General features: G+C 47.4%; 1 long non-coding RNA gene across 2 annotated transcripts; it reads left to right on the top strand.

The window, feature by feature from the left end:
• The first annotated feature begins 14,124 nt into the window (after positions 1–14,124).
• Positions 14,125–61,258, top strand: LOC147664099 (uncharacterized). Of its 2 annotated transcripts, none has more exons than XR_015305189.1 (3): positions 14,125–14,170; positions 34,584–34,653; positions 60,553–61,258. It is a non-coding gene; the product is annotated as an uncharacterized LOC147664099 (long non-coding RNA). The 2 variants fall into 2 exon arrangements; XR_015305190.1 differs by lacking the exon at positions 14,125–14,170 and adding an exon at positions 15,193–15,426.
• Positions 61,259–72,089: the final 10,831 nt, after the last annotated feature.

Here is a 72,089-nt window from a genome sequence, read left to right as displayed (position 1 = left end):
AAATTCAGGCACATATAAGTTCAATGGCAATAAGGCAATAACACAGGTAAGAATGCTTTAACAGATCAGAGAGAGAGAGAGAGAGAGAGAGAGAGAGAGAGAGAGAGAGAGAGAGAGAGAGAGAAAAAGAGATACGCAAACCCACAATCTATATTTACCTAATTCAGATTGAAGACCAACCCTGGCCACGGGTCAGTTGGGAAGACGGGGACAGGGACCCTCAGAAAAGGAATGCCAGACTGTGAGCAGGTACAGCTCACGGAGAATAAGGACAGGATACCCCTCAGGTTCGGATCAAGGACTGGGCCTCCCAGGGTACGACCAACACCCACAGCTTCGGACAGCAACGCCTGCGTTACCCCCTCCTGCAAGTAATCCGCCAGAAACCCTGATTGGATTTTCGAATTCCCCAGCAAAGTGCTTCGCCAGCACTTAGGCTTTTCCACCCCTTAGGAGATTGTGGAAAGTACGGACAAAGTGCTCCGCAGCACTTTCAGAATGAGCACCTATTGAGATCGTAGGGTCAGTGACAGGTCTGCTACTCGGACAAGTCGGACAATTTTCCTAAGCTAAACTAGGGTAGTTATACAGTTTGGGGACCCTTAGACCACCCATTAATGTTGCAAGTGACAGTTTCCCACACTGTGATTGGTCAGGAGAGGTGGTGCGGTCTTTACCACCTCCTAGAATTCAGTTTCACATAATTAAATATGCAATTTTGAATACCCGCCCCTCAGGTTCACGTTCCCATGCATAGGATACAGCAGTACAGAACAGTTTTCAATAGGTAGCAACAGTATTGCTTCTTTCAAGGTGAGATGCCGTATTCCCAGCGATGTTCCCAGGCGCATTGTGCTTCAGATGCCAGCTGGCTAGGTTTAGCTTCTGCGCAGTTGGAACTTTCTCTGGTCAGGTGACGGTGCCCAGCAGAGCTTCAAGTATGGCTCCGCTCATGCATACCCAGCCCACAAAGACGCGGTACATGAAAAGTAAGCGAAGACAAATTAGAATCATACATAAAAATGATCGCACTGTATACCATGATAAAGAAAAACCAACCCTTACTTTTATAATAACTATAGCATTAAGGATTAATGCGAAAGAATAGATAGGCTAAAAGCTGCTGCAGTAAGCAGAGAGCGTGGTGAGTGACAAGCGGCCATATTTAGCATCAATGCGCATGAGCACAGAATCCCTCCAGAATGCGAGTGCGTCACATCACATGGGTATGACCGACGCATGCGCAGACTGAATTTGCGGCAAAGCAGCCATGTTCAGTGCAAGCTTCGTTAGTACGTGAAAAGACAAACAAGCAAGCATCCTAGGGACACCCGCGTGTAGGGGAAAACACTTTACAAATGACGAACAATGGTGTTAATATTATTATGCAATTATAGACAAGGGTTTTGCATACGAGCAAGGCGCTATACGTGCGAATCCTTGCTCCATCAATCCCCTCTTTGATGATATTTACTATCATCACTACATGAAGGAAACAGATGCCAACTTTTCTCATTCATTCATATCGTCCATTTCGATTTCAATAAACTTATTGTTTAGTTTTCTTTCAGCTTCCCTATGAGAGTGGTGACTTTTCGCCTTTTTATAAATTGCACTCTTCAGCTCTTCTAATTCTAGCTCATCAATGTTTCTTTTCACCCCCCTCGGATTTACTGTATATTTCTTTTTACACTTCTGACATTTGCAGCAGATAAAAATGATCAATACAATCACACCTATTATGACTATTGGCATCAGTATTTTCCACAAAATATTTCTACCTAGATTAGTAAACCAACTACCTATAGAGGAGAGACCTCCAGTCAGTCTCGTCCAGGCACTGTCAACCTCTAATGGTTTGAGTTCCTTTTCCAAATTAGTTATGTTCTTCACATATTGTTTTAATTCGATACTCTTATCAGGAATGTAGGTGCAACAATGTTGCGCTCTCAGCATTCTACAGACTCCGCCCTCTTTTGCTAATAGGGTGTCAAGGGCAAGACGGTTTTGTAAAACCATTGATCTGATCGCAACCATTTCAGTATTGACCAGCAGGAAACCAGCAGCAGTGTCCGTTGATAACCGGTCCACCACTGTAGACAATTTGCAGATTCTATGGGTGTTCAGAACTACCCCCATTCCAGGTATCAGTGCACTAAAAATATCACCTACAATTTCGCCTACACTTTCGCGTCTACTACGCACTAAGCCATTAGTTTCATCATCGCTTCCAGCTGCATTGCTCACATGGTATATTTTCGGGAAAACAATGCCAAAGTAGCAGCTTCCATACCAGTGATCCGGCAATTTGAAATAAGCCTTGTTCCCACATATATAATATATTCCGGGAAACACAGGTTCTGACCCATTTTTGAAACCCCATCCTCCAATTACCTTATAATTATGTTCACACTCGCTGGAACCGATGAATACATTGTTATAGTACTCTGTCTTTTCCCTATGGATACAAAGTTTCCCTTTTCCTTCAAAATCCAGCAACAAGGCAGGACTGGCTTCGCCTTCTGAGGTGTTATCCATGTGCTCAGCCCACCTAGGAACTCTTTCCTTCTCGTCATTTGCCTTCTTCTGAAACTTTTCTCTCCTTCTATCTGCCATCTTTATAAACATCTTTTCCTGCTCTTGCAGAGAACAGGTCAGATTGTCTTCTTTTGCTTGATCTAAGTCTATGTTACCTATAGTCAGGAAATACTCTCCCATATAGCGGGTCACGTCACTTGTAGTATGTACACGGTTCAAATGTCTTCTAATGGGAAGTTCAGAAAATACTACGTCCTCATTTGAATAATAGTACTGCAAGGAGCTTCTATAGAACAAGCTAGCTAATATACTACAGGATATTCCATAGGTCAAAGGTAGATGGTGGTATGTCACGCCTTCAGCCACTGAAGTTGGCAGCTTCATGCAGACATAACAGTCCTCTATTTCCATAGCTTCTACATAATGCACTAACAAGTTAGCAAAAACATTTAAGTGCGTCCTGTTCTTCATTTTGTGAAAGTGTAGTCCATCCTCATCTGGTGCTTCTAAATCAGGTCGTGTGTGTGTCAGTCCTACTCTTTTGTCGCGTCTTTCTAGTCTTCGTGGTGTTTCTGCAGTCGGTACAAATCCTACATCTACTACTTCGGGTTCAGTAGGGGACAAGTTAGGATTCTTACTTATCATAAAAGGTAGAAAAACTGTTAGTCCTATCCACATTACTATTAGCATAGCTACACTACACAAGCATATCTTACAACAGGTTTTGAGACACCCACAGCGGGATCTCCCAGAGACACTCGGATCAGACATTTTAGCTTACAGGTGGCTTTTGCTAACCCTCTTCGTTTCCTTGCACCAAAGGCTCACTTCAGGGCTCACTTAAGGAGGGTCTTCGTCCGAACTCCGATCAGCAATGGACTCGTTGTCACTGTTGCCACTGTGGTGAGGCTCGTCAATTTCTTCCAACACAAAGTACGTCCACTCAGGGCTCCGATACAGTCGGTTCTGTTTCTTTATTCTGTCGCTCTTTCTCAGCGATTTGCCTTGGGCTGCATTCCTTTCACTTAAAGCCCTTTTTCGGTCTTTATCGTTTTCTTCGACTGTCTTTAGTCTGAGCCTTAGTCTTTTGACGTATCTAGGTGTACTTCTTCCTCCGTGCCTCCCAGTGGTTGAGGAGACTTCTCCTTCTTCGTGCACTCTTTTCACTTTTTGTTGTGGCACTTCTGATTCCCTGCCTGTCTGACTAGTTCCAGGTCTTTCGTCTATCTCTTCTGCCTGGTCGCTAATCTGTTCCTGCTCAGATTCAAATCGCACTTTCTTTTTACTTTTTGTTACTGTTGTTTCCGTTGTCTGAGCACTTTGATCTAGTTCTATCTGTTCCTGTTCATGCTCTTCGATCTCTTCGTTTTCTTCTGCATGAACGTCAGCTCTAACTTCTAACTGTCCCTTTCTCGGCTCCGGAGTTTCAGGAGGAGTCTCGAGATCTTGGTCTGACCCTACTTGGCCTATGTCCTGATCAGGTGTGTTGTGGCTTTCGTTGACCTGACCTGCTTCTTCTATTTCTGACTCACCTGGACTATCCCACTCACTGTCTAAGTAAGAATATTTCCGGGTTCGTATTGGATCATGAACTGGTTCGTCGGCGGGATACCATTCAACGTCTTGACTTGTGCTCGGCAGTTCGATGTCAGCTAGCTCCGGACTCTCTTCCTCGGAGGTCTCTTCAGCTGTGCTGCCTTCAGCTCCAGTCGCGTTTTCTCCAGATACCCGCTTTGTGTGGCTGGCGTGGATCCACTTCGGTACACCAGCGCACTTCACAGCAGTGGTAGTGACGAGGATCACTTGTCGTCGCTTTCCCCACCTTGGCTTCAAGCAGCTGCTCCGGGTGTGTTTCTTTAACACCACCCAGTCTCCTGGCTGCAGGTTGTGTGCTGGAGTCTTTGGCCACTCGTCTTCAGTCTCTCCAATCTGCTGAGAGAGAGAACGCACTTGGTCACCCAGCTGCTTGCAGTATTCTAGCACCATATCATCAGAAATGCTTAGCAGTTTGTTTCCGGGTACCCATGCCTGGCGCATCACTCTTCCCATCAACACTTCATGGGGACTCAGGCCAGTCTTTCGATTCGGGATACTTCTCAGACTCATCAGCACCAGGGGTAAAGCTTCTATCCAGTTCATTTTTGTGGAATCACACATTTTCCCCAGTCTGGACTTCAGAGTGCCATTTATTTGTTCCACTACCCCAGAAGCCTCTGGGTGGTAGGCACAGTGCAGTCTTTGCTTCATTTTGAATGCTCTACAGAGTTCCAATAGGACATCGTTGGCAAAATGCCCACCTTGGTCCGTTTCGATCGTCTCTGGGATCCCATACCTAGGTATCAACTCCCTGAGCAATAGTTTGGCTGTGGTTATAGCGTCATTTTTCTTAGCTGGATATGCTTCCACCCACCTAGAGAATAGACAAACTATGACTAAAACATATCTATATCCGTTGCATCTGGGCATGGTTATGAAGTCTGCCTGTATTCTCACGAAGGGACCTACTGCCTTTCCAATAGTACTCTGTTTCACTACAGTCTTCTTTCCTGCATTGAATTGCTGACACACTAGGCACCTCTGGCAAAGCCTTTCCGCCTGGTCCCTGAACTTTGAATTATAGAACACTTGGTCAAACACCCGACACATCGCGTCTCTTCCCATATGTGTTGGCTCATGTATCATTCTGACCATGGGGTCAATCAAGCTATCAGGCAGTACAGGCACCCCCTCCGGATTTACCACCACACCATCTTCTCGCAACTCGCACTCCTTTGCGGCCCACCTGCCTTTTTCTTGCCTGTCTGTGGCTTGTTGTATCTCTCTTAATTCTTCCCACGTTGACACATTATCAAACAACATAAGTTGGCAGCTGGTTCCATCCCACCGGGCAATTTGTAGGGACATCTGGTGTCGGGCACAAAACTGTGCAATTTGGTCAGCGTACCTATTACCGGCAGTCACATCATCATTTCCAGATCTGTGAGCCGCACACTTGACCACAGCCAATTCTTTGGGTAATTGGATGGCTTCCAGTAAGTTATGCACTACTTTCCCATTTCGGATAGGTGTGCCAGAGGAAGTCATGAATTCTCTTTGCAACCACAATTGGCCGAAGTCATGAACAACCCCGAAACAGTACTGACTGTCTGTGTAAACAGTAATTCTTTTGCTTTTTCCCCTCTTGCATGCTCGGGTTAACGCTATAAGCTCCGCCACTTGTGCAGATTTCACCTCGCGCATGTAAGATGCCTCGACGACTCCTGTCAGAGTAACCACAGCATAGGCAGCACTCAGACTCCCACTCTCATGTCTCAAACACGAGCCATCCACAAACATTGTTTTATCCCCGTCCCGTAGTGCTATTTCACGAATGTCAGGACGGGGCTTGGTGCTATATTCAGTCAGATCGATGCAATTATGTTCCCCACCCTCATCCGATTCTGCATCCAGAGGGACAGGTAACAGTGTCGCAGGATTTAGGACATTGCACCGGGAGATAGTTACATTTTCAGCACCAATCAAAATTCTCTCATACTTAGTCAGCCGACTAGGTGTGAGGTACTGGGTCTTAGTTCTAGTCAGTAGGATGACAACAGAGTGAGGAACATAGACAGTGACGGGATGTCCCATGACAATGCTCTCACTCTGTTCTAGACTGACGCAAGTAGCAGCAACGGCTTTTAAGCAGCCAGGCAATCCAGCGGCCACTGGATCTAGGGTGGCTGAAAAGTAGGCTACTGGTCTCCTGACTGATCCGTGCTCCTGAGTCAGGACTGAAAGAGCACAATTCTCTCTTGTGTCACAGAACAGTTCAAAGGGTTTAGTATACTCAGGCATACCCAATGCAGGTGCGGTACATAGACAGTTTCTCAGAGTTACCCAAGCATTCATGCTCTCACTGTCCCAGTGGACGGGGTCTTCCACTCCTTTCTTTGTCATATTTATCAGGGGTCGGGCTAGAGCCGCAAACCCTACAATCCATTGTCTGCAGTAACCCACAACTCCCAAGAACATTCTCACTTCTTTCTGGGTGGTGGGCAGTTCCATAGCTTTAATTATTTTGATCCTTTCGGTAGTGACCTTCCTGATTCCCTTTTCTATCTGGTGCCCCAGATATTTTACTGAGTTTTTACAGAATTGTAATTTGTCAGGCGACACTTTATGTCCTCCCTTTCCTAGATGATTCAGCAAGGCAATTGTGTCAGTGACACAGTCAGACTGGGTTTTAGATGCCACTAACAGGTCATCTATGTACTGCACCAAAACAGACTCTCTCGGCAGCACTAGGGATTCAAGGCACTTTTTCAGTATCTGGTTGAAAATCGATGGACTTTCAGTGTACCCTTGAGGGACACGATTCCAGACATAGATATGACTGTCGAATTCAAAACTGAAAAGGAACTTGCTTTCTGGATGCAATGGGATGGAAAAGAATGCGTGGCACAGATCGATGACAGTGAACCATTCTGCGTTCCAAGGAATCTGGTAGAGTATCACTGCAGGGTTGGGTACAATAGGACAGCAAGGCACAACAATTTGGTTTACCTTGCGCAAATCTTGCACTACCCGGTACTTCCCACTAGGCTTTTTGATCCCAATGATAGGCGAATTACAGGGGCTGCTCAACACTTCTTCTATTATTTCTGCTTCAAGCAGCCTCGTAATTTCAGTCGCTACTCCTGCCTTCACTTCTGCACTCATTTTGTACTGTCTGGTTTTGGGGTATACAGCATTTGTTTTTATTGCTATTTTAACCGGGTCCACATTTGCCATCAGGCCTACATCTTTTCCCGTGAAATCCCACACTTCGGGTACTACTCTTAGCTGAAGTTCCTCAGGTAAATCCTCAATTGTCAAAGGCTTGATATCAGCATCTTGTCTGACTAACATCAGTTTGTACAGGCCATCTTCATCTGGGGTCTGAATTTCAACGCCATTTGGTGTGCAGTAAATGGTACAACGCATCTTGCACAACAAATCACGTCCCAGTAGGTTTACAGGACTGGAATCACAGACCACAAATCTGTGCATTTCCTTGAAATTTCCTATAGAAATCTCCATTGGTTCAGTTACAGGGGTACTTATTATCTGATTTGATACGCCCACTACTTGGATCGCTTCTCCCGAGAGGGGTAGGTTAGGAACATCCACTGTTCTTACAGTGGATCTGGTAGCACCAGTGTCCAACAGAAAGGTGACGTCTTTGCCTTCAACCCTTCCTTCAATGTATGGTCCAGTCTGGTCTACCGGTAAGGAGGCGCCAAGTACGCACTCCTCATCCCCCCCTCTCAGGCCCCGTCAATCTTGATCTTCACAAAGGAAGGTATCACTTAGCAAGTACTGTGGAATGACTGCATTTCTTTCACTCTCAACCTCCCATACTTCCGCCCTCTCATTCTGCTGACCCTGATTCTTAAAATTCTGTCTAGGAGCGCGAGGTACTGGAGGTAATTTTACCTGTTGCTGGGTTTTCCTTGTCCCCTCTTTCGGTACCTGTGGATTTAAACCATTTACAGGAGCATTACCGGCCTGTAGGTGTGGACACTCGTCTCTCCAATGCCCCATCTGGCCGCACCCATGGCACGGAAACTTTTTCATGGCCTCCTCACGACTCATTTTAGGTCTGGGCTTTCCTCCCCCCCCAGAATTGGTATTCGGAACATTATTATCAGAAGTCATTTTACTTAACTGTTTTTCTTGCTGTTCGGCTAATTTTACCTGTGCCCACATCACCTTTTCCTTGAGGGCTTTCTTTTTATTTTCAATTTCATCTTCGCAGTATTTTGCATATTTCAGGACATCATCTATGGGCTTTCCCTGCCAACTGATTTTGTTATCTCGAATCCATTGTGATATTTCAGACCTTAATCCTAGCACAAATCTGTAACTGAAATGGGTCATGTCTTTCATGTCCACATTATCAATACCACTGTAAGTTTTGAATACCTGTAGTAACCTTTCGTAAAATGAATGAACTGTCTCATCACGTTCTTGGGTTGTTCTATCTATTCGGGTCCAATCTGTCTCTTTGGCTGGCACCTTTTTCTTAAGATACTGTATGACCTGGTCATATTTCCTCATAACATCCGCTGAAGGGGCTCCCGTCCTCTCATCTCTGGGATATTCATCATTAGGCCAATCAATCTCTATTTTACATTCCGTCCACAGATCTACAGGGACCACAATATCGAAAAACCCATCCAGGTCTTTCAGCAGGCATTTCTGAACTTTTATGAAACGCTCTACCTGTCGGTACCAGTCAACTGGTTTCTCGCGTAATTTCGGGAAGTCATTTGTAAATGACACAATGTCTTGTCTGGACCAAGGGACATGGACGTACTTCCCTCCCGGGACTTCTCTCATGGGACACAATTTTTCTGTTGGGGTTACTTCCTTTAATACGAATTCTGAAGTTACTGACCCAGCCCTGCTGCCTTCCTTCTTCTTTGCCCATCTTGTTCTCCACTTCCCCACTTCGCCCCATTTCTGCAGGAGTTTCAACAATTCTTTTACTTGGATCTGTTTCCCCATCACATTCAGGCTTTCTAAGTCCTTGTCTGAAAAGTCCACTCTGTAGGGTTTCTGAAGGATTTTGGAGCGACTAACATCAACGCCCATTTCTGCGGCTGCATCCATTATCTTTTCGTGGAGCACCCTGGCACTCCGGGTAAGATTTTTACTGATGAATAGTAACTCTTCTTCATTATACGAGCTCAGGCGCTCAACTCCCACGTTCCCAGCCATCATTTCTTCTATTTCTATTCTTAATTTATATATTTCCAATGTTTTAGGTTGAGAAGTGGTCTCTTTCTCTATCTCCTTTGTCCACCTGTCTAATTCTTCAGGGGAAACTAAAGAGGCGTTCCTGATTCCAGATGCACTTTCAATCACCACTTCCTTTTGTCTAGGCTGACTTCTTGCCCCTACTATACTGGCCCTCGGCTCCCTTATGGGCAAATCCATTAAACTTCCAGATTCACACTCACTTTCCTGATCCTCATCTATGAACACTTCTTTCCTCGGGGTCTGGAAGCTAGTAGTAGGCAGCATTGGGGTGATGACAGGAGGAAGGGGACTAATCAAGTCATTTTTATACATTGGGATAGCAGGACCAATAGTTACCGGGATGGTCAAGGCCTCAGGATGGGGATGCATCTGTGCAATGGTTCTGGCTAAGTCCTCTCGCTGTCTAGTCAGGACTTCTCTCTCCTTTTCCTGCAACCCCCTTTCAGCAGTATTGCCATGTAATACCTGGGGTACTAAGGATGGATAAATACTCGGGGCAGTCGGGGTAACCAATCGAGGGGGACTTTCCCCGAATGGTTGATAATTCGGGACTATGGACTTAGGTCTGCAAAACTCATCCCTTCCACTATGCTTACTGCTTGTAGCTGTCCTGTCTGTATCACTTTCCCTCCCACTCCGGGGGTAATTGGTAACAGAACTTTGGGAATGCACCGAATCTGATTCCGCTACATAGGGAGGTGGATCCTTTATTAACAAGTCTTCCAGGTGTTCATCTTCTACATCCCCCATAGGTGCTAGGTGATGGGTTTTTGCTTTACATTTTCCTCTTTTCTCCTCTAATACACCCATCATGGGGAACAGCCCTTCAGTTAACATAGACTGCCTCCACTGTTTCATTTTCTGCTCTTTGGTTGGCGTTGGAAGTCTGGGATACCACCTACTCACTCCCTTATCCATTCGTGGTTTATCTCGCTCTGCAGCCTCAATCTCCCATTCCTCCAAAGCTTCGTACTGGGTCAACCTAGGTCTAGGGTGTAATTCATTCATGCGGGTCCTTAAGTTAAACAGGATCCGACCATTAAATGTACCTTCAACAGGGAATGCCAGGACTCCGTCATCTACAGTATACTTTGCCCAATTTTCTAGCCAGAGACAAGTGTGATACCCTTTATCAAACATCATAAAAGAGGCAGGGGTATTTGGCGGGGGAATGAGTACGCCTTCTCTCGTTCTAATGGGTTTGTCAGTTTTGAAAAAGTTCTTCACTTTATCCGAAAATGACAATTTTCTCTTTATTCCATACATCATGAGCGGTCTACCTCGTAAAGTCTGCTCCTTATAAAATCCTAGGTATTTTGGATTTGGTATGAAATCTGGATACCACATACAACTCTCCAGATTCGCTTCTATCTCGGCTGGATTAATTTTGTTTACTTTCGTGCTTCCAATGCTAGCGCGACTTTTATTTCGCGCCACCCAATCAGGTCAGAGAATACAACTACGGTCAACCAATGGGTGCGCGGCCTTTTCGCAAGACAGAGTCTCCCGTTTCGGCACTCACCCCTCCTTCACAAATTCAGCTCCGCTACCCGCCCGCTGTTCTGACCAATACCAGCGCGGCACGGAGTGACGTCAGAGCAGCTCTCCGACTGACTCCCGCCTTCACAAGGTAACGGAAACTTTTTACTCTCTCTAAAGTGCGAGTGCAGGTTTTAGTTAACAATACACAACGTTTGCCACTATGTCTGAGTGTTCTAAAGAGAGAAAAGACTTTTCTTTCGCTACTAGTAAACCACTTCTGTCTACTTTTCATTCACTCTGGATAGACTTCTTTGCCTGTCCCTACACACTAGTAACATAGAACCCGTTATTCTTCTGACTCATCCACCTTGATCGGGGATATGTACTGAGCCAGGATTTCACCAGCGAACTATTTTACTTACCAGACAAGCCTCGGAGACCCTATTACTCCTCCCGTATGCGACCCTTACTAGGTGATATCGCAATGAAAGTTTTATAATGGACTCGTAGCTATCATTCACTCCAGAAACAAAGGTCCTAATTAGTGCTTCCAGTTATCCTTAACCCTGCACTAATATCTCAAACCTAGTGACTTCAACAGCTAACCGGATTCTACTCACCGTTAGCTAAAATACTTCCCCGGGGATTCAGACTACACTGAACATTTACAAACAATTCTGGGTTAATTCAACATGCAGTATTTATAACAGCAATGCAAATTCATGAACATTTACATATAAAAACACATTTCAAAATTATTGTAAAAATACAGTAACAATCAGCATACAGTAACAATCAGCAGCACGTTTTTGTATTCACGGCTATCCTGCCTACCTAATCTAACTAGTCCAAGCCATCCTCTGCTACCAGAAATTACTGCTAGAGCGCGCAGTTTTCCCCAGGTCACCCGGGATACCAATTCTCTAACACGCACTGGGCCCTCGGCGTGAAGAACACATTAATTTCGTTTGGGTGAAAACTGGGTGAGGATTTCTCCTCCTGCACGCTGCTAGGAGTAATCAAGTTTGGATTTACCTCTGCTTACCATGCACCCGACTTACCACGGGCGCAATTCCTTGACGGACCTGGAGCTGTTAAGAAAAAGTAGACAGGCCTAACATCCAATACACCTTAAAATCCTTAAAATACTTTCCACAGTTTGTAAAATGACCACAGACACCTGATTAAGTTCGAGTTTTTATATAAGATTTCAAAGTGAAGAAGCCAAAATAATAAGCGATACACAGAGTAATATATCAAACATCAAAATCAGTACCAAAAGGTAACTTTGCACAAAAAATATGACCATTTAGAGTATATGGGAAACTACAGGGAGAAGTCTTAGCACGTACTATTCACTGCAACGTTATACTAGAACATAGGAATGGGATGGGACTTAGAACATGTACTTAACCTAAGTGTTCAGAATATTCTTGCTAAGCTCACCGCAAACCACTAAAGGAAAGGGAAAAACGGGAACATGCTATGGTTTATAAAATCAATGAATTTCTAAAGGAGAGGGGGAGAGAAGGAACCAACTAAAATTCAGGCACATATAAGTTCAATGGCAATAAGGCAATAACACAGGTAAGAATGCTTTAACAGATCAGAGAGAGAGAGAGAGAGAGAGAGAGAGAGAGAGAGAGAGAGAGAGAAAAAGAGATACGCAAACCCACAATCTATATTTACCTAATTCAGATTGAAGACCAACCCTGGCCACGGGTCAGTTGGGAAGACGGGGACAGGGACCCTCAGAAAAGGAATGCCAGACTGTGAGCAGGTACAGCTCACGGAGAATAAGGACAGGATACCCCTCAGGTTCGGATCAAGGACTGGGCCTCCCAGGGTACGACCAACACCCACAGCTTCGGACAGCAACGCCTGCGTTACCCCCTCCTGCAAGTAATCCGCCAGAAACCCTGATTGGATTTTCGAATTCCCCAGCAAAGTGCTTCGCCAGCACTTAGGCTTTTCCACCCCTTAGGAGATTGTGGAAAGTACGGACAAAGTGCTCCGCAGCACTTTCAGAATGAGCACCTATTGAGATCGTAGGGTCAGTGACAGGTCTGCTACTCGGACAAGTCGGACAATTTTCCTAAGCTAAACTAGGGTAGTTATACAGTTTGGGGACCCTTAGACCACCCATTAATGTTGCAAGTGACAGTTTCCCACACTGTGATTGGTCAGGAGAGGTGGTGCGGTCTTTACCACCTCCTAGAATTCAGTTTCACATAATTAAATATGCAATTTTGAATACCCGCCCCTCAGGTTCACGTTCCCATGCATAGGATACAGCAGTACAGAACAGTTTTCAATAGGTAGCAACAGTATTGCTTCTTTCAAGGTGAGATGCCGTATTCCCAGCGATGTTCCCAGGCGCATTGTGCTTCAGATGCCAGCTGGCTAGGTTTAGCTTCTGCGCAGTTGGAACTTTCTCTGGTCAGGTGACGGTGCCCAGCAGAGCTTCAAGTATGGCTCCGCTCATGCATACCCAGCCCACAAAGACGCGGTACATGAAAAGTAAGCGAAGACAAATTAGAATCATACATAAAAATGATCGCACTGTATACCATGATAAAGAAAAACCAACCCTTACTTTTATAATAACTATAGCATTAAGGATTAATGCGAAAGAATAGATAGGCTAAAAGCTGCTGCAGTAAGCAGAGAGCGTGGTGAGTGACAAGCGGCCATATTTAGCATCAATGCGCATGAGCACAGAATCCCTCCAGAATGCGAGTGCGTCACATCACATGGGTATGACCGACGCATGCGCAGACTGAATTTGCGGCAAAGCAGCCATGTTCAGTGCAAGCTTCGTTAGTACGTGAAAAGACAAACAAGCAAGCATCCTAGGGACACCCGCGTGTAGGGGAAAACACTTTACAAATGACGAACAATGGTGTTAATATTATTATGCAATTATAGACAAGGGTTTTGCATACGAGCAAGGCGCTATACGTGCGAATCCTTGCTCCATCACTTGAACTGTCTGACCCTTAAAAACATTCACATCTGTGACATCTGAAATCCCAGGTCTTTACAGGCACCAATGCTTGTTTGTGTGAGCCTGGAGGCGGTGGTTCCGGAAGCGGCCACCAGAGGGCGCTCCTCGCCTGCTGATGATACCCACTGAGCTGTACATTGCATGAAAGGAGAAGGGTTTCCTCTTCTGGGTCAGCGGCGGTGGCAGAGACAGCACAAGCAGCGACGGTGACATCACTTCCTGTCTCTCCTCGTGTTCAGCCTGCAGCAGAGGAGGAAGGAGCCCAGATACCTTCATCTTCAGACCCCCGCCCCCCGCCCCAGATCTGCCCCCCCCCCCCCCAGGAGGAGGAGAGAGCCTGGACAGGTTTCTGCTCAGGTAGGAGAGCTGCCAACTCACTTGGCTGCAATGTATGAATCCAGGGATCAGATTCCCCCGGCCTGGCATTCACGGTGAGGTCAGGAGAGCTCAGCTGAGTGCGTGTGCCTAGGGAGTGCAGGACTCAGGAGCCCGCCCTGCTGAGCCTGAGTGGGGAGCGGAGGAGGCAAGGCCTGTCCAGGGGTCCGAGGAGGTGAGGCCTGTCCAGGGGTGCAGAGGAGATGAGGCCTGTCCAGGGGTGCAGAGGAGGAGAGGCCTGTCCAGGGGTCCGAGGAGGTGAGGCCTGTCCAGGGGGCAGAGGAGGAGAGGCCTGTCCAGGTGTGCAAAGGAGGAGAGGCCTGTCCAGGGGTGCAGAGGAGGTGAGGCCTGTCCAGGGGGCCAGAGGAGGAGAAGCCTGTCCAGGGGTGCAGAGGAGGAGGGGCCTGTCCAGGGGTGCAGAGGAGGAGGGGCCTGTCCAGGGGGAGGAGGGGCCTGTCCAGGGGTGCAGAGGAGGAGAGGCCTGTCCAGGGGTGCAGGGGAAGTGAAGCCTGTCCAGGGGTGCAGAAGAGGTGAGGTCTGTCCAGAGGAGGGGAGGAGGAGAGGCCTGTCCAGAGAAGCAGAGGAGGTGAGGCATGTCCAGGAGAGCATAGGAGGTGAGGCCTGTCCATGGGGTGCAGAGAAGAGGCCTGTTCAGAGGTGCAGAGGAGGTGAGGCCTGTCCAGGGAGTGCAGAGGAGAGGCCTGTCGAGGGGTGCAGAGAAGGTGAGGCCTGTCCCGGGGTGTGCAGAGGAGGTGAGGCCTGTCCCGGGGCATGCAGAGGAGGTTAGGCCTGTCCCGGGGTGCAGAGGAGGTGAGGCCTATCCTGAGGGGTGCAGGGGAGATGCCTGTCCAGGGGGAGCAGAGGAGGCGAGTCCTGTCCAGGGTGCAGAGGAGGTGAAGCATGTCCTGTCCATGGGGTTAAGAGCAAGTGAGGCCTGTTCTTGTGTGCAGAGGAGGTGAGGCCTGTCCCTGGCTGCAGAGGAGGTGATGCTTCCCCAGTGGGAGGAGAGGAGGTGAGGCCTGTCCATGTGTGCAGAGGTGATGAGGCTTCCGAAGTGGGTGCAGAAGAGTTGAGGCCTGTTCCGTGGGGGTGCAGAGGAGGTGTGGCCTGTCCAGGGGTGCAGAGGAAGTGATGCCTGTCCTGAGGGGTGCAGAGGAGATGCCTGTCCAAGGGAGCAGAAGAGGTGATGCCTGTCCTGAGGGGTGCAGAGGAGAGGCCTGTCCAGGGGTGCAGAGAAGGTGAGCCCTGTCCTGGGGTGTGCATATGAGGTGAGGCCTGTCCAGGGGCGCAGAGGAGGTGAGGCCTGTCCAGGGGTGCATAGGAGGTGAGGTCTGTCCAGGGGTGCAGTGGAGGTGAGGCCTGTCCAGGGGTGCAGAGGAAGAGTGGCCTGTCCAGGGGTGCAGAGGAGGTGAGGCCTGTCCAGGGGTGCAGAGGAGGTGAGACCTGTCCAGGGGTTAGAGGAGGTGAGGCCTGTCCAGGGGAGCAGAGGAGGTGAGGCCTGTCCAGGGGTGCAGAGGAGGAGAGGCCTGTCCAGGGGTACAGAGGAGGTGAGGCTTGTCCACAGGGTGCAAAGGAGGTGAGGCATGTCAAGAGGTGCAGAGGAGGTGATGCCTCCCCAGGGGGAGGAGAGGAGGTTAGGCCTGTCCATGGGTGCCAAGGTGATGAGGCCTGCGAAGCTGGTGCAGAAGAGTTGAGGCCTGTTCCGTGGGGGTGCAGAGGAGGAGAGGCCTGTCCAGGGGTGCAGAGGAGGAGAGGCCTATCCAGAGGTGCAGAGTAGGAGAGGTCTGTTCAGGGGTGCAGGGGAGGTGAAGCCTGTCCAGGGGTGCATAGGAGGCGAGGCCTGTCCGGGGTGCAGAGGAGGTAAAGCTTGTCCTGTCCATGGGGTTAGGTGCAGGTGAGGCCTGTCCAGGAGTGCAGAGGAGGTGAGGCCCGCTTAGAGGTGCAGAGGAGGAGAGGCCTGTCCAGGGGTGCAGAGGAGGAGAGGTATGTCCAGGGGTGCAGGGGAGGTGAAGCCTGCCCAGGGGTGCAGAGGAGGTGATGCCTGTCCTGAGGGGTGCAGGGGAGATGCCTGTCCAGGGGGAGCAGAGGAGGCGAGGCCTGTCCGGGGTACAGAGGAGGTGAAACATGTCCTGTTAAATCTGGTAGTAAATATTTGGCACACTCCGAGATGCAAGTAACGCTGAATGGTCACTCGTAAAATCGATATATACAAAGGATTTTGACTTCAGCGTGTAATTATAGCTCCGGGGAATTCTGTGCTACATGTACACACGTGCAGTGGGTGGTGACAGGGCTTGTGAAAAGATATTACACCCATTGAATAATTTGTTAAAAACTTAAGTGCCAGGGATCTCGTCAGGAGGCATGTTAAGTACAGCACATACCAACATTAAAATTTAAACAAGAAGCGCGAGCAACAAGCCCGGGAGTTGTGCGCACACACGTGCAAAAAAAGACATGCGAGTGGTGCGCACGAATGAAGGAGAGGCCAGGGCGCTGAAAGCTGGTGGCTGCGCGCGTGAACGCAAGCGCTAGGCCGTGTGGCAGCATTTTTAAAAGGCCTAACAAAATGTCTCGCAGGGCAGCGCATGCGCTGGCTCAGGCGAGACCTAAAAAGGGAAAGTTAACTAATGGCAAGCGGGGAGAAATTATCCCGCAATAGGCGGAGTATCCCCAAGCATATAGATTATTAGATGTCTTGGAGAGACAGCGCATGCACGCTGCCTAGGCGAGACCTACAAATTACCAACTGAAACAAATGAAAATGATGAGACACCAACAATCAGCCTAGTTATTCTAGTGAAAACACATCACATTCAATTTTTAGGTCGAGCCTAGATTGCTCGACTTATAGTAAAGGGCATCTCGAAAGTGCTACCCAGGATTTCATGGCTGGCTACACGCTTGAGTGCACAAGCGCAGAACAGCCATCTGTCTCCTCCATCACGGGTCATTAAATTGCTTTCCTCTCTGCGTCCGTCCGATCACTTTAACTTTCGCTTTCGTGGCTTGGCTTGTTTATACTGGTGGGGTGATGCAAAGCTCCTTATTTTTTTAAATTTTTTTTGGAGGAGCAAGTATGTTTATTAGAAAACTGTGAGATTACTTAAAATCATTACAGTATAAAATACAATGAACTTCAATAAAATACAGTAAAATAAAATACCCCCCCCCTTCTTGGCCAAAACCAGGTAATACCATTGGTGCAGCTATATTGTCCCAAGACTAACTGTGTTCACTACTATTATACATTATTAAAAGAATAAGGGCTTTGAATTCACCATGAGACCACGCTTACTAGAGTCTGTGACACGTATAAAAGTTCGACATCATCAGTCGCACTGCGGACTTCATCCGACCCTTAGTCGACCCGGGTTAAATACCACAGTCCGATGGTACCAATTTCTTTTCGGCGTCTCCCTGAATTACCTGTGAGCTGCCAACTTTGGGGCGACGGGGAAAGCGCAGAGCCCACTATCCGGGCCCATCGAAATAGTAGCCTTTAGTTGGGAATCGAGTGCCATTTTAACTTGATGGATGAAGTTGCCTACCCTGGCTAATAAGCAGGTCGTGGATTCTGAGAAACACCAGTCCGAGGCCTCTCTGCGTGTTCTATGGCCCAGAATCCGTAATGCCGGACGCAACAATCGCTGTCGGTCGCTGGCCAACTTTGTACAGCAACATAGCAGATGTAGCCAGGATTCTCTGCGATAGTTGCAAAGTCAGCAGGCAGTGGCTCCGTCCGTGCGTGCCCAAATTGGGTTGAAAGCTCCTTATTTGTGTCATTTGAAAAGCTTGCAATGTCCTTGTTTCTCTTGCCTTGTCAAAGTTTGTTTGCATTTTGAAATAACTGTTATTTTATTGCGAAATTATGTCCCCCTCAGCCAAACTTTCGTCCCCTTTTCCCCTCTTTTTTAAAAGGAAAAATAGCTGCCAGGTACAGCCTCTGTCCTTTTTTGCTAGTGCCAAAGTGAGGCGGCCAAACGTGCCAATCGTGCCACATCCAACAATCGTGCCGCGTCTACCACCACCACGTCCACCACTACCACATCCACCACCACGTCCACCACGTCCACCACCACCACCACCATAAACCAGCACCACCATGTCCACCACCACCCCCACATCCACCACTATCATGTCCACCACCACCACATCCATCACCACCACGTCCACTACCATGTCCACCACCACCACCACGTCCACCACCACATCCACCACCACCACCACGTCCACCACCACCACGTCCACCACCACCACCACCACGTCCACAACTAGCATGTCCACCACCACCACCACATCCACCACCATGTAAACCACCATGTCGACCACAACCACCACATCCACCACCACCACCACGTCCACATCAACCACCACCACGTCCACCAGTACCCCCACCACTACCATGTCCACCAGCACCTCCACCAACACCACGTCCACCACTAACTCATCACCCACCACCATGTCCATCACCACCACGTTCACCACCACCACGTCCACCACCACATCCCCCACCACCACAACATCCACCAACACCACGTCCCTCACCACCACCACCATGTCCACCACCATGTCCACCACCATCACCACGTCCACCACCACCACATCCACCACCACCATGTCCATCACCACCACGTCCATCACCACCACGTCCACAACCACCACATCCACCATGTCCAACACAACGTCCACCACCACCACACCCACCACCACATCTACCACCACTACGTCCACCACCACCATGTCCACCACCACCGCATCCACCACCACCACCCTCCACCACCACCACGTCCACCACCATCACCAATACCACTACCACCACCGGGTCCACCACCCCCACATCCACCACGTCCACCACTGTGTCCACCACCACCGCGTCCACCACCACAATGTCCACCACATCCACCACCACGTCCAACACCACCGCATCCATTACCACCACCACGTCCACCACATCCACCACCACAATGTCCACCACATCCACCACCACATCCACCACCACCATGTCCACCATCTCCTCCACCACCATCACATCCACTACCCCTACATCCACCACCACCATGTCCACCACATCCACCACCACCATGTCCACCACCACATCTACCACCACTACGTCCACCACCACCATGTCCACCACCACCGCATCCACCACCACCACCCTCCACCACCACCACGTCCACCACCATCACCAATACCACTACCACCACCAGGTCCACCACCCCCACATCCACCACGTCCACCACTGTGTCCACCACCACCGCGTCCACCACCACAATGTCCACCACATCCACCACCACGTCCAACACCACCGCATCCATTACCACCACCACGTCCACCACATCCACCACCACAATGTCCACCACATCCACCACCACATCCACCACCACCATGTCCACCATCTCCTCCACCACCATCACATCCACTACCCCTACATCCACCACCACCATGTCCACCACATCCACCACCACCATGTACACCACCACCACGTCCACCACCACCATGTTAACCACCACCACGTCCACCACCACCACCCTCCACCACCACCATGTCCACCACCCCCACACCCACCACCACCACTACCACCACCTCCAATTCCACCACCGCCATGTCCAGCACCATCACGTCCACCACCACCATGTCCACCACCAACACCACCACATCAACCACCATATCCACCACCACCACATCTACCACCAACACCACGTCCACCACCAAGTCCACAACCACCACCACATCAACCACCACCACCACATCCACCACCACCACGTCCACCACCACGTCCACCACTACCACATCCACCACCACCCTGTCCACCACCTCCACCATGTCCACCACCACTGCATCCACCACCATGTCCACCACCACCTTCACATCTACCACCACCATGTCCACCACCACCACCACGTGCACCACCACCACATCCACCACGTTCACCTCCACCATGTCCACCAACACCACACCCACCTTCACCACCACCACATCCACCACCACCACACCCACCACCACCACACCCACCACCACCATGTCCACCACCACTACGTCCACCACCATCACATCCACTACCACCACCACGTCCACCACCACGTCCACCACCACCACATCCACCACCACGTCCACTACTACCACGTCCACCACCACCACGTACACCACCATCACGTCTACCACCACCACGTCCACCACTACCACATCTACCACCACCATGTCCACCACCACCACCACATCCACCACCACTATGTCCACCACCACGCGTCCACCACCACCATCACATCTACCACCACCACGTCCACCAGCACCATGTCCACCACATCCACCACCACCATGTCCACCACCACCACCATGTCCAAAACCACCACGTCCACCACCACCATGTCCACCACAACCATATCCACTAACAACATCACCTCCACCACCACGTCCACCACTACATCCACCACTACTGCCACCACCACTACATCCACCACCACGTCCACTACTACCACCTCATCAATTACCACCACCTGCACAACGTCAACGTCCAACACCACCATGTCTACCACCACCATGTCCACCACCACCATATCCACCACCACCACGTCCACCACCACCATGTCCACCACCACCATGTCCACCACCACCATGTCCACCACCACCACCATGTCCACCACCACCACCATGTCCACCACCACCACCATGTCCACCACTACCGCATCCACCACCACCATGTCCACCACCATAATTTTCTATGCAATGAATAACGTTAACAGATTATTCAGTGGCGCATCTGCAGAAAAATCCTCTTCCTGTTGGAAATTAAGTGAAACTTAACCCCTCACCTAAACAATACATTTACGAAAAAAATTGACTGAATGAGATCCGTGGCCTTCGGCCTTAGTGCTCCAGTAATATTACACCTGGCGGCCAAGAAACCAAGTGCGTAGAAGTCCTGCGAGCACAGCCGCCGCGCCACAGACACACGCACCGCGGCAGTGATCTGTGGGTTCTGCCCTGGTAGCTTGCGTGGTTTAATGTAACAGGCGATTGGCTTTGAATGGATCCCACGGGCTTCCCAGGGGCGGGATACACTTACAGGGACAGATTTAATCTTCCATGAAAAATCCGTGGGATTGCAGTGAACCATGGGACAAAGAGGTGCGAGCGGATTATAGCCGCTGCCAAAGCTACCGCTGGACATGACTTCTCCAAACAGTATCTGTCCATCTTCACCTTTGACCCAGTAATGCACACCAGAATCGGAGTCCTCAAGGACAACTGTGGCAATCAAACCACTCACACAGGTATCTAGGTAATCCATTGGTTCTGTTGTGGGGCGGGAAGGGGGAAATCCATAAATCTAATTTGAATATAATTAAATTGGGGACATTACTATAAGGACAATAGTACTTCAAAGAAGTAGGCAGGCACTGAGGCATTTATGCCACACATATGTTTATTTGTTGACAAGAAAATACACTATGCAAAATGTTTCAGTAACAGATAGCTTTTGGTAAAACTTGGACAGAATCATTCAAATTCAGACTTTATTGACAACGAATTAGAAATTTATGGTTGTGTGTACAGCGCCCTTGGCCGTAAGGGCCCACACAAAAGCTTCAAATTTAAGTTTTCTAATGTTACTAAAAAGACCATGATACCTTGTCCCTGCTTGCAGGACCTTCGCCCCATGTACTACGCGTCTCCCTCCCCCGTGAGTGCCAGGACCCCTGACCCCTCCGCTACTGCCGTGAGCCCTCAGCTGCTGCCTCAGTGCCTGAGTGCCTGCCTGCCAGGACTGTTGCGTGTGACTTGTGCCAGTTTCTTTTTTTTTCTTAGCCTGTGCCCCTGTATTTTTTTCCGGTCTCTCTGTTTCTGTATTAGCTGTGCCCTTGTAATTTTACCGTCCCGTGTGCCCGCGCCTGTTGCCAGCCGCTTCTCCCCCTCCCCGCCGCTGCTCCCCTGCGGCCCGCCCCCTTTTTAATTCTGTACCCCGCCCATTGGCCACCCCGCTCCCGCCTCCCAGCTGCTCCTCCCTCCCACTTCGCCATTAATGGAGGTCACCGCACGGATGCGCAGCGAACTGTGCGCCAAAGGCAAGCCCGCCTCCGCCCGTCCGCGCCTGGACCGCGCCCAGCGCCAGGACCCCTGGTCCTTTAACGATGCCAACGTTCCCGACGAACTTACGACGCCGCCACCCTCAACGTACTCAAGGCCAGCCGGAACACCGCTTGCTACCGAGCCACCCTGAAACGCACCCACGGACCCTTCACCTGCCAGGCCTGCCAATTCACCTGCCTCTGAACCCGCACTCGCCAAGCCGAGCTCCAGCAAGAACCATCTCAAGTGCATCCTGATCAACACCCGCTCCGTCCACAGGCATGCCGTCGAACTCTGGAACCTCCTCGACTCAACCTCACCAGACGTCGCCTTCCTCACAGAAACATGGATGAACGCTTCCTCAGCCCCCGACATCGCCATAGCCATCCCGGAGGGCTACAAGATCACTCGGAGGGACTGCGTCAACCAAACAGGAGAAGGCATCGCCATCGTCCACAGAAACACCATCCGCATCACAACCAACTCCGACGACACCCTCACCGCCGCCGAGCACCTTCACTTCCAGATTCACACCGAACCCAAGACCACCCTCAGAGGCACCCTCATCTACAGACCCCCGGGACCACACACACAATTCAGCAAAGCCATTGCAGACTTCGTCAGCCCGCACGCCCTCACCTTCACATACTACATCCTCCTAGGGGACCTCAACTTCCACCTGGAGAACAACAAAGACTGCAACACCGCCGCCCTGCTGGACAACCTCGCCAACCTCGGACTCAAGCAACTGGTGAACACCCCCACTCATTACGCCGGCCACTCACTCGACCCCATCTTCTCCTCCAGCAAGCACTTGACAGACCACAGTTGTGTCCACTTCAACTTTAGGAGAACCACGACCCACCTCCACCCGCAACAGGTTCCCCGCAGAAGCTGGAGCAAGATCACCGCCGACCAGCTCACCACCGCCCTCAGCCAGAACCCGCCCACCAACATGACGGACCCCAACGAAGCAGCCCGCAACCTCACACAGTGGCTCACCAACTGCGCCGACGAACTCGCACCACTGAAGAATCCTCCCAGCAGACCCAGCAGCAGGAAAGCCTCGTGGTTTACCAACAACCTCAAAAACTCCAAGAAACCCTGCCTCACCCACGAGAAAGCCTTGCGCCACGACCAGACAGCAGAACACATGACCGCCCTCAAGAACGCCACCCGCAAACACCACCAGCTGATCCGCACCACCAAGAAGACAACATTCAAAGAACGACTGGACAACAACACCCACAACAGCAAGGAAATCTTCAGCATCGTTAAAGAGCTCTCCAACCCCAGCGCCTGCAACAACAACATCACACCCTCGCAAGACCTCTGCGATTCACGTGCCTCGTTCTTCCACCGCAAGATCGCCAACATACACAACAGCTTCGGCGCGCTGACCATGCACCCAACCACCGAACCAACGCCCCCCACCACCACCCTCTGCACCTGGACCCCTATCAGCACCGAAGACACCACCTGCCTGATGAACACCATCCACTCCGGCTCCCCTACCGACCCCTGCCCACACCACATCTACAACAAAGCCGACTCCATCATCGCACCCCAACTCGGGAACATCATCTACAGCTCCTTCGCATCCGCCACCTTCCTGGAGAGTTGGAAACATGCCGAGCTGAGCGCCCTTCTGAAGTAACCCACCGCGGACCCCACGGACCTGAAGAACTTCCGCCCCATCTCACTCCTCCCCTTTCCAGCCAAAGTCATCGAGAAGACCGTCAACAGACAACTCTCCGCCTTCCTCGAGACCAACGGATCCCTCGACCCCTCACAGTCCGGTTTCTGAGCAAAACACAGCACCGAGACCGCCTACATCGCAGCCACCGACGACATCAGGTCCCTGCTCGACAACGGGGAAGCTGCTGCCCTAATCCTCCTGGACCTCTCAGCAGCCTTCGACACCGGAATCCAAGGAGCGGCCCTGGAGTGGATCATCTCATTCCTCGACGGAAGAACCCAGAGAGTCCGCCTCCCCGGTTCCGATCCGCGGCCACCGAAGTCATCTGCGGCGTTCCGCAAGGATCCTCACTCAGCCCCACCCTCTTCAACGTCTACATGAGCCCTCTCACAGCCATCGCACGCCAACACAACCTCAACATCATCTCCTTCGCCGACGACACCCAGCTGATCCTCTCTCTCACCAACGACCCCGCCACCGCCAAAGCCAACCTCCAGGAAGGAATGAAAGACGTTACGGAATGGACGAAGATCAGCCATCTGAAACTGTACTCAGACAAGACAGAAGTCCTCATCCTCGGACCATCTCCCTCTGCCTGGGATGACTCCTGGTGGCCCCCTGCCCTGGGCACCGCACCCAAGCCAACGGACCACACACGCAACCTGGGCTTCATCCTGGACTTCTCCCTCACGATGACCAAGCAAGTCAACGCCGTCTCGTCATCACCCTGCGCATGCTCCGAAAGATCTTCCGATGGATCCCCACCGAAACCAGGAAGACGGTCACGCAGGCCCTCGTCACCAGCCGTCTGGACTATGGGAACACCCTCTACGCTGGAACCATAGCCAAACTCCAGAAAAGACTCCAGCGCATTCAGAACGCCTCAGCACAACTCATCCTGGACATCCCTCGCCACAGCCACATCTCTGCCCACCTGAAAGACCTGCACTGGCTCCCCGTCAACAAGAGGATCACGCTCAGACTCCTCACCCACGCACACAAGGCTCTCCACGACACGGGCCCGAAGTACCTCAACAGTCGCCTCACATTCTACACACCCACCCGCCAGCTCCGATCCGCCAGCCTCGCCCTCGCCTCCATCCTACGAATCTGCAAATCCACCGTCGGAGGAAGATCCTTCTCCTACCTGGAAGCCAAGACATGGAACTCCCTCCCCACTCACCTACGGCTGACCCTGGACCATCTCTCCTTCAGGAAACAACTCAAGACCTGGCTGTTCGAGCAGTAGCGCCCCCCCCCCCCTACCCCCTCTGCGCCTTGAGACCCTTACGGGTGAGTAGCGCGCTATACAAATTCTGTTGATTGATTTATTGATTGAAGATAACAAGCATTTGCAAAGCAACAGGTCGCGCATATACACAAGTTTAAGCTATTGGGATTGTAAATCCCAACAATAACCACCTCAAAATCTCCCTCCGTTTCTGTCTTTTTTTCTAGCTGTGTCTAGGCGCCGGGAAACCCTTCTTGGGTAGCTGTTGCGCCCTATAAATTGACAAAATAAATAAATAAATAAATAAATGACAAAGTATTTTAATTATTTTTTGAAAATCAAAATATAAATAAAAGGCATTGTCATTTACAATGCCAAAAGCTCAAACGTGTGTAAATGCGAGACAAATTGCATTGCAAACGCTTGTTCCAGTTTGTTGTGTGTCCAAACACCCATTTGGTAGCTAGTAGCAGGTATACCCCAACTGCCTGGTTTTTAGTAGACATCAAATGAATCGCTAGTGGGCTGCCAACTATCAGGGTCGCACTGAGATAGAGAATATTTACCGGCACCAAAATAAAAATGCTCCCCATTTGTGAATAGCTGAAGAAGTGGCATCTATAAGCTAACTGTAATGCACGCTATCATGCAAAAGGACAATAATAACAGACTACTGCATAGAATATCTGGGCAATGCATAGATATGCAAGTCAGAATCAGAGAGGACTATATTCCTTCTATATCATGCATTACAATATTTTAGCTTTCTCCCACTGGAAACTTGCTCTGCCCAATAAAAGTTAATGTTAACATGTTCCCACAGGTTTCATTAAAACTCTCCCACATTGTTGTACCAAAATACATTTAAGCCTTCTTTATTTATGTACATGAGGGTATACACTGCTCATGTGCGTGCTTATAATACGTGAATCACGGTTCATTACCATTAAAGAGAGGCATAATAGACTTGCAATGTCCATCTCTGTGACATTACTGCACACTGCCTATGCTACTTTGCAAACCCTGCCCCTCTAAAACCTATTTTTTGTTTTGTTTAGGGCTTGTGCCCCCTGTACTCTACATTTTCGTACTTGTGGTTTGCTGTTTTCAGTATCTGTATAGACTTAAATATACAAAAGTGATGTTATTACAAGCCTTAAAACAGCAAATGTGTCACAAATTGTGGCTTAAGTGAGGACGGAGGTGCAGGAGACTGATTAGTTAAGTGGTGAATTAATAAACCAGCCTCGTCACACTCACACTTCCTTGAAGACTTGACGAGTCTGTCTGCTCTGGCGCTTCTGGAAAGTTAGGGAAGGGTTAGCAGAATGAGCAGCTTTTACTCCCATGGGACCAACGAAAGCAAAGGAGATACATCGGCCCGGCTCAACCCGACCCCTTTTTGAAGAACATGGAAATACACATGTAGCTGGGGCGGTCGCAGGGAGGATCTAGATCAGTGATACTCAAAGTACGGCCCGGGGGCCGCATAAGGCCCTCCAGGTCTTTACATGCGGACCCCTGGTGAGCAGCAGCACTGGGCTGCCGTTTACTTGATTCAGAACTAGCATGAAAAAGAAACCTACACATACAGCAAACACTTATTTACAGGTTAATTGCAGTTAGGAAAAGGAGGTAACTAGGCCTTTAACTTTAGGAACACCTTCATTCTTGAAGGCAGCCACTAGATATACAGGCTTTGTTTTCCTACCCCGACTTTACACCCTGCTGGCATCAGTGCGGCCCTCGGTCACATCATAGACCAAACTTTTGGCCCCCGGGAAAATGTTTATTAGTACCCGTGACCTAGATCAACAAAAGGCGGAAGTAGTTTGACACGAGGATGAAACAGAAGCATGCATCTCTAAAAGTCACGAACAGGAACCAATGATAACAAGCATTGGCATAGCCAATAGGTCTTGCCTTTGGGACCTTATAAGTGTTTAGCCATGCAACAGTTGATGTTGTTGCACCAAGGATATTGTGCTGGATAACTAAACATTTATAAGGTCCCAAAGGCGAGACCTACTGGCTATGCCAATGCTTGTTTACCTGATGGGCATTGGCTGACCGTTACTTGGTTACTGAGGCCCTAGTGAGGTTGAGACATATTTGGGAGAGTTTTAGCCTCATCAGATGATGCTGTGCACGCCGAGCCTAGGTGCAATGAGGCGCAGTCGGTGCTGACTGGGAGTGCGTTCTTTCACTTTCAATTGACGGGGCTGCCCCCCTTTACTCTGGTGAAAGCCAAAAACGGAATTCAAGTCAATCTTCTCATCACACAGACTTTTCAGGTGAAAAAAATGTCAACGTTTGCTGAGGCCTTCAAAAGAGTGACCCAACTCCACCAATGAGGGTCAATGAGCATTGTTGATACAAAATAATCATTGATCGATGCAGACAACAACAACAAACATGAATCCCGTACAGCAGGCTTGAGACCCTCCCAGCATCAGACATTCTTTGTATCTCATGGCCTCACTTGGGGTTTCATACGGGGTCTGTGCACCCTGCTGTGGATCATGACTTCACCTGGGGTTTCATATGGGGCCTGTTCTCCCTGCTGTGCTCCGGCATCCTCCGCCGGCCCAGCTGAGACTGAGGCCAGGACTGAACCATGAGCGTGGGGTTAACTGCGCATGTGCTGAGGACAGACACGGCCTCCCGCCACGGAGCACGAGGCGCCTCGCGCCACAGCACATGCTGAGATTTATGTGCAATAGTCCTCGGGTTGGCTCCTCTATGTGGAGGGGGGTAACTGTCTTTCCTCTGCGCAGGCGCACTGAAACTGAGATATCTGTCCAGGGCAGTTCACAGGGCACAGGCTGCATTCCGTGCAAGGTCCTATCTCGGCGATAGGAAGTAGTGTTTTCGCCCCGCACGTGTGCAGCTGTGATGCGCGGTGCTGCGCGTGCGCAGCCTGAGATGCCATGTTTGTTTGCACGTGTAGATGGGGTCATGCCCTGAATCAGTTGCGCTTAACCCGGAATAACAACAACCACCGAAGAGAGACTGAAGTCAGAGGTATCCGAGGAGCAAAGGTTTGATTCAAACCAGAAAACGCTCGGAGACACATGTCAAGTCAAGTCAAGTCAAAGAATTTATATAGCGCACTACATACCCAGAGGGTCTCAAGGCGCTTAGGAAGGGGAGGAGGATTATTTGTCAAATATCCACGTTTTAAGTTGCTTTCTGAATGCTAGGTGGTTCTGGGTAAGGCGAAGGTAAGTAGGGAGTGAGTTCCATGTTTTAGCAGCCAGGTATGAGAAGGATCTGCCTCCCATGGTGGTCTTGTTGATGCGAGGTACAGTGGCGAGGGCTTGGCTGGAAGAACGTAGTTGGCGGGAGGGGGTGTAGAAGGACAGTCGTGAGTTGAGGCATTCTGGTCCGATGTCGTAGAGTGATTTGTGTGCGTGGGTTAGCAGTCGGAAAGTGATTCTCTTATTGACGGGTAGCCAGTGGAGGTCTTTCAGGTGACCAGAGATGTGTTCGTTGCGCGGGATGTCTAATATGATCCTGGCTGAGGCGTTTTGGATTCGTTGGAGTTTCTTCTGGAGTTTAGCGGTAGTACCTGCGTAGAGGGTGTTTCTGTAGTCCAGTCGGCTCGTTACCAGAGCATGGGTGACTGTTTTCCTGGTTTCGGTGGGGATCCAGCGAAATGTTTTTTTGAGCATGCGAAGAATGTTGAAGCAGGATGAGGATACGGTGCTGACTTGTCTGTTCATTGAGAGTGAAGAACCCCAGGATGACGCCTAGGTATCGTGCGTGGTCTGTCGGGATGGGTGCTTTTCCAAGGGCTTCCGGCCACCAAGAGTCGTCCCATGCAGAGGGGGATGTACCTAATATGAGGACTTCTGTTTTATCTGAGTTCAGTTTCAGACGGCTGTGTTTCATCCATTCGGCAACTTCTTTCATTCCTTCGTGTAGGTTAGTTTTGGCGGTGCTGGGGTCATTGGTGAGAGAAAGGATTAGTTGAGTGTCATCCGCGTAAGAGATGATGTTGAGGTTGTGTTGGCGGGCGATGGTCGCGAGGGGGCTCATGTATACGTTGAAGAGGGTGGGGCTGAGTGAGGATCCTTGTGGTACGCCACAGATGACTTCAGTGGCCTCGGACTTGAATGGTGGAAGGCGGACTCTCTGGGTTCTTCCGGTGAGGAACGAGGTGATCCATTCAAGTGCTTTTCCTTGTATTCCGATGTTACTGAGGCGTTGTAAAAGGGTGCTGTGGCAGACTGTGTCGAAGGCTGCAGAGAGGTCGAGGAGGATGAGGGCGACTGTGTCTCCATTGTCCAGTAGAGTTCGAATGTCGTCTGTTGCTGCGATGAGGGCGGTCTCAGTGCTGTGTTTAGCTCGGAAGCCAGATTGTGAGGAGTCAAGGGATTTGTTGGCTTCGAGGAAAGCGGCGAGCTGGTTTTTGACAGCTTTCTCGATTACTTTGGCCGGGAATGGAAGGAGCGAGATGGGGCGGTAATTTTTGAGTTCGGTGGGGTCCGCTGTGGGTTTTTTCAGAAGGGCGGTGAGTTCAGCGTGTTTCCAGCTCTCCAGGAAGGTTGCGGAGTTGAAGGAGCAGTTGATGACGTCTTGGAGGTGCGGTGCTATGACGGAGTCTGCTTTGTTGAAGATGTGGTGAGGACATGGGTCTGTGGGGGATCCTGAGTGGATGGAGTTCATCAGGCGGATGGTGTCCTCAGTGGAGATTGGATTCCAGTCGTTAAGGGTGTTCACGGGGGGAGAATGTTCAGCATATGGTTGGGCGGGTTGGTCTCCGGGTTGGTTGTCGAAGCTGTTGTGGATGTCTGCAATCTTGTTGTGGAAGAATGAGGCTAGGGAGTCGCAGAGGGCTTGAGAGGGGGTGATGTCGTTGGAGTTGGCCGAGGGATTGGAAAATTCCTTGACGATGTTGAAAAGTTCCTTGCTGTTGTGGGCGTTGTTGTCAAGTCGATCCTTGAATGCTGTTTTCTTGGCCTTTCGGATTAGTTGGTGGTGTGTGCGGGTGGCGTTTTTGAAGGCGTCCTTGGTGCTAGTGGTTGGGTCTTTTTTCCAGGCCTTTTCAAGGGAGCGGCAGAGTTTCTTGGACTTCTTAAGATCATCGTTGAACCATGAGGCCTTCTTGTTGCCAGGTTTGCTTTGACGTTTTTTCAGTGGTGCTAAGGTGTCGGCGGTGTTGGATAACCATAGGGTGAAGTTAGCGGCGGCTTGGTCTGGGTTAGAAGAGTGGGCTGGGGTGTTTAGAAGGAGCGATGAGGAGATCTGGTCGATGGTGATTTTGTTCCAGTTTCTTTGCAGAGTTGGTTGGAGGTGGTTGATGGGTTTTGGCTTGTTGTAGGTGAAGTGAACGCAGCTGTGGTCAGTCCAGAGGAGATCCGTAGTGTGGCTGAAGGAGACATGATTGCTGGAGGTGAAGATGGGGTCGAGTGTGTGACCTGCGATGTGGGTGGGGGAAGTGACCAGTTGTTTAAGTCCGAGGTTGGCGAGGTTGTCCAAGAGGGTGGTGGTGTTGCGGTCGTTGATCTTTTCAAGGTGAAAGTTGAGGTCTCCCAGAAGGATGTAGTCTTTGGAGGGGAGCGCGTAAACAGAGGCCGCAAGGAGCATCTGGGCAGGAGGGTTATTAATAATAGGATTGCAGCATTTGTGGCCGTGAGCTCAGCCTGGTGACAGAAAGGATGCTCTGCAGCTACAGTGTGCGTCACAAGTTTACAAGTCAATGGGTTTAAAGCAGAGATTCAGGGCATGCATTCATTTCATTTGATGTAAGCACCATGAAGAAATGGTGCTTTGTGTTTATTAGCAGGTAAACATGCGTGCTTTCTACAGGGGAATAGTATTTGTATCTGTTCACAGGCTTCTTTCATATTGTCATACGCAGGGCTTTAAGTGGGCCAGGTCTCTACCCAGCAGGACCACGCTTCACTATTTATGTCAATTCAAAGGCACTCCTTATAGTTCTTTCGCAGTCTCATCATTTCAGAAATGATGCTTTGTGTTTATTAGCAGGTAAACATGCGTACTTTCTACAGAGGAATAGTATTTGTATCTGTTCACAGGCTTATTTCATATTGTCATATGCGGGGCTTTAAGTGGGACGGGTCTCTATCTAGCAGTGCCACCCTTCACTATTTATGTAAATTCAAAGAGTCGCCTTACAGTTCTTTCACAGTCTCATCATTTCAGAAGTGAAGCATTTTCAATATTCTAAACAACGAAGCCATAGTCGTTGCTTTTTTATCTGATGCAACTAGGGTGACTCACTAGCATGGGTGCATATTCACGACACTGAGAGTAAACATTCAGGGCAATGGGCTTCCAGACTCTGAACTGTTTCAATGATCTGGGAAAGTGAAGCATGCCAGAAATGAATTACGTCACACAAGACATACAGCAGACACTTAGCAGTTTCCCATTCTTCTGTTCGTGGTCTCTTCTTTGTAACTTACACCACTGATAACTAGTATTCTTCCCTGCATAGAACTGCACACGTTACCTTTAATTATTTACCTTTCTCAAACAAGTCATAAAGCTTTTTCAAAGTTCATTTAAATTATATTGCAGAACTGCTCACCCAAAACTTTTTTTAAAAATTACTAATCAGATAGGAGAAACCTAATGCATTTACCAATGCTTGTTTACATGGTACTATAGTTAATTAGATATTCAACATACATTAACAAGCATTGGCATAGCCAATAGGTCTCGCCTTTGGGACCTTGATGTTGTTGCACCAAGGATATTTTGCTGCATAACTAAATTGTTATAAGGTCCCAAAAGCGAGATCTATTGGCTATGTCAAGGCTTGTTTTGCATTTGTCACCTCGAGTGGGCCAGGTATGCCCAGACGTGGGTCCCACACTATCCATGCCACTGGAGTCAAGCTATCCTGGCTGATGAGGGCTGAAAGGCCGAAACCGGTCCTAGAATGCTTATTTCCAGTTCAGGGAGGGCCTGGCCTGTCAGTTCGGGCTGGACTGTTCCCATTGGGTGCAGGGTCAAGATTGATTAGCACATGGCTGGGTACAAACTGGAATGGTCCAATTAAAAATGTCAGTGTGTTTTTAGGTCTCGCTGAGTCAGCGCGCATGCATTGCTCGGAGAGACTTTAGTAAGTGAGTTTTGAAAATGCTACAGAGTGGCTACAGCCTTTCGTTCACGCGAGCGTGCACACGCTGCAGCCGCCATCTGTCTCCTCAGTCACGGGTCATTAAGTAGGTTGTTCCTTTCTTTCATGGCTCAGTAAGCCTTACAGCATGCTCCTCCACCCCCTCCCACGCAGCCCTCGTCCTCTGTTCAGACCCCCTTCGCTGCCTAGCCTTTCGTCACAACCAACACATAAACACACAACACACACACCCACATACCCACACACACAGCCACACAAACACACAACCACACACACCCACAACAACACCCACAACCACACAACCACAACCACAAACACACAACCACACACAACCATACACACACTCAAACACATAACCACACACACAACCACACACACACACAACCATACCCACACACAACCACACACACAACCTTACGTAACGACAACCACACACACAACCACACTCACACACACAACCACACACACACACAACCACACCCATAACCACACCCACAACCACACACACAACCACACACAACCACATGAACAACCACACACACACACAACCACATCCACACACAACCACACCCACAACCTTACACAATCACAACCATGCACACACACACAACTACAGACACACAACCACAGCCACACCCAACCACACTCACACCCACACACACAACCACACACAACCACACACAACCACACACAACCACAACCACACCCACTCACACAACCACAAATACACACACACAACCACATACAACCACATCCACACACAACCACACTCAACCACACACACCCAACCACACCCACACACAACCACACACAACCACAAATACACACACAACCACACACAACAACATACACAACCACACACAACCACACCCAACCACAGTGGTGCTGTAGTGTGGTGCTGGAGAGTGGTGCTGTAGAGTGGTGCTGCACAGTGGTGCTGCAGGGGGTGCTGCAGAGTGGTGGTTTATATTGGTGTTGTAAAGGGGTACTGTAGAGTGGTGCTGCAGAGTGGTGCTGCAGTGTGGTGCTGTACAGTGGTGCTGCAGAGTAGTGGTTTAGATTTTTGCTGTAGTGTGGTGCTGCAGAGTAGTGCTGCAGAGTGGTGCTGCAGAGTGGTGGTTTACATTGGTGCTGTAAAGGGGCACTGTAAAGTGGTGCTGTAGAGTGGTGCTGTAGGATGGTGCTGTACAGTGGTGCTGCAGAGTGCTGCTGTACAGTGGTGCTGCAGAGTGCTGCTGTACAGCGGGTGAGGAGCTTGAAGGTGATCCTCTTGTTGACCGGGAGCCAGTGCAGGTTTCTCAGGTGGGCGGTGATGTGGCTGTTGCGAGGGAGTTCGATGATGAGGCGTGCAGAGGCGTTTTGTCGGCATTGGAGTCTCTTCTGGAGTGTGGCCGTGGTTCCTGCGTAGAGGGCGTTGCCATAGTCCAGCTTGCTGCTGACGATTGCTTGGGTGACCGTCCTTCTGGTTTTGGTGGGGATCCATCTGTAGATCTTTCAGAGCATGCGGAGGGTGTTGAAGCAGGAAGAGGAAACAGCATTAACTTGCTGGGCCATAGAGAGTGTGGAGTCCACAATGAACTCCAGGTTGCAGGTGATGTTGGTGGGTATCAGGGCAACTCCCAGCATAGCCGGCCACCAGGAGTCGTCCCATGCGGAGCGGGTGGATCTGAGGATGAGGACCTCCTGTCTTGTCGAGTTCAGTTTCAGCCGGCTAGTCTTCATCAAGTCTGCAACAGCCTTCATTCCCTTTTGGAGGTTGGATTTGGTGGTGGCCAGGTCCTTGGTGAGGGAGAGGATCTGCTGGGTATCGTCGGTGTACGAGATGATGTTGAGGTGGTGTGCTCGGATGATGTGGCGAGCGGTGCGATGTAGATATTGAAAAGGGTAGGGCTGAGGGATGATCCTTGGGGTACGCCGCAGGTGATCGTGGTGGGTTTGGATCTGAAAGGGGGAGGCGGACTCTCTGGGTTCTGCCGGTGAGTATAAGCACATTGAACAAAATAAATAGTTCGCCCACCTTTCTAAAAGGATGTACATATGCCAGCAAATAAAAACTGTATCAGGCATTTTCCTACGATGCTTTACTGTGTGTGTGTGTGTGTGTGTGTGTGTTTGTCTCTGTCTCCTATTCCCTGGAGGGAGAGTTTGTAGCTCCCCATTGTAGAAGAGTCGGTCGAGAAGGAGCTCACTGCATTGAATAATTTCTTGGTATACACTTTTTATTAGTATTGCAGGAAATCACAATGATTGATTGTCTCTTTTGTATTCTTCTTTCCCACAGGGTCTTCCACTTCAGTCCCTTAGGTGAGCCTCGGCCGCCGTCATCCCTTGGACAGAAGGAAAAGGCTCAGGTAAGTGTTTTTGCTTTATGGTTTAGTCAAGCGAGGATGTGAGGAATAAATAATAGCTCTGCATAAATGTGAAGGGAGGGGCTAGAGGTTGGAATAACCAAAAGAAAAAGAGTAGCTGATGATTTCTGCTTTTGTCTTTCTTTTCCGTCTCACTTATTTCCTTTACCCTGGGTCCCTTTCACCCCTCTGCCTCTCCGCCCGTCCCTCTCTGACTCAGCCCCTTTCCAAAAGCCCCGTAGACGCCCATGCACCTGGAAGAGCAAAGTCCCTCCGGGGCCGTGGCGTGGTGACAAGTTCAAATTTCGAGATGGCATTGACTGATCGGAAGTCTATACAAAAACGGATGGAACCATCCGGTTTCAGAACTATGACAATGGGGGAGGACCAGTTACTGCTGGAAGGTTTTATGACTCCTAGTTGTAACATGCTCTCTATTGTGGCAGGAACCGCGTCCCGCCTAGCGCATGGTATTCTGTAGAGGCGTTGTTTTATTACTTAATTTGGTGGGGTAACAATGGCATGCTCGACGATTGTTGTTTTTACCGGGAGGTCGGAAAAGATGGAGGAGAAGGACTCTAATAGGGTCTGAAGAGACACTTTTTGTTCCTCTGTTAGATGTTCGTTTATGAGCAAATGAGTCAATGTTGAAGGAATGGGTTTTTAGTCTGACAAAACGTATAGGGTGTCTTTGGGCAGGGGTCCCAACCATTTCTTTAGTAGATTTATGTGGATATCTGGGTTTTGGTTGAGGAAAGGTGTAACTGGTAAGTAGTGAGGCCTATCCTTTCAACAACTACAACCTTTTTTGGCGTATAGAGGAAGGTAGGAGTAGGAGCACCTAGTCATGGACTTATAACTGCTGTCACCTCTTTCCTTTATTGCAAGACATCTGCTAGCTTCTTTGAGCTTTTTCTAGGTTGTCGTGAGCAAAATCTCGCCGTTTCTGTATGCGGTTTCTTAGGCTTTGGGTGTATTCTAGAAGATGTTGTGTGTCTTCGTGTTTCTCTTGTTCCCAGTCTTCTCTTGTAATTTCTAGCAAGGTTTGTGGCTGTCTCCCATAAAGAAGTACAAAGGTAGAACAACCCAAGCTTTTCTAAACCTGGCTTCAAATAACAAAGAGGGCGAGTGGCAACAACATGTCCCATTCTTTCCCTTCGGTGGTTAGCATTTTCTTCATGGTTAGCTTGAAGGTGGCGTTATATCGCTTGCACAGACCCTCTGTCTGAGGGTAATAAGCTGATGTTCTTATTTGGGTAATTTTCAAGGTTTTACAGACTTGTTTCATTAAACGAGAAACAAAGGGGGTACCCTGGTCTGTTAAAATCTCTGTGGGAAATCCTACCCTCGAAAACAGTTCTAGTAACTTTTCACTGATGTTTTTTTCGTGCTTGGTGTTTGTAGGGGAAATGCTTCTGGGTATCGAGTTGCGTAATAGACAATAATCAGTATATAGATATATATTTTCGATTTTGGGAGAGGACCCAGTAAATCCATACTTATCCTCTCAAAGGCGTCATCGATGATTGGTAGAGGTTGTAAGGGAACGGCAGGGGGTTTTTGGGTCCTTCTTCTGACATATTTCACACTCCCTGCAGTATTTATCTACATTGGCGAATATCCCTGGCCAATAAAAAATATCTCAACACAGTCTGGGTTGTTTTTTCAGGCACACTGTGACCTGCTAGAATGGGTGACTGGGCAAAAAATAATATTTGATAGGGAAATCTCTTGAGAACCACTAACTGTGGGGGATCGTCTTGTTTTCCTATCCTGTATATAAAAAATTTTTGAGGATGAATGAGGGGAATGAGGACGGTACCACTGGGTTCTGTGCTTGTTGCCAGGCATTCTGGCTGGTGGGGTCTTTGAATTGAGCATACTGAAATGACTGGTCCGAAAGCCAAGGGGCTTGTGTGAGCAGCGTACAAGGGGGTGTAGAAGTCTCCCTCAGTGTGCTTTTGAGCAACAAGATGAATTCTGGATAGTCTGTGTCCAAACTGAGTTGTTCGGGTAGGTTGTCCAATACTCCTACCCTAACCAGTAGAGTACTGTTATTGGGTAACTTGATGGGGATTTCGGCTATTGGATAGGTTCTGATGTCTCCATGAACGCACGGCTGAGTGTCTTTTTCTCCGTGCCAGTGCTTAATTTGTGCCGCTGCTTTCAGGTTCTAAGCACAAGCACCTATTTCTCAGGGCCGGATCTATAGAATTGAGAGTCATGGGTATGCTCCAAAGCCTGAGGAGTGTTGCAGGTGCTGACTTTTTCATGGTGAATCTTCGTTCATTGTTTGAGGCTCGATCGGAGTCGGTCAGCTGCAGAGCAAGTAATGAAGGGGTGAGGGAGGCTGTGGTTGGAGGCAGCTTCAAGGCTCTGCAGGGACAGGGCAGGCCTCAATACAGATGGAACAGGCACAAATCGACTTCCGGGGCACTCCTGGCAGCATGAGAGCTGGTTGCTTGTCCCCATCCAATCCCCCAGGTCTGGCCACAAAGGAATCCTCTGGAAGAGAGAATGAATAGTTGAGTTCGATGAGAGGGCGTGGAGCAAGCAGAGGAAGTGGCAGAGGGAACCGTTGGGAATCCCCTAAAAACTTCTGGCAAGAGAGCACTGGGTAAAAGGTCAGTCCAGTTGGAGGTGAGAGATTTAGGACAAGTAATGTTAGTACCAGAAATGGATACACCCTAAGAACAAAAAAAATCTGATGATCAGTCTTCCTTGTAAAATAGGGTCCATGTTAAATACAGTTTCAGTTTTTTCCAAGGTGACACATTGAAACTTCTTTGCTAACAAAAGTGCAGATTGCTGCTGGGGCTTATTTATGGTAGGAATATAAACAACTGTGATTAGCAGGAAGTCAAATGCCATATTTTGTGTACGCATTAGGAAAAAATGTTGCAAAGAGGCAGGGATGGAAAGAGTGCTGGGGAGCTAGGGGGGTGTGTTTTCTTGAGCAAAAGGGATAAAAAAGTCCTCTTGCCAGATCTTAACTAATAAAGAAGTAGTCTCTTCCAAGAGCCTGGTGTTCACCCAAAAGATCTGTTTCTGAATTTTATAAAAGGAAAAAGGCGCACACAGACCAGTCCAAGCCCAGCGTTTCTAACTGCCACCCCCAGCTAGTCATTCCAGTCATTCTCCGAATGATCGCGGTCATTTATATATATTCCCACTTTCCGATAAGACAACATTGTATGAAATAGATTCAACGATGCTATTGTATAATCTATTCTAGCACTATGATCCCCTGCTTGAAAAGTCCATGCTTTTGGCAAATCTTGAGGAAATCGCCCATTTTACCATCTTAGACCTCTGGTTTCTAATTCTTTTACAAGAGTCTTGCCGATGTTTTCATTCTTTTGTTCCCTCATGCCCATTGTTGATGAAAGACTTGGAATTGACCATAAGTAATTTTGCCGTTGTATTTCAACATCTCTATCGTAAGACCATAGCATATTCATGTTATAATCACCGGTAATAATAATCTCAGGTTGGGTGTCATTGTCCAATTGTTGCAATATCATAATTATGAAATTGGTCGCCATTGTTCTTCGTAATTATATACGTTGATTACTACAAGAGATGTAATTATATTTTGTTCCTTGTATCGTATTTTGACAATTAGATAATCCTTTTGACTTGGGACGTCCATTTCACTTTCCATTTTTAGCTCAGTTGATATAAAAATAGGCAAACCCCCTCAAGGTCTGCCATTGTTACTTGTTCTCTTAGCTAATGAGTAATAACCCTATACCCTTCCAATCTAAAAAGAACTAAAGCCCAAGTCTCTTGTAAACAAATGATTTGAAAACAGCACAAAGTAGCGAGTTGGTTATTCTGAATCTTTGCTTGAACCCCATTTACATTCCACGAACATAATCTGACCCTTTTATTCATAATTGTTGGCCCCCTTAAAGGAACTTCAGATTGTAGATGTCAATCCTGCCTGACATTATGGAGGGCTACTGTTAGCCAACCTAATTTGACAGTGTTATGTTATGTTATGTTATGTTATTAATGGGTCTTATATAGCGCAACGGCTACTCCAAAGGAGTGTCCCGGCGCTTTGTGCTCCAGACCCAGAAAGGATACTAAAGAAGAACATAACAGTAAACAAGAAAATAAGGAAGAGGGGAACAGAACTCTACATAGCAAATAACCAAGTCTTCAGACCCTTCCTAAAAGCTAACAGATTGGATGTGGAACGTAAGGACAGGGAGTTCCATAACTGAGGGGCCAGAAATCTGAAGGATCGCCCTCCCAGGCGTGCCCTCTTTATGCGGGGAACTACAGCAAATGCTAGAGACTCCGATCTTAAGGATCGAGTCGGCCGATAAAATTCCAGCCTCTTCTGTAGGTATTTTGCACCTGTAGCGTGCAGTGCTTTATGGGCTAATGTCAAGGCCTTGAACATTATCCTCTTCCGTATAGGGAGCCAATGGAGGGATTGCAGCAAGTTAGAGGCACTGGCTCGGCGGTGCAGGCCGAATATAGCTCGCGCTGCAGCATTCTGAGTCACCTGCATGCGCTGTAAAAGGTATTCTGGGAGACCCAGATATAGAATGTTGGCATAATCCAATCTGGATCCGATGAGAGCCTGAACAGTGTCAAATAATAGGTCTACTTTTTTTACCTCTAATAATTTTAAAAGATGCCCGTTGGTCATACCTGTGGGTTTTTTAATATTGAGTATTTCTTATTATTATCGGTTCTAATTGGTTATGATTTTGTAATTTTGTTTAAACAAAAGGGATAGGATAGGAAAGTTGCAGGGGAGTTGTTATTTGTATTCCCCAGTCCTGAAAGAGATTATGTTCTTGCATAATAAGGCTGGCGGCAGTAGAAGATGTCCAAATTACTAATGTTGATTTGCGATTATTATTCTTGATGTGTGGAATTCAATTGATTCTATGTCAGTACATTTAATTTTCTTTAATGAGGGTACTGCATTACACAATTTTAATATGTTCCCACGAGTCATGATATCATTATTACCCCTAGATTTATATTCCGGCGTAGAAATTACCTGTACCACTCCTTCTTTTTGATCTGGGTTATTTAATTTAATTTGTTGCAGGCTATTTTCACCTTGAGCATGCTCAGTTAACCTTCCATTATGATTATTAACAGTTTGAGACCATGATTGTTTATGTAATTGCTTCATTTCGGTTCCCAGATCTTGTGGTAATTTAATATCCTTCCAGGTTTTTAACAAATCTCTATTTGTTTTATCCCCTCTGATGCTCTCACTCTTTGCTCTATTTGTTTCCAATTGTGATGGCTTATTCTCCACCTGTTTATTACATTCCTCCACTTGCAGCATTTCTAAGGACTGAATTTTCCCATACTCTATCATTTTTATACTATCAGCTTGCTTGTTTAGGCATTTATTTTTCATAACTGCTTGTACCTCCGATAGGTCTTTATTAAATAGAGGGTAAAAGGGTTTTGCTGGAGACATTTGTTTAACCTCACCTTCACAATATGATATTTGGTCATGGTTGTTTCCAGTGTTCAATCTCACTACATCTGATGCAGTTGTATTTTTTTCATACTTTTAGAAGCTTTATTTCTTGCTTTCCGTTGTTTTTTCCTCTGACTTTTTGATGGTTAAACTTCCGGAGCTGCGTCTGTCATTGTTGATTGTGTCAAGCATAGGTTTATCACTTCTTGATCTTTTGTTTTATCATCTATTTTATCTTTAACAACAACAGTATTGTCTTTACATTTTATTGTATCTTTAGAGGGGCAGTCGATCTTGATGGATTGAATTCCCACATTAGGAAAATTCCCTTTTGCATCATCAATTATTGTTTTTAAAATATCCGGAATGGTAGCAAGTTTGTTAATTAGTGGGGCACAACTACACTCTACATACGTAGATATTGGCTGAGATTGTGCCCTTACTATTAGATGATTTTGTGTTGTTATCTTCTGCTCAGTTCCGGCAACAGAGGATGCCGTAGCACTCAAGAGATCTATTTGGACCTCCTTTTTGTTGGACTTATATGTTAAAGCTTCCAGAGTTAATTGCGAGGTTTTGAAGAATAAATCCCAAATTGCTCCTGCGTTCCCACTTCCTGGTACCTGAGTACCTGGGCTATGGTGTTGCCCATTTATGAATGATAGGTCCTTATACTCCTCTTTTTGTGGTCCTTGAAAATTATGTCCCTCGTCACAAGAATTAATGAATTGTGGACTACTATTCAAAACGTCTTTTTGATACGGAGTACTCCAACGCTGCAGAGTTTCTGGGTTGCTGTTGTATTCGTCCTTATTAATTTGAGATCCGTTATTTTGATTACATTTCGGCTGGTCCTGTTTTTTAACTGAATTTATTTTAGACAGAGTAAGATCCCATTTCAGTGGGGTATTGGCTTCCCTTATGATTTTCACCCCACCATTTAGTTCATTTGGAGCTTCTTGCTCTCGTTGATTCATTTGTCCCAAATTAGATAGTTCCCCTATCCCGTTAGCTGTTCTGATTTTTACTTGCACTTCTATTGGCATTGGCTGCCTAAGTTGGTAGTAAGTGCCGAGTATCTCCCATTGTTAGATTTGTGCATTTTGCGTCCTCTTGTTGTGAACGACCAGTAAGTGGAATAGTTAACATCTCTAGGTCCGTTATTTGACCCCAATGGTTGACTTGGTCCTTAGTTGAATTTGACATTCGTTCGACTTCAGCTTCAGACTCAGGGTGGCCTGGTTCACTTACTCCTTGCTTAGGGGATATAATATTTTTTCTACTCAGTGGTTTAATCGGAGTTTAAAGATCACATGGGTTAGTTAGCAATGTTAGCATAGCACCAGTTGGATCTTTCATAAAATCAAACTTTGACGTCGACTTTCCCAGTTTCCCAAATGTATGGACCTTAGATGATTTAAAGGACTGTATGTCACCTGCCTGTTTTATTTTAAACATATCTAATATTAGTGTTTGTTGTATTTTTCTTTTCCTTTTGATAGGAGGGAAAGGTGGCCGCTCTTTTCCTGACCTCATAATACACCCTCTAAGGTGAAGAAGTCTTGCTTCTTTCAGAGAATCAAACGGGCCAGTGACAAGACCAAACGGTACTTTGATAGAAGAAAAGCACCTCCAAACGAAAACACCCCAAAGCACACCTCATTACAGAATCCGCCGGTGCTGCTGGTTACTTATTTAATTAACTAATTAATTAATTGATTGATTAATATCTGGCTCCCGGTAGGGCTGTGGTCTAGGCATGCAGAGTAATTCAGGGGTCGAGGGGTGCTTCAACAGGGTCAAAGTCTATTGTCACTTTCCCCTTTGTATAATTTCGCAGATTTTGTATTACAGAGTTATTACAGACTCCAATGGCTCAGCGACTTAAGGACCGATCAACCTTAACTACTCGCCACACGCCACACACCTCTTGCCACTTGTCACTCACCACTCACTGTTCATTGCTTGTTCGTTGCTATTCATCGCTGTCATGAGTACAAGGGAGAATGCTGGCAATCGTTCAGGAGCAAGAGCGGAATCCACAGCCAGTCCCTCTACAGACGGCAGATGTAGGCACTTCCCTCCACTCCTCTGCTCAGCTCTGCTCTGCTCAATGATTGGTGTATACGTAAAATCAGGCGGCAATTCCCTGAGTTCTGAGGAATGATTGAAGCGTGCGATGTCGGACCACAGATGCGCCCATTCCTCATCGGAAATAGGACGGTGAATTAATTCTTCCCACTTAAACATATACCGGGGGCGCGGGGAAAGCACTATTTTAAGAAAGAAGCTATAGATAAATGAGATCAGCCCTTTCATGTTAGCAGCCTTGGTGAGAAAGGCCTCAAATTTTGTGAGAGGTCGAGTAGCAGCCTCCCGTATCTGAGGTGTGAGGGCCCAGTGCATCAATTAGATATACTGATATCTTTCAGTGTGCTTCAATTCAAAGTCCCTTTGACATTGAGCAAAAGTAAGGGGATCAAAATTGTGGAACAAATGTATTAGAGATAAGCAGCCTCCCCTTCTCCAGGCATCAAAGGGTCCCTCATGTTGGGCCGGGGGGAAAGCTGGATTGAAATGGATTGGAGTGAATGGAGATGGAAAAGGAGTCCACCTGTCGTCGCCTGAAATTGAGTCCCATACTTTAAGAGTGGTGCGTGTGGGGCAGCTAAGGTCACCCTGGCAGCCGCCTAGAAGAGAAGGGAGGCTCCAGCTATTTCCCTATGGCACTCTCGTCTTTGGAGACTGCTTAGCCTGGCTGATATTTTCAGGGATAATTGTAAGAATTTTGAATTTAAATGGGGCCCCCTTGTCTCCTTCCTCTCCCAGGGCCGTCCGTCTGCGGTGTGTCCCTCCACCATCAGTGCCCTCCATCTCTTCCAGTTTTGATCACAATTCCTGTGTCGACCAACCTCTCGTTAGTATGAATACGCCGCCACCACGGGTGTGGTGGGGGGCGTTTTTTTCTTTTTTCTTTGTTCCTTGTTAGATTCATAATTACTTATCCCATGTTAGGATGAGTTTGTCCACGCTTTTTGGCTATTTCGCATACAACACCTCGGTGGAGCAACCTGGAGAAATTACCGTTACAGAAGGCTGTTGAGTTTTCTTATGACCTATCTGCTGGCTTAGCAAAGTTGCATGATCTTTTTTATCTCTCTGTCTCAGCTCCGGGGCACTTAGAAGCTGTATCTTTCATTTGGCTTATCTAATAAGAGGGGGAGCTGTTTATATTGATCAATGCACTTCGTCCACCTGTTATAATTCTGTTGAGGCTTTCTGATCCCCTGCGTGGGACCAAGTGATGATGTCATTTTTGCCTGTGGACTGTGAAAAAAAAAATGATTAAACACATTTTTTTATTTTTTTATTTGTTTATTCAAAGTTGCACAGTCATTACATTACAGCGGCATAAGCAATGAGAACTATAGAAGATCATGCAAAATCAGGATTTTACACTGCAATGAAGGGTTCATAGGATATGACCATTTTCTAGTTTTAACCCCCCGGTTATCCCCCCCTTTCAACCATTAAACGAAACCAATACAAACAAAACTCAGTGCTGTAAGTAAAATGGAAGCAGATCAGCGTGCGTAATCATTACATATCCAGTCTTTGCAGTCAACATTGCCATTATATCCGGACATGTGGCACAGTTCAATACAGCGAGCGAGAGGACACACAATTACTCGTCCAGGCAAATATAGAGACACTCACACGCAGAAGTGCACATAGTGTTCGGAAACATAATCACCACTGAAAGATTTCAGTTACAAAATCCTATACGACAAACATCAGACAGGGCCTCCCCACGTAGCCAAAGTCCCAGATATTACATCTACTCATCTAGGAACATCGTCTCTCACCTCAGAGGGAGATTGCTCAGAGCTGGGGGTGTTTACTCTAGCACTTGTCCAGTGTAGGAACGGTTCCCAAATGTCCCTGGGTCGGGAAGCGGAGGGCATGAGCTCCCAATAATTATCTAGTTGAGTGTGGCCATAAGTTACGTCTGCTAACCATGCATCGAATGTAGGCAATGCCCTACGACCCCAGTGTACCGCCACCTGTCTTCTAGCATAAAGAAGGAGTAAGGCATGAAGTTTACGATTATTAGGTGCAGTATCAATTACATATCCCAACAGGCCAAGAGCCTGGGAAGGGTCATCTGCTCTAAAAGGTATCTGATTAATAGCAGAAAAATGGCGGACCAATAATCAGCAAGCACAGGGCAGCTCCAGGCGACATGTAAGAAAGAAGCCTGTTTGGTGCCGCATTTCCAAAAGCTAGAGTCATCTTTCAGTCACATACGATGCATAGACACTGGTGTGCGGTAAAATCTGTGTAAAAACTTGAAATGAATTTGCCGGAGCCTATAGTTAGGTGATAGTTCAGTGAGTTGTTTACAGCAAAAGGACCTCTTATCATCTGTCTAATGCTCCTCAAGTTCAAGTTCAAGGGATTTATATAGCGCACTACTCACCCAGAGGGTCTCAAGGCGCTTGGGGAAGGGTGTTCAATTTTTGTCGAATAGCCAGGTTTTAAGTTCTTTTCTGAAGGAGATGTGGTTTTGAGTAAGGCGGAGGTAAGTGGGGAGTGAGTTCCAGGTCTTGGCCGCCAGGAAGGAGAAGGATCTGCTACCCATGGTGGATTTTCGGATGTGCGGGACTGCGGCGAGGGCTTGATTGGACAATTTAAGTTGGCGGGTGGGTGTGTAGAAGGACAATCGAGTGTTGAGGCATTCGGGTCCTAGTTTGTAGAGGGCCTTGTGTGCGAGGGTGAGAAGACGGAATGTAATTCTCTTGTTGACGGGAAGCCAGTGGAGGTCTTTTAGGTGTCCGGTAATGTGATCTTGGCGAGGGATGTCCAATATGAGTCTCGCTGATGCGTTTTGGATGCGTTGGAGTTTTTTCTGTAGTTTTGCTGTGATTCCGGCGTATAGTGTGTTACCATAATCCAGTCGACTCGTGACCAGTGCGTGGGTGACAGTCTTTCTTGTTTCGAGGGGGATCCAGCGGAAGATCTTTTTGAGAATACGAAGTACGTTGAAGCAGGAGGATGAGACTGCGTTGACTTGTCTGGCCATCCAGAGAGAGGAGTCTAGGATGAAGCCCAGGTTGCGTGCGTGGTTAGTGGGTGTGGGTGCTGTGCCCAGAGCGGAAGGCCACCAAGAGTCGTCCCAGGCAGAGGGGGAGGATCCTAGGATGAGCACCTCCGTTTTGTCTGAGTTGAGTTTAAGGCGGCTGTGTTTCATCCATTCGGCTACTTCTTTCATGCCTTCGTGAAGATTGGTTTTGGCGGTGTTGGGGTCTTTGGTGAGGGAAAGGATTAACTGGGTGTCGTCGGCGTAGGAGATGATGTTAAGGTTGTGTTGACGCGCGATGGAGGCGAGTGGACTCATGTAAACGTTGAAGAGGGTGGCACTGAGTGATGATCCTTGTGGTACTCCACAGATGACTTCAGTGGCCTCTGAGTTGAATGGGGGAAGTCGGACTCTTTGAGTTCTCCCGGCGAGGAATGAGATGATCCAGTCCAAGGCTTTTCCTTGTATGCCGATGTTGCTGAGGCGTTGTATAAGGGTGCTGTGGCAGACTGTGTCGAAGGCGGCGGAGAGGTCGAGTAGGATGAGGGCCACTGTTTCTCTGTTGTCCAGTAGCGTTCGGATGTCGTCTGTAGCTGCGATGAGGGCGGTTTCGGTGCTGTGTTTGGCTCGGAAGCCGGACTGTGAGGGGTCGAGGGAGTTGTTGGCTTCAAGGAAGGCGGCGAGTTGGCTGTTGACGGCTTTCTCGATGACTTTGGCGGGGAAGGGGAGGAGGGATATGGGTCGGTAGTTTTTAAGTTCGGAGGGGTCTGCTGTGGGTTTCTTCAAGAGGGCGCTGAGTTCGGCGTGTTTCCAGCTATCTGGGAAGGTGGCAGAGTTGAACGAGCAGTTGATGACATCACGGAGATGGGGTGCGATGATGGAGTCAGCTTTGTTGAAGATGTGGTGGGGGCAGGGGTCTGTTGGCGAGCCAGAGTGGATTGAGTTCATTAGGCGGATGGTGTCTTCGGTGGTGATTGGGTTCCAGGTGCTGAGGTTGTTAGTTGGCGGTGTAGGATCTGAGGGGGGTGGGGAGGGTTGTTCGCCGGGAGTATTCTCGAAGCTGTTGTGAATGTCTGCAATTTTGTTGTAGAAGAAGGAGGATAACGCATCGCAGAGGTCTTGGGAGGGAGTGATGTCGTTAGATGCTGCGGCGGGGTTGGTGAATTCTTTGACGATGTTGAAAAGTTCCTTGCTGTTGTGGGCGTTGTTGTCGAGACGATCCTTGAAAGCTGATTTCTTGGTGGATCGAATCAGTTGGTGGTGTTTGCGGGTGGCCGCCTTGAGGGTGGCCATGTTGTCGGTGGTTGGGTTTTTTCTCCATGTTTTCTCTAGGGTGCGGCATAGCTTCTCAGATTTTTTAAGGTCATCATTGAACCAGGGGGCCTTTTTGCTGCCTGAATTGATCTGGTGCTTTTTCAGGGGTGCTAATTCGTCAGCGCTGTGGGTGATCCATTGCTTGAGGTTGGTGGCCGCTTGGTTTGGGTCCAATGAGAGGGTGGGAGGGTTTGGGTTGAGTGATGTGAGGAGTTGGTCGGAGGTGATTTTGTTCCAGTTTCTTCGAGGAATAGGTTGTGGGCGGTTGTGGGTCAAGGTGGTTTTGAAGCTGAAGTGAACACAGCTGTGGTCCGTCCATGGAGGGCTGTGGTGCGGTCGAAGGAAATGTGCTTGCTGGAGGTGAAGATAGGGTCGAGCGTGTGTCCGGCTACATGGGTGGGAGTGTCCACAAGTTGTTTGAGTCCGAGATTGGACAGGTTGTCCAGAAGGGAGTTGGTGTTGCTGTTGTGTTTGTTTTCAAGGTGATGTCATCGCTGAATTGAGTACGGGGTCCTGGAGGCCTGTAGATGAAGGTGCCTCTAAGTGTGGTCCTAGGGTCGGTGTGGATCTGGAAGTGGAGATGTTCGGCGGTGGCAAGATTATCGTCGGTGCTGGTTGTGATTTTGATGGTGTTCCTATGGACGATGGCGATGCCTCCTCCTGTTTGTTTGGTGCGGTCTTTTCGGGTGATCTTGTAAGCGTCCGGGATGGCTATAGCGATGTCGGGTGCTGATGATGTGTTCATCCAAGTTTCTGTAAGGAAGGAGATGTCCGGTGACGCAGTGTTGAGTAGGTCCCAGAGTTCAGTGGTGTGTCTATGGATCGAGCGGGTGTTTAGCAGGATGCACTTCAGGTGGTTAGAGTCGGAGCTATGTTTGGAGGAAGTGGATTTGGAGAGGGTCCTGAAGCAGGTGAACTTGCAGGTGTGACAGGGGAATGGACCGTGGGTACGTCCTGGGGTGGCTTCGCAGCATTGTGGTGTGAGCTCTCCAACCCCAATGCCGGAAACAACAACACCACCCCTTCGCAAGACCTCTGCAACTCCCTCGCCTCCTACTTCCACAACAAGATCGCGGACATACACAACAGCTTCAGCACTCAACCAACGCACACCACGACCGAACCACCGCCCCCCACCACCATCCTCCGCGCTTGGACCCCGATCAGCACTGAAGACACCATCCGCACGATGAACTCCATCCACTCCGGATCTCCGACCGACCATTGGCCTCACCACATCTTCAACAAGGCCGACGCTGTCATCGCACCCTACCTGCGGGACATCATCAACACCTCCTTCAACACCGCTACCTTCCCGGAGAGCTGAAAGCACGCCGAACTCAGCGCCCTACTAAAGAAGCCATCAGCCAACCCCACGGACCTCAAGAACTACCGTCCCATCTCGCTGCTCCCGTTCCCCGCAAAAGTCATCGAGAAGACCGTCAACAAGCAACTGGCCACCTTCCTCGAGTCGAACGGATCCCTCGACCTCTCGCAGTCTGGCTTCCGGGCCAACCACAGCACCGAGACCGCACTGATCGCAGCAACTGATGACATCCGAGCCCTGCTCGACAACGGAGAAACAGCGGCCCTCATCCTCCTAGACCTCTCCGCGGCCTTCGACACTGTCTGCCACCGCACCCTAGTACAGCGCCTCAGCAACGTCGGAATCCAGGAGAAGGCACTGGAATGGATCACCTCCTTCCTCGCCGGAAGGACACAGAGAGTTCGCCTCCCACCCTTCAGATCAGAAGCCACCGAAGTCATCTGCGGCGTTCCTCAAGGCTCCTCGCTGAGCCCAACCCTCTTCAACGTCTACATGAATCCCCTCGCAGCCATCGCACGCCAGCACAACCTCAACATCATCTCCTACGCTGACTCTCTCCCTCACCAACGACCCCTCCACCGCCAGAGCCAACCTACACGAAGGGATGAAAGAGGTAGCCGAATGGATGAAGAACAGCCGCCTGAAACTGAACTCAAACAAGACGAAAGTCCTCATCCTGGGATCCTCACCCTCCGCCTGGGACGACTCCTGGTGGCCTCCCGCCCTAGGCAGCACACCCAAACCAACAGACCATGCACGCAACCTGGGCTTCATCTTGGACTCCTCCGTCTCCATGACCAGACAAGTCAACGCCGTCTCCTCGTCGTGCTTCAACATCCTTCGCATGCTGCGCAAGATCTTCCGGTGGATCCCCACCGAGACCAGGAAGACGGTCACCCAGGCCCTTGTCACCAGCCAACTGGACTACGGCAACTCCCTCTACGCCGGAACCACCGCCAAACTCCAGAAGAGACTCCAGCGGATCCAGAACGCCTCAGCTCGACTCATCCTGGACATCCCCCGTCGCAGCCACATCTCCGGACACCTGAAAGACCTGCACTGGCTCCCGGTCAACAAGAGAATCACCTTCCGCCTCCTCACCCACGCACACAAAGCCCTGCACAACCAAGGCCCAGGATACCTCAACAGCCGCCTCAACTTCTACGCTCCCAATCGCCAGCTTCGATCGACCGGCCACGCCCTCGCCGCCGTCCCCCGCATCCGAAGAGCCACCACAGGGGGACGGTCGTTCTCCTACCTCGCCGCCAAGACTTGGAACTCCCTCCCGACCCACCTCCGCCTGACCCAGGACCACCTCGCCTTCAGGAAACAGCTCAAGACCTGGCTGTTCGAGCAGTAGCGGTTCCCCCCCCCCTCTAGCGCCTTGAGACCCTCCGGGTGAGTAGCGCGCTATACAAATGCTTTGATTGATTGATTGATTGATTGCGTCCGGGGTTGAGGGCGAGGAGAGTTGCGGCATCATATGTGAATCTAGTGGGCTGGGCATGGCGGGGGCCAGGGGGTCTGGCGCTGGGCGCGGTCCAGGCGCGGACGGGCGTAGACGGGCTTACCTTTGGCGCACCTTCGGCGCGTGGACGCTGCACGTAGGTTCATCTGTCTTATATATGGAGAGTGGAGGGGGCGGAGCGTGGGAGGGGCAGCTGGGAGGCGGGAGCGGGGAGGAGACACGGGGTCCAGGTAAACAAACTAACAAAATGGAGTAGGGTATCTCGCAACAAAGCAGGGGCACAGTCGCCGATTATTAAAACACTTTTCAGAGCCAAGCGCTATTTAATAAAGCACAATGCAGGGCCAATGAGCAGCGCAAATAAATAAATATGTAAAAACGATACCAGGCACTGCGATATCGCTGAAGCGCTCGAGTAGATGAATTTTGCAGCAGAGCGTCAGCAAAAGCGTCTCGGGACAGGCAGGGAGCGAGGGGGAGCGACCTCTGATGAGCTGCTTCAGACAGTCACAGAGGCAGTGGGGGACGGGGCTGCAGAACAAAACTAGTGTGTGAGAGGGGCAGCTGGGAGGCGGGAGCGGGGAGGAGACACGGGGTCCAGGTAAACAAACTAACAAAATGGAGTAGGGTATCTCACAACAAAGCAGGGGCACAGTCGCCGATTATTAAAACACTTTTCAGAGCCAAGCGCTATTTAATAAAGCACAATGCAGGGCCAATGAGCAGCGCAAATAAATAAATATGTAAAAACGATACCAGGCGCTGCGATATCGCCGAAGCGCTCGAGTGGGTGAATTCTGCAGCAGAGCGTCAGCAAAAGCGTCTCGGGACAGGCAGGGAGCGAGGGGGAGCGACCTCTGATGAGCTGCTTCAGACGGCTTCAGACGGTCCTCCAGTTCCGCATTCCATGCCTGCATGGATGTTGGTACCATAATAGGGGAGTGCTCCTGCATACTGTTGTACAATCTAGAGACCAGTTTTTTGGGGGATGCCCTAGCGAGCACGCTTTGGAGCGCTTGCAATTGTGGAGGTTCTTCAGGAAACTACCCCCAGAGCGCCCTGCAGGACAGTTTCAGCTTATGGTAGGTAAAAATATAATTGAAAGTCAGGGGCTCGTCGTCGCCACCCGGTTGGGGGTCCTGAAACGCGCCATTCGGGTATAAATCAGAAAAGGTACGCAATGGTGCGCCACGTATAGAGACATCCCCTCCACTGACAGCCAAGCAGGGCAACATAGGGTTGCATCTCAACGGGATAGCTGGTGCAGACAGGAGCGGAAGCCGAGCTCTCTTCTGGAGTTCTCGCCACACCCACCTAAGCATATTGGCTGTATCTATGTCCAGGGAGGGTCGTGGTGTTTTGCTATATAAGGCTACATTCAGTGGTAGCGGGGCCACAGAGTCTGATTCCACTGCAACATGAGGCTGGTACGGCATAGGATATACCCAAAAATGAACAAATAGAGCCTGCGTACACAATGCGTAAAGCTGCATGTCAGGAGCGCCCAATCCCCCCTGTCGGAGTGGTAGTGTCAGGAGTGCCCACGATACTCTGGCCTGACCTCCAGCCCACACCAGTGATAATAAGGAAGATCACAGACAGGTGTGAAAGTGTTTTGTTAATGGGATTGGGATATTCGCAAAGAGGTAGAGGAACTTTGGCAATACCACCATTTTTGCCAATGCGATCCTCCCGACCAAGGACAGAAGGAGTGTGTTCCAAATAGCCACTTTGGTTTCCAGCCAATGCACCGCTTTACCAAAGTTAAGGGCCCATATGTCCTGTATGTTACGGCTAATCCAAATGCCTAAATATTTAACAGAATCCGCTTCCCAGCGTAGGGGGTAGTCGGACTTCACTTCAGGGATAGTGTCTGTAAGCGGGAATGCAACAGATTTAGAACAATTGATTGATACACCTGCCAGACCTTCAAATTTTACAAATTCGCGAAGTAGAGGATTATGGTTTACAGTGGGGTTTGAGACATACAGAGGGACATCATATGCGTACACAGATATCAATAGACTACGGGAACTAAAACTTATGCATCTCGCCGTGTGGTGTTGTCTGATTCTTGCAGAAAGAGGCTCCATGGCAATGGCGAAAAGCAACAGAGACAGGGGGCAGCCCTGTCTCGTACCACGTGAGATGTCAAAGGGCTCGGATAGTAAACCGTTCACTTGTACCCTAGCTGTAGGGGAAGTGTACAACAGTTGTATTAAATTAATGAATAGTGGGCTGAATCCCATCCTGCTGAGGATTCTGAATAAATAAGGCCATTCTAGCGAGTCGAAGGCTTTTGTAGCGTCTAAAAACACGACCGTTGCTTGTACAGTTGGATGAAGGTAGTGCAACACCAAGAATATAGTTCTTAAGTTATGGGAGGTTGCGCGCCCCGGCATGAAGCCTGATTGGTCTGGCAGGGCCACCATCGGTAGCAACGGCTGCAGTCTGTCAGCAATTATTTTCGCGTAGATTTTCACATCCACGTTGATGAGGGAAAGAGGCCTATAAGAATCTAACGACTGGCTGTCTTTATCTGGTTTTAAAAGCGTTATTATTAGGGCTTCGCGCATGGACTTAGGCAAAATTCCAGTTTCAAGGGCCTCAGCGAACACTGCGTGCAGCCGCGCGCCAGTTCCTCTGCATAAGTCTTATAAAAAGCTGTCCTGAGACCATCAGGGCTGGGGGCCTTATTTAACGGCATACTCTTAATCACCTTGGCTATATCTTGCGCTGTGATTGGGACGTCCATGTATTGGCGGTGTGCGTTGTTAAACCATACCAAGGCTATCGTGTCTAAATATGTATCGAGGGATTCTGGAGTCTCATTCTGTCTGGTTTTATATAGGTTAGAGTCAGCGAAAGTGTGAAGAACTGCTTCCTGACCTACCACCATCTCCCCATCTGGGTCCCTAATGGAGTGTATGTATGTGGATTGTGGTCTGGTGGAGATGAGGTGAGCCAGGGTCCTGCTAGGTCTATCACCTTCCCCGTACCTACGGCTTCTGCTTGTTTGCCCAGGAACTTTACCTCCCGTTGTGCCTCCTCGTTAAAGTCTAGGAGTTTAGCCTTCATTTGAACGGCTAACTCAGGCGTGGGATTATCGCAGAAACGGGATTCCACCGCCCTCAGTTCCCCTTCAATCTTGCTTAGTGTATTTCTAATGGCTCGCAGCACCCCTGCCCTACATGCAATACACTGCCCCCTGATTACCACTTTGAATGCATCCCACAGCACAGACTCCGTTGATACTGAGCCCGCGTTCGTTTCAAAGTATTGGACTATGTCTGCTCTTATTTTTTCGGTAAATGCTGTGTCTAACAATGAGTGTGGTGGTAAGCGACGGGTTAAGGCCCGAGTGGGAGCATCTGGTATTCTGATTTCCAGTAGGCATGGAGCATGATCAGAGAGCGATCTAGCCTGATTACACACCCACACTGTCCATGCAGCCACATCGGGCGACACCAGCCAGTAATCTAGCCTTGACCAGGCAGCATGGTGACTCGAAATACAGGTGCCCTCCCTCACGTTCGGGTGTCTACACCTCCATATGTCAAGCAATGAACCTTCTTGGAGAATGTCTAACAATGCCTGCCTGGCATGTGGGTGCAGCGGTCTAGATGCTCCCTTGCGATCCAGATCATCGTTCAGTACAACATTAAAGTCTCCACCCCAAACGACTGTTGAGCAATCCATCAATGCAATTTGCGCCCATACAGATCTGAAGAATTCTGGGTCATCAACATTCGGACCATACATCGCTACCAACACCAATGGCTTTCCCAGTAGGGTGCCGTAGATCACAACAAATCTGCCCTCAGGGTCACAGTGCACAGTATGTTCCTTCCAGTCTAGTCCTCTACGTATAAGGATAGCCACCCCACAGGCATAATTAGAGTAGATGGCAGAATAAATCGAACCCCATCTGGAGTGTTTTAGTCTGGGGGATGGAGTGGAGTTAATGTGCGTTTCTTGCAAAAAGCAAATGTCTATCTTGTGTCTTATAAGATATCCATGCATCAATCTCCCTTTTTTGCCATCTCTAAGTCCGCGGATATTCCAAGTTAACACCCCTGTTAATTCCATTGCAATGTTGATGCTGCATTACCACTATACAGTAATTGTCTAGTTGCATGTCCAAGACTAATGATCACACCGCACAATCGAGAATAATACTCAGCACTTGCCAAACAACCCAACAGCCCCGTCCCCCCTCCACCCACAGCAACCCTCCAATCAGGTTGTGTCATAGCCCCCCTAAATTACGCATAGCGCAAACACATTGAAATGTATGCATTGTTTTTAAACTTTGTGTCACTTGATTATTATTGTTTTTAGAAATTATTGTCACAGACTTAATTGTGTTGTGATTTCACTTACCGGACTACAGCCGTGCATGCAGCGGAGCCAGCGCTGACGTTACACGCACACTCCCCCTGCGGAGGCCACGCCCCTTTCAGGCCACACCCCCTCGTCCCACAACCCCAGAGTAGTATAAAATATGTGCAATCCTCGGTCGCGCAGCGGGCGAGCGTAGCGGGCGCGACGTTTGCGCGCCGAAGGCGCGCCTAAGGCAAGCCCGTCTGCGCCCGTCCGCGACCGGCCGGGACTAGGGGCTATACCCCCTATAGGCCTTAATCCATCTGCGCCGATACTTATCCAGTATACACGGAGCGAGCTACTAGCCCTCAACACGGATGTTAGATCTCACCGTTGCAATCAAACCGGCCCCGGACTATCGTATGGACCTTTCTCCTGTCTCGCCTGTCGCTGGTCGAGTATGGGCCAACCCCCAACTGACCTCTGCACAAACTCTACCAAAAATCAGCTAGAATTGAAATGCCTATACCTTAATGCCAGATCCTTACCTAAACATGCCCTAGAAATCTGGGACATGCTGACATCCAGGACCCCGGACCTAGTTTTTATTACCGAAACATGGCTATCGGACTCTAATACCCCAGACCTCGCTAATGCCCTTCCCCCAGAATACAAAATAGTTACACAAAACAGACAAGGCAAGAAAAAAGGAGGCGGAGTCGCCGTGATCTTTAGAGACCATCTGACATGCTTTGCGGAAAACACAATTGTGTACCCTGAACATGAGATATTACCATTCAAAATTTTATCCCACGGCCTCATCATTCTTGCTGGCGCAGTTGTTTACAACCCTCCAGGGCAACAAGCCAGTGTAAGCGCCAAATTATTGAACCAACTGCTACCACTATGTTTAAAACAGGAAAATTACATGGTCGTCGGTGACTTCAATGTTCATTACGATAAAACAGACGCCCCCGGATCCGCCCAGTTGAAATACGATGTGGAAATCCTACAACTCAAACAGTGGGTCGAGGGCCCCACGCACTTAGCCGGGCACACCCTTGATCTTCTATTTACTAATATTGATTCAACCACCATAAAAGAAATCCTCCCTCTGTCCTGGTCCGACCACTCCTTACTACTCTTTTCATTTAAACTTCCTGGCAAACCCCTGAAGTTTAGATCCACCCCTCCCGTCACCAATAGAGCCTGGAGACTAATTGATGACTCTAACTTTCAAACCCACTTCCTTGAGACAGATGTCACAATACTGGAAGATCCCTCTATCAGTAACAACGTCATTCTTTTAGATTCTGGAATTCGCCAAACGCTAGACAAACTAGCCCCTATGCGGAAATCAAGAAAAAAAACGACTATAACGGCGAAATGGTATACCCCTCTCCTAAAGAGCCTCAAAAAGGAATGTCAAAAAGACGAACACCGATGGAGACAAACTAAAGACTCGGAAACTAGAGCTGCCTATGTCACCAAACGAAATCAATACTTTTTGGCCATTAGAGACGCAAAAAAAGCATACTTCACTCAACGAATTCATGAGAACCACAATTCCGCTAAAGAATTGTTCAAAATAGTGAAGGAGTTCAGCAACCCGTCCAGCACCTCACAAACCCTCACCCCATCAACAGAGGCCTGTGAACGCATCAGCACCTTCTTTGTCGATAAAATTAACAAAATCTACACTACCTTCACCCCTCTAAGCACTCCCACCGTTCCTGACAATCCTGAAAAGCTCACCCCAATAACAGACAAAGGCAACAACCAACCAGACTCAGGCAACACACCTTGCCTAACTTGCTTCCAACCATTCTCTGAAGATGAAGTATCAGCAGTTCTGAAAACAGTTAAATCCGGCTCTCCTGCATACCCCTGTCCCCATTTCGTGTTCTCCAAAATTTTACCAACACTCTGCCCTTTTATCACCAAACTCTTCAATAAATCGCTCACCACCGCAACTTTTCCAGAAGCCTGGAAACACGCATCCGTGACTCCCCTTTTGAAAAAAGCCAGATCGGACATCTCCAACCCGGAGAACTATAGGCCAATTTCTCAGCTCCCGTATCTCTCCAAAGCTTTGGAGAAACTGGTCAATATACAACTATCCCGATATCTGGAAAACAATTCACTCCTAGACCCCTCACAGACCGGCATCAGAACCAATAATAGCACAGAGGCAACGCTGCTGGCAGTATCGGACAGTATCAGATGCACCACTGATCAAGGTGGATCGGTGGCTCTGATACTGCTTGACCTGTCAGCGGCGTTTGACACCGTATCCCACGACTGTCTACTAAACACTCTGTTGAGTAAAGGAGTGCAATCCTCAGCACTAAACTGGATTAGATCGTTTCTTAGCAACCGTACCCAGGCAGTGCACGTGGGCCAGTTTCATTCGAAACCCTGTCCCATCAGCCGTGGGGTCCCACAAGGGGCCTCGCTGAGCCCCACTCTTTTCAATGTCTATGTTTCATCTCTGGCTGACATTGGTAGAAAGTGGGGCATCGGCATATGTTCCTATGCCGACGACACACAGCTGATGGTGACAATGGATGAAAGGTCGGAGACAACAAAGAAAAAGCTACACAGCTGTCTCACCGAAATGGCATCATGGATGCATAACCATTGCTTAAAATTAAATGCCGGCAAATTGGAGATACTACTGTTTGGAGGAGCAAAACTGACATGGAACGCCACATGGTGGCCACCCCATTGGGATCAGCCCCTACTCCAAAACAACACGCCAGAAATTTAGGTATCATCATGGACGACGCACTGTCCATGAAGGACCACAATACATCACTCTGGGGTAAGGGCTTTGCAATACTCAAACTTCTGGCAAAAATCTTTCCCTGGATACCCCTGGATTGTCGACGCACAGTCACCCAAGCCCTCTTGGTCAGCCGCCTTGATTACGGCAACGCACTTTTCGAAGGAATGAACGAACAACTTTTCTCCCGCCTACAGGTTTTACAAAATCAGGCGGCCAAGCTGGTCTGCAATAAAGGCAAGCGAGACTCAGCATCCGCTTGCCTCCGGAAACTTCACTGGCTACCGATGCGCCAGAGGGCCACCTTCAAAATACTCTGTCATGCACACAGAGCTCTTTACAAAACTGGCCCTACCATCCTCCAAGGGAAAATTGATTTTTACGTCCCCAACAGGAACCTAAGATCGAATCACCTAGCCCTGGCTAAACCTAAACGCATCCATAAGACAAGAATGGGTGGATGTGCCTTCTCATACCTGGCAGCCAAAAGGTGGAATGAGTTACCTGTAGACCTCAGACATACCATTAACTACCTTCAATTCCGGCAAAAATTAAAAACTCACCTCTTCACAAAAAACTAAATCCCCCAGCAAAGCCATCAGCAGTCTAACTCGTTTCATAGCGCTGTGATATCCCACGGGATGAGTGTTGCGCTTTATAAATACTGGAAATAAAAAAAATAAAATAAAAGTTACAAACATTGGGAATCACCCCTGGAGGGCGTGGTATCCTGAGCATACACCCCTGTTTGCACAGGGTGGCTGTGCATTTCAGCCTAGGTTGCTAGCCACCGATCTTAATAACAACAAATTTATGTGGCAGCCAACGCACAGGGTGCTCCACGGAGATCAGCACAAGAGCCCAGCAATCTCAAGGGCACAAAAGAGCAACAACTGCAAACCAACAATGTTCCATAGTATGATACTCGTACAGTGAACCAACATAATCCTGTAACGGAAGTAAGAGCTCTCTATTTAAGTACAGAGGGTTTTAAAACGAGACTAGTAGAATCAATCATTGTCACTTAGGCGACCAACTTCATCCCCCAGCTGTGCATGTTTCCTCTTTGGCCTGGTACTGCAAACATGTTTTGCGAATTTCAATGCAGACTTAGCGTCCGTAAAGTAATGAGTAGTACCATCATGCACCACTCGCAGTTTAGCTGGGTACAAAAGGGAGTACTTTATGTCGGCCTGCATTAAGAGCTTCTTAGCTGGGAGGAATTCCTTTCTGGACGCCTGCACCAGTGGGGTGAAATCTGGGTAAAACGAGATGGCATTGCCCCTATGCGTTATTTTACCCTTCTCCCTTGCAAGACGCAGTATCAGATCCCTGTCCTGATAATTAAGTAGCTTGGCAAGGATCAGTCTCGGCGGTGCGCCCACAGGTGGTTTCTGACCCAGCGCCCTATGGGCACGCTCCACTGTGAAGACCTGAGACAAGTGTGGATCGAATAGTTCGTGCAATAGGACCGTGACAAAGGACTCCATCCTGTCAATGGCGGTGGACTCCGGAATACAAGTTATGCGCACGTTTCATCTACGGGAACGCGCCTCTAAGTCATCAGCCTTGGCGCGCAAAAGTTCAACCTCTTTCTCCAGATTAGTGATATGCTGTTTGAACTCCTGCTGGAATTCGCAGCATTCCGTGTGTCTGTTTTCGAGACAGTCCAGGCGTGTTTCGTGTGTTCCGACCAGCGTTTTAACCGATTCAAGCTGAGACGTCATGTTGTCGAGTTTAGTGTCAATACTTCTAAGACTGGAACGCACCTCCAGCATTAGTGCCTTAATATCAATGTCTTGTTCAGTATCAGGTGCATTAAGCTCTGTATTGTCGCAAACCTGGTCATTTTGTCTAGCTTGACGTTTCTGCTCAAATCTGATCTTAGGTTGTTTCGGGTCGCCCTTGCCCATTGTTATTAATATAATAGGGACCCGGCCAGGAAGTAGTAAGTATGTAGGGGGTGATGCAGGCAAACGTGTGGCCGAGACTGTGGGCGCTATCAAACCCCAGTCCTCCAATGTGCAGGACCAATGTTCACTTCCCGAGAGCCTTTGTAATGGGCCAGGTATGGGAAATTCTGCCAGCAGCTCACTATAAATCGCCGACCCCCCAGGAGGTCAATACTCGCCAGCTAGGGCCACCTCGCGGTCGTTACCAGGCGAGATCAGCTGGCCAAGCGTCAGGTGCAATGCATCGCGCAGGCCCGGCACCAACGATGAGCAAATGATCCAGATCCAAAAGGGTGTTCACCGCAACCCCCAGATGCGGCGAAAGCAATACTTTCGGCAGTTGAAGGCGGCGGGGACCACCTACCGTCTCTCCTGCCTGCGTCAACTGATCGAAGGATTATTCCGGGGTTCTCACCAGCACAATTATCGCACAGCACTCCCTCCGCCACTCGGGTCAGGTTCCCAAGCACTCACATCGGAAAGCGCGCAAAATGGCGATGTGTCTCTGTTTAGCCCAATGATACGGCCACGTTGGTATAAGGTCAGCTCAATCTCTGTAGAGGCAGTGCTACAAATCCTCCCCGCATGACCACTTTATGGTCATCCTGAGCGCGGATGTCTGGAGCCCGCCGGTCAAAATAATCAGATCTTCCCTCCGCTTTCCAGAGGGCGGTTCTCCAGGCCTCGCGAAGGTCAGGCAAACAGCACACACCACGGCCACAGCTTCACACCCCCTCACGGAGATATGGTCGTCCGTTTATGCACGCGCCCAGCACACATCAGGCGGAGTGGCTCGCTCACCTACACGATGTCAGGGTCCCGAGTGTATATCTCCGGTCTGCACAAATGGGCCTACCAGGCACCGGGCCATAGTGTGACGCGTCCCCCAAGCAGGGCTCCGTCTCAGGCAGGCTCCGCACCTGCAGCACACCGGCAGATCTTTCAAGGCCAATAACTTAATGTTGGTTCGCACCCGGAACGGCAAATTTTCACCTCAGCCGCCCCTCGCTCTCAGCAACCTCTGTGTCAGGATAGATGCGTGAACTTCGCATCCCAGGCAGGATTATGAACAAGATTAATAGCGCAGCCGGCGGAGCTCGCTTAGAAAGCGGCCATGTCGCTGCTCGGCCAGCCACGCCCCCCCCCCCCCCCGATTAAACACATTTTTGACAAAAATCAGGCAGCAGGCCAAGGCTCCTCTGTGCCCCTCTGTGCTCCTCGGTGCCCTGCAGCAGCCACCACACGAGCAGCACCAGCAGCGGCTATTCCTGCCCCCACAGCAGATCCGTAGAACTTAAAGCGCCTTCGGGAGCGGAAACCTGTCACAAAACAATTCCGGGCAGGCGTCTCAAGCTCCGCCACGCTTGCTCATCAACTCCTCCTCGGCTCGGCCCCTCAGCTCTAACCGATATGCTCTGCACTCAACGCCGAATCACAGGCCAACAACGACTGTGAACACCAACAGAGGGAAGAATTGTGTGTTTCTCCCAGTTATTAAAAAAAAACAGCATAAGTCTTAGCTGCTTCTGCTGCACCCAGAGTCTTATGCGACTTTTCAGTCTAATTTTTCTGTCTGGAAAAAGATTGTGTCCTGGTTTTCTGCACCCAGTAAATCCAGGTGCAGAAAAACCTAACAACTGATAATCAGGTGGAATAAAATGAACACATGAAAGTACGCCTTAATTTCATTGCCCTTGATTCATACTCTGGACCATAGTTGAGGGATAGGTCTAGGCATAGTCCTTGCAGCACACAATAGATTTGCGTGCGGCAGAGGCCAGAACTCAAAAGTCAGGATACCAGATACAAGTAGCAGGTAACTCAGGGCAGGGGGAAATGCCTGTTGTCCGTGGAGGAATCATTCCCTTCCCAGAAATCTGCATTACAAATTAATTAATAGTATATATTTTTTAAATATCTGTTTGGTGCCGGTCCATATGACTTTAATATCTGCCTTTGGGATTCTATGTTGCAATTCCATAGGGTACATGTATCCTTTTGTGTGCTTAATAAAATGTTGAAAATTCTACAAATCCTCCCTCCTACATCCAAGTACTCTCATGCTACCATTCTACACTCTGCTCTGTCTGAAAAACAGCTCAACATTTTCAAAATTCTGCATTGATTTGGTTTGTTAGTTATATTTTTGGAAATGTACATGTATTAACTATTTAATTTTAATACTATAGGTGATTGAAATTATGGACGAAGAAAGCAAGATTTAGCACTAAGCAACTGAATGTCAGTTCCATTTGAAGGATTGTTTTGAAAAACTGAAGGACATCCAGCATTATACGTTTAAACAATTTCCAAAAATCTAAGTGTGGCGAGGAAAGTACTATACCTGTAAGTGAAGTCACTAATTTTGCATTTCATTAACCCAGAGCAAAGCCATATCTGTGCACACAGCCTCAGAAATAATGTAGGAAGACCACTTCAGCATCCTCATCTAAAATATTATCAGAAAGACAAATTACCTAAGCATGACAGAAGAACGTTCATCTAAAGCATCATGTAATTCGAGAGAGGAAACACACACTGCATAAAAGAAAGTAACAACTAAAGGTTTCTTCTGGATACCATCAAAGAAAAGACGCTGAAAGAAGACTACGAAGCTGACACGTTAACAACCAAAAGATTGGAAAATCACCTTTGTTCAACAACCGTTTTTAGCCAGTTACTCAAGTTTGAGAGTTATCGGGATATAACACCTCGACCCACTCTGCTCACTCTTGCGAAAACCTTAAATATTCACCACTTTATTGTGTTCATGACCATCTCAGATTGTTTCATTTTTATTGTGTACTGTTCTGTAGTTCTATGTAAATCGCCTCAACATTATCTGTTGTGCAGGAGTGATATGTAAAACTGTTAAATATAAAAATGGATTAAAGGATCACCATTGCGCTATAGCTAATGTAAATAAATCCTCGTCTTCAGAACTACAAACCTTAACCTTACACCAAACATAGAAAGAGTAGAAGGAACTGATGGTCTGCGACTAATGATCCACAATAGTACTCTGCACGTTCTAACACCCTCAGTTACTGCCATTACATCAGTGCAAAAAGGTACGTATCAGTTTAATCATTAAATATCAGACTAACACTTTATTACTGCATTGCTAAGAACCTATACAAATAGATTTGAGAAAAACTTCAGTCACAAATGAAGTTGCTGCCGGAGAGGCTATTACTTAAAGACTATTATCTGCTAGAAAAATTTCAACAGGTGTTACAGGGCTGGTTCCTGACATTTTTTGCTGAATTCAAGTGTTGAGAAAATTACACACACTGTCTTTTAGAGATAAGTGCTGAACATTATCTAAACAAGCCCGACTCTTAAAGCGAGGCAAAATAACTGTTGGGGAAAAAAGTTACCTGTGCCAAATAAGATACAGCCATAAATCTTATCTCACAGAATTTGACAGAATGCACACAGGGGGAAACCACTCTCACTCTGTGGAAAAACCTTACCAGTGCCCTGAATGCAAAAAAAGTTTCAACCAAAAATCTTATTTCACTGAACATATGAGAATCCACTCTGGGGAAAACCCTTATCAGTGCTCTGAATGCCAGGAACGGTTTTGTAACAAACAAAGTCTTTCTCGTCATCTAATAATCCACTCTGGCAAAAAACCTTACCAGTGCTCTGAATGCCAGAAATGTTTCATGTACAAAAACAGTCTCATTCAGCATAGAGGAACCCACACTGGGGAAAAACCTTATCAGTGCTCTGAATGCCAGAAATGTTTCCGTTTAAAAAGTAGTCTCACAAAGCACATAAGTACCCACACTGGGGAAAAACCTTATCAGTGCTCTGAATGCCCAAAACATTTCAACCGTAAATCACTTCTAACTGCACATTTGAGATTCCACACTGGGGAAAAACCTTATCAGTGCTCTGAATGCCAGGAAAGGTTTTATAACAAACAAAGTCTTTCTCGACATGCAATAATCCATTCTGTGGAACAACCTTATCAGTGCTCTGAATGCCAGAAATGTTTCTGTATACAAAGTAGTCTCAATCGGCACATAAGAATCCACACTGGGGAAAACCGTTATCAGTGCACTGAATGCCACAAATCTTTCAGTCAAAAAAGCTGTCTCACTCGACATACAAGAACCCACACTGGGGAAAAACCCTATCAGTGCTCTGAATGCCAGGAATGTTTCAGTGAAAAAAGACTTCTCACGCTGCATATAATAACCCACACTGGGGAAAAACCTTATCAGTGCTCTGAATGCCAGGAATGTTTCAGTGAAAAAAGACTTCTCACACTGCATATAAAAACTCACACTAGGGAAAAACCTTATCAGTGCTCTGAATGCCCAAAAGATTTCAAACTTAAATCACTTCTAACTGCACATGTGCGATTCCACACTGGGGAAAAACCTTATCAGTGCTCTGAATGCCAGAAATGTTTCAGTGAAAAAAGAAATCTCACCCTACATATAAAAACCCACACTAGGGAAAAACCTTATCAGTGCTCTGAATGCCCAAAAGATTTCAAACTTAAATCACTTCTAACTGCACATGTGAGATTCCACACTGGGGAAAAACCGTATCAGTGCTCTGAATGCCAGAGATGTTTCAGTGACAAAAGCAGTCTCACTCAGCATATAAGAACCCACACTGGGGAAAAACCTTATCAGTGTTTTGAATGCCACAAATGTTTCAGTCAAAAAAACAGTCTCAATCAGCATATAAGAATCCACACTGGGGAAAAACCTTATCAGTGCTCTGAATGCTACAAATGTTTCAGTCAAAAAAACAGTCTCACTCAGCATATAAGAGTCCACACTGGGGAAAAACCTTATCAGTGCTACGAATGCCAAAATTGTTTCAGCCAAAAATCTCATCTCACTGAACATGTGAGAATCCACACTAGTGAATAGACTTATCAGTGCTCTAAATGTCAGACAAGATTCAGAGGTAGAGATGGTTACAAGCGCCATAAGAAAACACACCATCAAAATATTTCAGTTCTCTGAATGCCAGAAAAGCATCAATTTTAAACTCAATCTCACTCTACATGAACAGCCTCACTAACTATAAGCAACTCCATACTGATGAAAAACCTTATGAGTGCTCTGAATGCCAGAAAAGCTGTCGAGAAAAACGCTATCTCACCATGAGAAACTCCACACTAGAGAAAATCCTTATGCCATAAAAGGTTGAATCTGCAAGACAGTGTTATGCTTCATGAGAGATCCCACTCTGGGGAAAAACCTTATGAGTGCTAGAAATGCAAGCAAAGTTTTGGTTACAAATTACTTCTCACTTGACATGAGCGAACTCACACGGTGGAAAAAAGCCTTATGTGTGTTCTGAATGTCAGATAATGTTTAGTCTTGAATACAATGTCATTTCACGAGAGAATTCACACTGGACTAAAGCCATATACAGGAGGGGAAAGCCAGAAACGTTATACTCAGAAAGGAGATCTCACTAAACAGGAGAAATGCATCCAGACCAGGTGTAAAGTAAAGCATATCTTGAGTTGCAGAAAAGCTTTTAACAACCTGACTTTACATGAGAGAGCACATATTGTAGTTTCAATAGAATTCATCAAGAAACTCTTGCAGGATAACTTAGGCTTGCCGCATGCAACCTCCAAAGAAATTTCAGGCCTGGAAATATTTTTAATTGCAACAGAATCCACAATTTGAGTATCTGAAAGTTCTCCAGGTCTTTACTTTACACAGAGAAGTGTTAGTGCTTGCAAAAATCAACTAATTGCCGAACAAATCACAATAATAATGTTTTAAATATTACTCCACCCAAAAGGTTTCTACTCACCCTTGTTTCTTAACATATGACTGATATCTATTTTTTAATGATAAGATTAAGCCTATGCGGAGATCCCTCTCCCTTCTCCAACCTGAGTTCACAGTAGTGACGGATGCGTCACTCCTGGGTTGGGGCAGCCATATGGGAATGGCGGAGATCAAAGGCCTCGGGTCTCTGGCAGAGTCCAGGCACCACATCAACCCTCTTGAGTCCGGGCGATTCGTCTTGCATTGAAGGCATTCCTTCTTTCTTTCAAAGGAAGAGTGGTGCAGGTGTTCACCTCCACCAGATTCCTGTAACAGACTGTCCATTGGACATGGTCCAAACATCCTACACTTATCCATACAAGATTGGGCACTCTGATTCAGGTGCACTGACCTCTCTATACCCTTAGACATATGGGACTGGCCGCTTGCAACAGGATACATGCGTAGTCCAAGGGAAATTGTTTACACACCCATCACTCATTTCTACTATGGGCAATCTGGTTTTCGGGTGTGCTGATTTTCCTAATGGTTCTTTCGCCCTTGGGTATACAGCGCTGACCCTTTAAAAACACATGCCAGTACATTGTGGTATTTGCATTTAAATTCGATGGAGGCCCATCTTTAGTTATTCTTTTCCACGTGAAAAAGTGGCTGTGTGTGACAGAGGCAAGAAAGCCTTCAGCATGTAGTGCGCGTTCATTCACATTCATGCTGCCGGCATGGGACTACATTTCCCAAGTACTCGTGGTCACGTGACTGCATCAGAGTAATGCGATTATACAACCTGAGTCAGTAGCCACACACCAAATTAGGCTTTAGCTAGCTCCGGATCCTCTATTCGAGCAACAGCGATTACTCTGGACACCGTCCTCCATCCTGTGGTATAACGGATTGCTGGCTCACTGTATACAGTTATGGGTCTCTGACCCTACGTTTGTTATATCTGTAATTTTTTCTTCAACGAGTTCCCTGTATACAGAAATGGGTCCCTGAACCTACCTTTTTGTTTAACTTGAATCTTGTGTGCATTGAGCGCGTCTTTTCATTTTTTTATTGTTATGAAAATTTAAAGAACGCTGTATTCATGTTAAAGATATGGAAGTGTCAAAGCACACTCTCTCGTGTTGTAAGAAAGTTCTCAGTGCACATGTGGCAGGGGTTGTGTCTTGAAAACAAAGCACGCTGCCCCCATGCAGAGGTCAACTATTTTAAGCCATTTACTCCACTGCATTGCAGCTTTGTTATTGCAGTGCACATCAAACACGTCCGCAGTTTTCAACTTGAAGAATGCTGCATCTATGTTTAAACTAGGCAGTTTTATCATGTGCCTTACCGCTGCATATTTTAATGGAGCAGTTGCTTCTGAAATCTAAGCACGCTGTACTTATGTGTTAGGCCAACTAGCTCTAAGTGTCTTTTTTTTCCCCACAACACCACATGTTTCCTTTGGAAGTTACTGCACTAGGTTCTGCCTTTGTTCATCCTGTGCTGCCGCAACACAAGCCTGTTATGAGGCACGAGCCATCAAAAACATTGATACACAAACTTCAAGGCAGACACACGACTGCCTCCACGGTCTTGGCGTGTCTCCCCCTAGTGTTAACTACCATTACGCTGCCCGCTTGTCTCGATAAACCTAAGTGACATCTGAATACATGCTCGGAGAACGTATTAGGAACTTCACAGCCATACGAAAATACCTCAGTCACTATTGCAGACACCGCCTATGAGTATATGGACAGTTTTTAATCTACATGGGCACACTTTTTCTTTACACTTGTTCTGAAATGCCTAGAACTGTTACAGCCTTCCAGAAGACTTTTTTTCTTACCATGCTCACCTTCCTATAATTCTTTATTAGGGTGGAGAGTCACCCTGAGCCGCATGCCACGGTGAGTTGAGGCATATTTCCCGACGTCGGCGGATTAACCTTTTTAACAGTATATTATTATTGTTGTGAATCTTGTTGTCTATAAATTATTTTATTTTTCACCTATACTAAGAATAACAGACATTGACTATACAGTATATGGTTGTGTCCCGTTTGGACGGGTTTGTATGTCCTGGACTAAATAGCTTTGAAATGTAACGCTAGCACAGTTGTTCAAATGTCTGACCTCGATTTTTTCAAACCATTCTTATATTTCCTATACATGTATTCTTTTTGGTACCACCAGTGAATTAACCACTCTATGAAGATTAATATGATCACTGGATGGTTTTGTATATTAAAACCCTTCTTTATACTTATATGGTTCATACACCATTTTTAGGTCTCGCCTGAGCCAGGCCGCATGCGTTGCTCTGCAAAGCTTTTAGTAAGGGCTTTAAACTCTGAACACACTCTTGCGCGTGTGCTTATTTATCCTTGCTGTCTCTCTTCATCACCTTCCCCTTTTCTGCCTTTCCCGCTCTTGCTTTGGGACCTTTTCAATGTTTAACAAAAAGCTGTAAAACCTGCTGACCGATCTTTGTACTTTTAATAAAGCTTTTTTTTTAATCACCCTGTGCCTGGAAGCTGAGGCAGATTGGAGTACGAATAACCCCTGAAAAATGGACCTGGTCTGCCAGTTTCTAAGCATTAACCAAGGAGCAATGTATTCTGTGATAGCTTGGAGAGATGAACTGACCAGTCAGAGATCCCATGGCAGCTCTGTGGAGACTCAAATTCACGAGCTCCTTCTTGCAAGGAATTATGGGAACCAAATCATGCATGCCATGCCCTCTGACCTTTTGCAGGCGACATAGTTCATTTTAAATCTCTCCTTGCACAACAAATTTCAGAATGCCTTAGAATCCATTCTTTTGAGGTCCAGAGCGTGGGGTCTGTCTTCTATATCTATGCGTTTTAATATCAAATAATGAAAGAGCCTAGATTTTTGCACCATATAGGTCAAGGTAGTTTACAAGAATGATGCGTGCCCCTTGCATCTGTTCCCTGCGGCATGTGCATCATTCCAGGAATCCGACCCAGAGCTGGAGGTTCCCGCCACATTCCTGTGCCTTGGTAGCCTGGTTCCTCAAATTGTTGCCTTCTGAAATATTTAACCCCGGTTTGTCCAAAATGCCTTCAGTATTGATACAGTGCCAATTTATTCCTTTACATTTAATTTCCAGTTTGCCCAGTAACATTTTCTTTTTGGGAGGAGGTATGTTTTTGATAATTCAAATGTAACTCCTGTAAAGGCGTACATTTCCACAGAAGATATTGCATTCACAGTGTATCCTACCTGGTATATGGAAGATGGGTGTGGGCCGGAACGTTTTTCAAATGCATCCAATTTTCTTTTGTATATTTAGAAAGCTTTTTTCGTATCCTTGCGCTCGCAAACATGATTTGTATTAAAAATAGAAGCCTTGACTGAGCCAATAGACTCTTCGATAAATATTGTATGCTGTATTTTTCTATGCAAGGCGCACAACATATAGACTGTTCACACACTTTCTGTAGTATGCTGCGTTCTGGGCAGATAAACTCTAAGTCCCACCCTGCTTTTATCCTCATGTTAGTGCAACCCGATGTAAACAGTAATTCTAATATATTTAGATTTCTATAACGCTTACTACCCCTGACGAATTTTGAAGCGTTTTTTCGGCGAGTACTACTCTAGGATCCAAAAATGATTAGTGGTGAATTAGTATAGGGAAATATAAAATGTATTTGAGAGCTGGACATGTTGGTCTGTTAGTTGGGTTAAAAAAGATAGTAGGGGGATAGAAGAGGGAAGGTTTTGCATTTATATAGCGCTTGCTATCTGATGAAGTGTTGAAGTGCTTTTCGGCGAGTAGCATGCTACTCCAGATCCCACAAAGATGAATAGACAGATCATTTATGGTGGGGAGGTTGTTTTACTGTATACACACAACTGTACAAAAATTAATACAATTCCGTTGTAAAGTTGTATCCAAGAGGCAAGTATAGTTTCTGATAATGTATACAATACTGATACGTTTTAAGTTGGCTTGCCATCAAGACCGATGCCCCGTAATGTTGATGCATAGTCATCTGTGCTGGAGTATCTTAGACTCTTGTTGAATTGTACCATCCACCTTGTAGGTACTGCTATTTGTATCAGGTCCATGTTGTAGGCAGACACAAACGCCTAAATTGTGCACTATTTATATTAAGCATAATGTGGGTGAACAGATGACAGTAACCACTGTACAAGCTGTATTAGGTGCTTAGAAGTAGAGTGACATAGGGGCAATAAACACTCCACTAAATCTTTTTTTTATTATTAACAGTGCTCATAAGACCATACAATTCAATACCATGTACAAATAGCCCATTGGGGAACAGTTCAGGCATCATCTGGGGATTATATATCCGAGAAACACAAGTGTCTTTCATGAATACAAATTGACTGCTCCTCCAAGGACTGCACTGTATTCTTGACACGGGCGAAAGGGCAAACAAGCAGTCAGGAGGCACACTGATTGTATACCCCCCACCTGACAGGATGGTGAAAGACCCCAACCACCTGCAGGGGAAACATGCCACCTCATTTAATAGCTGCCAGACGCTTTACTATGTAAGCGGACTGGTGGTTTACAACTGCGCCTACGTTGGGGCACCACATGTTTTTTCCAGCATAATCTGGTGTACTCCCCCTGTGTGGGATGATAGCACCCACTGAAAACTGCACCATTGTGTAGTCTGGGACAGTGCACCTTCCCTGTAATTCTGAATTGGGCATTTAAATACGGTACTATTTTGTGTGCCTATTTAATTCAGGTATACAAAGAATGTGGTACTACTTGTATACTAGGGTAGGACAAGGAAGATTGAATTTCTAAGGTGGCAGAAATGTTTTTGTTAAAGTGCTTTATACCCTAAACACTCTCCCGTACCCTGAACATAATGAGATTATGTAGAATACACCTCTGCGTGGCTAATGCTGCCATTTGCATTTCAAGACCAGTGATTAATGTGGCTTTATCAAGTTCAAAGCCATTTGGCGTTTCCGACCTGTCTGATACTTGTATATGGAAAAGATGGGTCATTTGAACCTAAAGATAGATAAACATATTCATAGGTCACGATTTATGTCTGCATCTAATATAAAACTAAATTAGGAGAGGTGATAAGTGAGAAGTTAAAGGCAGCCGCTAATCGAGCTGCATTTGTACATAGGCCTTCCTATATTATGATATCTATTCCTGCTTAAGTCTTTAATTGTAATGAATACTTTAATACCCAGGCATGAAGTCATCGTCGAGCTGTTTAGATAATCCACCTGTCTCGCCACTTCTTCCCCACTGCATCCTTAACCAGTGGCCTAGCCAGTGTGCCTTGGGCCCCAAGGCAAGAAAGGAAATGTTACCTCTGCCGTTTATTTGGACTGTGGAAAACAGCAATAATCATTGTTCTGTGGGCCCCTCAGGCCTCTGTTTGAACTGTGACAAACAGCAATTATCAGGGTTCAGTGGGCCTTTAAGGCATCTGGGACCTGGTGCCACTGCACCTGCTGCACCAATGGTAAGCTACGCCCCTGCCCTTAACAGCTTCTATTCTAGCCCCACTGGAGAACCGAAACAGCCAAGTACTGATCTGGCCATATATGCAGGCATGCAGCCGCCTCTTCCTCTGAAGGGATTTAAGTCGCTTGAAAGCAGCATGCGGGAAACAACCATTTTCTGAGGTAAAGTCAACCAACACCTCTTCTGTTCCAACCTGAATCCATTTAAAACCAGGGATGAAAAAACGGTTCATCGTCATCCCTTGCTTATCAGAAGGGTAAAACAGATTCATCTAACATTACAGTGTACCACATAACAAATTGTGATTCTGTTTACAAATAAAACTAGCATGCATATATAAAGGGCAGCCTTTGGCCAAAATAGCCATTTTCCCTACCCATACTTTTAACACATCTTATACAAAAAATGCTAATTACATTGTCATCCGGAAATAGTCATTAGCTCCTACTCATAACCAAATGCCACTTAGAATTGTCTTTCACTTCAAGCTTTCAAAGGTATATTAATATAAAAGCAGTATTGAATTTTTTGACGTTGTGTACTCTTACCAAAATTTAAAGCATCAACTTTATATGACACACCATAGAAAAAAGGAGTTGTTTATATATACTAAACCTCCAGAAATGTTTGATTAACCAGTTATAAAGTCACGTCTAGCTTAGTTAGTTTATAGTCTTCTTTTTTTTAATAGCAATTATTTCACATTGTTACTGAATATGCATGGCTAAACACTTATGAGGTCCCAAAGGCGAGACCTATTGGCTATGACAATGCTTGTTATTGATTGAGTACATTGAGCGGCAGAACTTTTGATTAAGTCCTGAAGAATGCCGCAAACACCTATTTGGAGGGTTAATATGCTGAAACATGTTGACCTCTTATTGACTCTAACAGTGTATATATATTTCTCCCACAGTGTCCTATTTTTAATCCTGCCCCAGGGGTGTACAAATAATGGAAACCACATACCCTTTAACAAGTTTTAACTTTCACTCTGCTGCCCCCACTACCCTGAGCTCATAATTGTGGTATTTAGTATACCTTTCTCTATAACATAATATGCCTGAACTCCTCCCTCTCAGTGAGGGGGTTGTTTCATGGTGCAAGGAGATTCCCAATAAGGAAGCATGCCAACTATGGTAGGTGAGGGAAATCGTCCTTTTAAAGGGATATTTCATCTTAGCAAGGTCTTCATTTGCAACAGTAATCCTCAGAGACCCAAGGGTTTCTTGATTGTGGTAGAAATGCATTTTTACCCCTTCATTGTACGTTGAAGCACAGACCATTGCATGAAATGTGATCTATGTAGGGAAAATACTCTGTGCACTGACAAACTGTGTTAAAATAACAGAAAGTTGATCATCGCAAATATAACTAGTATGTTAATTCTAGCATATTTTTGATACCACAAGGTATACAAAATTTGTGGATCTTTATCTGATATCTTTATCAGTAAGTTATCTGAAATTATTGAACATAAACTTTTCCAAGTATTATTTCGAAAGATTAAGGAATTGGTCTTTTCTAAACTAACCCCAGTGCGTATGACTACAATAATCACCTCTCTCAAATCAATATTGTGCTTGTTTTAGTGAGAAAGCTAAATGATCTAGGAGAAACCAGGGACTGGCGTCAGTATTTTTCTTAGGAAGATTCAAGTTAGAGAGTGAAAACACTTTTTAGAATGCCCCAAAAATTGGAATGAAGATATTTCAATATGTTTGACAAAAAGAATAGGGACATTCATTGACAATATTGAAATTCTGAACTAACAGGAACAAATATTTACACGACATTACAAAAATATTAGAGACTACATTTCAGCAATATAGGAAATACTGAGGTTCATGTACTAATAATCCATTTGGTAAACAGTGGTTGCTTGTAGCGTCAGCACACTACTTTGTCTGTGATAGCTTTTAAATAAAGCCATTTTTAATGCACCCCATTTTACTTTCAGATTCACAAATGTCCCCTTGGGTTACTACCTCCTGTTACTGTTTTTCAGTCCACATATGGTTTCAAAGCTCAATACATACCTTATTAAATATTCAGAAGGGAAACTATTAACATTCCCCTTCCAAATTCTGAATTGTTAAATGGGTTTAGTACATTTCAAAAAGGGGTTTAGCATTTGCAAACTCTGTGAATTACTGAACCAGTAGATTTTTTTAACAATAAAACATGAGGCAATTTTTCTCAATTCCCTCCAAATTAAGTTTGCTAATATTGTTCGTTGAATAATAACCGGTGCATGTATCTATTTAGTGTTAGTGTTGCTTCAGATCAAATAAAACCATCACACATAACTCTTACACAATACTTAAAGACAGAATTCCTGACATCCAGCGTTAATGTTTTGTTAAATATATTTGCAAATGTTGTCACTTAAACAGGAACGCAGCTAAAGCAGTCTCTGGACATAAAATAGGATGTAATCATAATCTTTAGATACATTTTCTGAG

The sequence above is a fragment of the Lissotriton vulgaris genome, unplaced genomic scaffold (genome assembly GCF_964263255.1).
Source record: "Lissotriton vulgaris unplaced genomic scaffold, aLisVul1.2 SCAFFOLD_1464, whole genome shotgun sequence".
In the NCBI taxonomy this organism is placed as follows: Eukaryota; Metazoa; Chordata; class Amphibia; order Caudata; family Salamandridae; genus Lissotriton; species Lissotriton vulgaris.
The sequence above is the reverse complement of the archived record's forward strand: the minus strand, read 5'-3'. Positions and strand labels throughout refer to the sequence as shown.